Raw genomic sequence first — 72089 nt, forward strand, 5'->3', positions numbered from 1 at the left:
TTGGCGAGGCTCTGCGAGGAGAGTCTGTGAGGAAAGCACTTCCTGGGGAAATGTCGTAGGAATCGACCTTTGCTAGGGATATGAACTTGCTAATCGTCCTGAGGCTGGGGATTAAAACAAATCTATTAAAAAAAATAATAATCTACTGGGGACGAGATGAACACTGGGAACACCACCCTCTTGTCTGTTGGGTATGCGACTACTCCGCTGTTGCTGGGAAGATACAGTCTGGCACTGTCGACTCTGTTGGGGATATACAGTCTGGATACTGTCAACTCTACTGGGGATATACAGTCTGGATACTGTCAACTCTACTGGGGAACCTGCTTTACAGAGGAGAGGCTTTATCAATCGCTTGGGGGTGAGGATTCATGACTTGGCATCCGGTTCCTGTGACCTGTAACCAAAAAATACACGTATGCCCCGGGGAATTACTCGGTTTGAATTCACCGTCCGGGATTAAGCACATTCAAAGCAATTTTGACTGTTTCCTGCGTAAGTCATCTGCAAAAGCCACCATTACATTTAGATACAATATGTTTCCTCAAGAATTCAGACATCTTTTGCAAACAAACTGATAAATGAAAAGTAAAGAGGCTTTTTAACTGAATTATTCGACTTTTGTTGGTTGAAAAATTTGTGCCAGGAATAGGCGAGTACATCAGGAAGCTGATCCCTGGAAAGAGGCGATCGCTATAAATTGAACAAGAGAAACTATCCTAATGGCAATGTGGAAACGGGGTCCCACCAAGTTTCGACTCTGTTATGGCTCGTATGTCCTCAAGACGCTCTGCTCATCTTGCTTTTTGAAGTGGATGATTAGTCGATCTTTTACCTTCGAAGATTGCCGGATTGAATGAAACGGTGATATAACACGGATGAACTCAGATTGCAGTTATTCGCTTATTCCCTAACTTTTACGTGGACCGCCCTTTTGGGTTTTCAATCCACCGGGATACCCTTTTTTACCTGAGCCGCCCTTTCGGGTTTTCGACTCACCGGGTGTACATTTTTTTATATTTTTATATCCCTAATTTTTGCCCGAACCTCTTCATTCTTTTTTTTGGTTCGTCGGGATGCCCCTTTTTTGCCTGGACTATTCTTTTTACTGTCCAGCGGGTCTATTTTATGCGAAGTATTTTATAACTGCGTCTGAGTTGACAGGGGACGGGAAGTCTTCGCCATCCATGGTTGTTAGCATCAGAGCTCCGCCAGAGAAAACTCTTTTAACCACGTATGGACCCTCATTGTTCGGTGTCCATTTGCCCCTGTGATCTGTGTTGGGAGGAAGAATTCTTTTTAGTACCAATTCACCGACTCGATACTCCCGAGGGCGCACTTTCTGATCAAACGCTCTCTTCGTCCGTCTCTGATATAGCTGGACATGGCATATAGCTGCTAGTCTCTTTTCCTCAACTAGGCTTAGCTGATTGTATCGAGAACGGACCCATTCTGCTTCGTCCGGCTTCATTGTTGGTGCAGGGAAAAGTTATTCTGGCACAAAATGGCATATGAACCCCCTCCGGTGTGATCAACACTGCACCAACTCCGCGACCATTGACGTTGACCGCCCCATCAAACATCATAATCCATTTGGATTCAGGGTCAGGCCCCTCCTCCGGGAGTGGTTCCTCGCAATCTTTCGATTTGAGAAACATGATATCCTCATCAGGAAAGTCGAACCTCATAGGTTGGTAATCATCAATCGGTTGCGTGACAAGATAGTCTGACAAGACACTTTCTTTGATGGCTTTTTGTGAAGTGTATTGGATGTCATACTCTGTCAGCATCATTTGCCACCTAGCAACCCTGCTGGCTTTTCAAAAATATACTTGACTTGATCCATCTTTGATATCAATAGAGTCGTGTGAGTCAACATATACTGTCTTAGTCGGCGAGCAGCCCATGCCAAAGCGCGACAAGTTTTCTCGAGCAGTGAGTATCTTTGTTCACAGTCGGTAAACTTTTTGCTAAGGTAGTATATTGCATGCTCTTTTCGACCTGACTCGTCATACTGACCGAGCACACAACCCATTGACCTTTCTAACACAGTCAAGTACATGATCAACGGTCTTTTCCTCTCGGCCTGTAGACTGACCCCGATCTTGATCTCTTTCTTGTCGTCTTCGGTACCAATGTTGATGGTCTCAACCACCTTCTGATAAGGTGTGATAGCTCAGTCCTCTTGTTTCAACAACCTGGCTAACTCCTCAGGCAATTCACAATCTTCCTCAACCCCTTCTTCGGCTTGATAGATAGGATTGTCGAAGTCATACTTGGCCATAGCAGTGTTGTTAGCAGTGAGATCCGGGTGATCAGTTTTACGAGGTGTTTTTTGGAAAGAAAAACGAAAAAAGAAACATGAAAAAGAAACATTGCCGTTTTTGTAAAAGTAAAAATAATTGAAAGAAAGAGAACACAAAATTGTTTGCAAAAGTTGTCCTTTATTGATGATGAAAATAATTGCGAAATGTAACTAAATGGATGGCCCTACAGATGAGTCATTACACCTTGGTCAAAGTGTAAGACTTTGTTATGCATGTGATAAAAGGAAAACAATAAAAGTTACTCCTCCAGTAGAGTAAACCGGACGACTTTTTCAGACGACCAATTATCGAGCTTTTCTCCTGGGACACACGGGCGAATCTAGCTATCTAAGTCACAGTCGCTGTCAGCCTTGTCTTCATCTGCAGCATTGACGGTGTGGGGAGAAACCAAACCCCCGCTGGATAAAGTATCGGTTTCATTCTTCTGAGACCCCGGAGTATACCCCAATCCAAACTTGGCTCCACAAATTTGCCCCAGCCTTGGGCATTACCAGCCTTAACCACTTCAACAGCTTGCTTGTATGAAGAGATAGAAGTCCCGACCTTCTCAGACTCAGGTGAAAAGACAGTTTCGGGCGCGGCCTCACTGATGTTTATGGCTTCGAAGCCCTGACACAGCATCTCATGCATCTCGCCATCCATCTCCACATACTTAAATGTAGACAGATGGCTAACAAAAATATCCTCTTCACCACAGACGGTGACGATCTAACCTTCTAGTCCATATTTGAGCTTCTGGTGGAGAGTAGAAGTAACAGCACCGGCAGAATGAATCCAGGGTCGACCTAGCAGACAGCTATAGGCAGGCTGGATATCCCTCACCTAAAAGGTACTCTTGAATACCTGTGATCCAATCTTAACTGGCAACTCAACTTCGCCACAAACAGCTCGCTTAGAGCCATCAAAAGCCCTTACAACTAAATTACTCGGCCTCAGGGTGGCGTCATCGCAATCCAACTTCGTTAAGGCTTTCTTTGGGAGAACATTCAGAGAAGAACTTGTATCAACAAAAACATGGGAAAGCACCGTCCCTTTGCATTCCATTATGATATGCAAGGCTTTGTTGTGATTCCTGCCCTCAGATGTTAGGTCATAATCGGTGAAACCTAGCGCATGGCTAGTGTGTACATTCGAAACTACTGACTCCAGCTGGTCAACAGTTATCTCTGGGGGGAACATAAGCCATATTCAGTACTTTCAACAAGGCTGCTCTGTGTGCCTCAGAGCACATCAATAGTGAGAGAATGGAGATCTTTGAGGGTGTCTGATTTAGCTGGTCGACTACCTTGTAGTCACTTTTCTTAATAATCCTCATAAACTCATCCACTTCCTTCTCGAATGCGGTCTTAGGAGGAGCTTCCTCGGTAGTAACCTCTTCGGTGGATACATGTTTTCCTTTAGCCTTGACAGCTGCCTCAGCTTCAGCATTCGTGCGCAATGTTGATGGTGCAAATAGGCGTCCACTGCGAGTGAAGCCACCAATTCCTCCAACATTGTCTACAACGGAGCTACCAATGTCAATGTCTTCTTCGTTAACTTTCTGCCCCTGGCAGTAGATATCAGCCCCATAATGCCACGGGATAGCACTGTCTTTCTCATACGGAACAGGTCCTGGTACCGTGATGGTGACCGGACCAATCAAAGTCAGTTAAGGGTTGTCAGAGTAAATTGGTGCTGGACTTTCTGGGAAATATATTGTTGTCGGAGCGAGTCTCTCGGGAACATATATTTCTTCAGGAGTGAAATAAAACGTTACTGTCGACACATCATTCTTCACTGGACGAGTCTGATCAAACTGAAGACAACCTTCATCTATCAGTTGCTGAATACCCCTTCTCAAACTATCACATCCGTTCTCGGCGTCTTGAAAATTTCTGCACTCTTCCCCATAGCCCGGGAAAATCCGTCCTTTCAAGAGTCGGTCTTTGACCACCGATAGCGAAGTCTTCACTTTAGTCACATCAGAAACCAAATTCAAAGTTTCCCCACTATCAACAACATTAATCCTCTGCCCGCCGTGAGCTGGCATAGGGTTTTGGATAATATTAGGCACCGGAGAAAAATTGATGGCATGGGCATCTCTCAAATCTTGTACCTTTAGCTGGAGAGCCTTGCAATTATCTGTAGTATGGCCAGGTGCGTTGGAGTGAAAAGCACATCTGACGTTGACATCATAACCTCTAGGCAGATTGTTGGGATCGACCGGTGGGGCTAGAGTTCTCAACGTAACCAGATTCATGTCAATCAGCTTGGGAAGTAATACAAAATAAGGCATTGGGATTGGCTCAATGACCCGGTCCGCCTGCCTTGGACGTTGTTGATAGGGTGTTGTTGATTGTTGTACCTGGGTTGCTGTTGCAGATGATACTGCGGTTGAGGAACAGGTGTTGAAATAGTGACTGCGGCCACTTGATCTTGATAATGATTAGGGCGTCCTCTGCCCCTGCCTCTGCCGGCATATACAACGCTCGTCTCACCTTCTCTTCTTCGCTGACCGTTACCAGCAAACGGTTTCTTGGGAACTGATGAGTTGGAAGCACTGTTGTCTTGAATTCGGCCCATCTTCAACAGACTCTCGATCCTTTCTCCAGCAATCACTATCTCTGCAAAGCTGATTGACGGGCAAGTAGTCAATCTCTCAATATAATTGCCTTGAAGAGTGTTCATGAACATGTTCGCCATCTCTCTTTCAGACATAGGGGGTTGGACGGATGCAGCAATCTGTCTCCAACACTGAGCATATTCTCTAAAGGTTTCCTTGGCAGTCTGAGACATTCCTTGCAACAAGGTCCGATTTGGAGCCATGTCCAAGTTGTATTGATATTGCTTGACAAAAGCCTCTGCCAAGTCTTTCCAGCTCTTGATGGTAGTACGAGACAAATGAGAATACCATTCACGAGAAGCTCCAGTTAAACTGTCTTCAAAATAGTACATCCACAGCTTTTCATCTTCAGTGTGAGCTCCCAACCTTCCCAGATAAGATTGGAGATGAGTGTGTGGGCAAGAAGCCCCGTTGTATTTCTCAAAAGTAGGGGGGTTGAACTTGTAAGGGATCCTTACGCCCTGAACCAGACCAAGATTGGTGACATCAAAACCTAAGGAATTTCGAGACTCCAAAGATTTGAGCTTCTCAGCAAGCTCATCCATACGGCGAGTGGTCTCGAGGGCCTCGTCGTGCAAAGAAAATTGATCATACTGACAATCTTTAGTAACGGGGCACCCGTTAATCCGAATCCCTTGATTCACATTGTACCTTCCGCCAATACCATTCCCAACATTTCTCGTGTTGCCAACATTACCCGGGTTTCCATCAACATTTGCGTTACCCGCGTTTCCAGTGTTCACAGGGTTATCAGCGTTCCCAGGGTTACCAGGGTTCCCAGGGTTACCAGGGTTCCCCTCAGCACTTGGTATTTCCACCTCTGGATCGGGCCTCGGTTGCTCAACCAATTCCTTCAGCTTCGCCTGGCCTTCTGCCATACCAGTCATCAATGTCATGAATTGATCCATCCGTTCACGCATATCAGTCAGTTCTTTCTGTATCTGGTCCATTGCTAGTCGTGGACGGTTTTCCTTTGTCGGGTACCTGTGAACTCGCTTGGGACCAATAACTGCCTGCAACAGGGAACAAACATTAGACACTGCGGTGACACCTGCAAAACAAACAAGGGTTAGTATGTATGGTATGCGATGCACTACTTATTCGATTTTAACCCCCCCCCCCTTAAAAAGGGAATACCCTGCAAATGAATAAGCATGAGATATTGGATGCAAATATGCAGATGATGTTATGTAATGCAATGGCATGTCAATCAGAATTGCTGGATCCGCTTGAACATCTGTCAGGTTGCACTGCCTGGAGAGAAATTAAGAGGATCAAGCAAAGCACACCAAACAAAGGTCATGGGATGGATCATGTTATCCTTAATATCAACCATCCATTTTTGGTGGATTATGGTTTACACCTTATCAACACCCAAGTTTCATTGATATTAAGGATACCTGAACGGATCAACCATGAATCAAGGGTTTGTTGCAAGTCACGAGCATGAAGTTTAGGTTAAGAACCACCCAAAGGGAGTGTACTAATGTTTAAACCTGCCAAACATGTTCTACAAAAGGTTCCCATAGTCATAATCCCATCTTTCGGATATTATCGGAGGAACGACTACTCGTATTCCAAAAATATTCTCAAGAGAGACTCTTATGAGTGTAGTATTGCGTAACAATCGTATCAAATCTTACACTTGAACGACTTTCGCACTACGTCCTACGAATAGGCCAAGATGGGTTTGGTAAACTAAGGTCCTTGGCTTCTAAGGTCTACATTGGAAAAAGTAATGTCTAACCACAACTTACTTGTGTGACATTATTGATCCCAACATGACCTCCACCAAGTGAATGGGCTTGCAAGTCAACTTGCTAAGGAATAACTCCACACAAGTCAACAAGACTATGCCATTCTCCTATCCTAAATGCACTCGAGTTCGGGTATAGAACTCATCTCACAAACAGAACCAGCAGATACGACAATCATATGTACACAATGCAATAAAGCAGGTAAATGCTGAAAGATAAATAAATGTACAAAAGAATAAACACTCAATAAACAACAACCTACAAAAGCTAGGAGGGACTCGCTTAGGGAAACCGGGTCCCCAGCAGAGTCGCCAGCTGTCGCAACCTGAAAAATGGAATGCGAAAAAAAACAACCGGCAAAGAAAGACAGGAGAGTCGCCACCTTGCGTTATTCATCCCAAAGGAGGGAAAGGAAACGCTCGAAGTAAACCTGGAAAAAGGAAAGGACAAGACAGGGTCTCGCAACCAAATCTTGGGTTCGGGAGTCGATTATGGGAAGGGAAGGTATTAGCACCCCTACGCATCCGTAGTACTCTACGGGATCCACTTTTGTAGTTCTTGTCTAAAGGGTGTGGGTTTATCTAATGTGTTATTTACTAAAAAAAAGGGGTCAAAAGAAAATGACTCGCACGGATGTCGCATCCACTGCATACGTATCTCATCTGAATATGAGAATCAGAGTCTTCGTAGCTCGGCTACCTAGGGGTTAAGGGTAATTGTGCTCGCTAAGACATCGCGTCTTATGCCTACGTATCTCATCTGGAATGAGAATCAGAGCAAGCCGTAGTTCGGCTAACTACGGGGTTATGGATTGGGTTTTGGACGAACGATGTTACTACGCGATCTACCGGATGCTCGACCTTTGGAGACTTACTCGCCTGTAGTAGAAGGAGTTAACGTGTTCTTAGGAGAAGAAAAATCAATGAGTTGGTAGGGTTAGGGATGCTCATGCAAAAAGGCAGTCCTTGACGAAGGAACCGCGCTACCTGTGGGGATACGAACACATACAAAAAAAACATGTATAAAGTAAACGTGCCAACAAGGCAATCAGAATAAATCTCCCAAATGGTATCCCACAAGCAAAATGGAATATCCAGCGAGCTATCCCTGCAAAAGTCATGTGAGCCTTCACAAAAACTCAACAAAAGGGTTAGTGAAACACGATAAGGATTAGGAGAAAACATGTTATGACAAACGTAAGTCAGATTAGAGCAAAACAGAAAAAAGCAAATGCTACTGTCGCGATCGCTACTGTCTCGCCTAGCGAAGGCTTGGCGAAGCGTCGCTGCGTGCTCGCCTAGCGAAGGTGCTAGCGAGCGCCTGCGGGTTTTGGATTTTTCATGGATAACAGTATGGTTTCAGAAACCTCAAACCCTGTGGCATACACTTCAGAAATTAAACGATTAAGCATTCAAGGCATTATTTATACATTCATACATAATTATGAACCCGTGGGCAAAAACCTAATGAAATTCATCCATCATACCTCAAACATTCAGAGTATTCAACTTCAAAGCACAAAGGTAATGGGAATAAGGGCAAACCTGATTGGAGAGATCGGTTGAAATCAAATGGCACGGCTGGATTTGCAAACCAATGTTAGGGTTTGCTTGAGCTGAAAGTGTGTGAGTCAGAATGAACCTTTCAGAGTTGCCTGGAGGTTGCTGCAGATTAATTCTCACTCTCTCTGTCTAGGTTTCTCTCTAGGTTTTGTCCAGGGTCTTGTTTCAATGAAAACTCTAGTATTTATAGCCTAATATTGGTAGCTTAGTGGGCTTTTGAGAGAGGTCCAAGTCTGAGATTTTTTCTTTTATTTATTTATTTTAAAATTTTTTTTTCGTTTTCCGTTTTTTTTCCGTTTTTTTTTTGTTTTTTTTTTGTTTTTGTTTTTTTTTTGCATAACACATGGGCTTCGCCTGGCGAGCATGACAGCTCATGAACAAACCTTTGCTCCTTCAAGATTAATGTTTTGACTGACGAATAGACCCCTGTTGAAAGTAACTCAAGTCTTTCCCTTGTGTTGACTGATCATCTAAATAGAACCCACAAAGTGTCTTGGATGATGTTCAAGCTTCTTGGAGCTAATCCCGATTGACATGATGAAATGCAACGTATCTAATGTTAAATGACCTAAAAATGAATGCGTGGATAAGGAGGGCAAATTTTGGGGTGTTACAAGTACCATGGATGTTTAGGATGATAATACGTTCCCTTTGCATAACTAACCCCCATTCCCTTGTTCTCTTTTTACTAGTTTTGTTTTAAAACTAATTTGGGTTTTGTTCATACTTTTTTCCTTTTCCTTTGGAAACAATAAAAGTGTGGTGGCGACTCTTGCTTTGCGAGTTAAGTTAATCAATAACTTAATCTCACTTTTTTATCGCTACAATGATTCATCACAATCTTTAGCTTTCAAGTACATAACATCTTCATTAGGGAAGTCAAACATGATAGATTGATAATCATTGATCGGATAGTGAGCCAAATGACCTGCGAGAATACTTCCTTTAATTGCTTTCTAAGTACAGTACTCAATATGGTATTCATACAATAGCATTTGCGAACGAGCAATCCTTTCAGTCAAAGTTGGCTTTTCAAAGATATACTTGATTGGATCCATTTTGGATATCAACCAAGTGGTATGATTGATCATATATTGGCGTAAACATTTGGCAGCCCATGCTAAACCACAACAGGTTTTTTCAAGCATGGAGTACTGAGACTCACAGTCTGTAAACTTCTTACTTAGATAATAGATGGCATGCTCCTTTATACTAGTTTCATCTTGTTGTCTAAGCATACATCCCATGGACTCTTCTAACACGGTTAAATACATAATCAAAGGTATTCTTTCCACTGGAGGAGACAAGACATGAGGTTCAAGCAGATACTCCTTGATGTTGTCAAAAGCTTTATGGAATTCCTCTGTCCAAACACAACATTGACCTTTGCGGAGAAGTTTGAAAATTGGCCCACTTGTGGTAGTCATGTGAATATGAATATGAATATATAATTCAGACGCCCGAGGAACCCTCAGACTTGCTTTTCTGTCTTCAACGCAGGAATTTCTTTAATAGCTCTGACTTTATCAGGATCTACTTCAATACCTTTCTGGTCAATAATGAAACCCAACAACTTTCCTGAACGGACACCAAAAGTACATTTATTAGGATTCAACCGGAGTTTAAACTTCCTCAACCGCTGAAATAACTTTAACAAATATTCAACAAGATCTTCTTTAGTCTTCGATTTAACAATTATATCATCAACATAGACTTCTATCTCTTTGTGAATCATGCCATGGAAAAGAGTAGTCATGGCTCTTTGGTACGTTGCACCAGCATTCTTTAAACCGAAAGGCATCACTCTATAGCAGAATGTTCTCCAAGGTGTAATAAATATTGTCTTTTCCATGTCTTCGGGCACCATCTTGATCTGATTATAACCGGAGAGTCCATCCATAAAAGGAGAAGACATTGAACTTAGTTGTATTATATACCAATATGTCAATGTGTGGCATAGAAAAATCATATTTCAGACTAGCTTTGTTCAAGTCTCTATAATCAACACACGTCCGAACTTTACCATCTTTCTTTGGAACGGGTACAATGTTAGCCACCCACAGAGGATACTCAGCAATAAAAAGGAACCCAACATCATTCTTCCTTTTAACTTCTTCTTTAATCTTGACAGCCATATCAAAGTGAGTTCTTCTTAACTTTTACTTAATCGGTGGACATTCTGGCTTCAACGGTAAACGATGCTCCACAATATTAGTATAAAGACCTGACATATCTTGATAAGACCAAGCAAACAGATCCGCATAATATCTAAGAAGCTCTACCATCCTCTTCTTAACATCTGGGCAAAGCAGTGCCCCAATCTTGACTCCTATCTTGTTATCTTCGGAACCCAGATTAATTACTTCCAACGGCTCTTTATGAGGCTAAATGGTCTTCTCTTTGTGCTCAAGCAATTGAGAAATCTCATCAGGAATCTCTTCGTCGTCCTCTTCTTCCATTTCGAACACAGGAAATTCAAAGTTGGGAGAGGGCATAAGCTCATTGTTTTCAATGGGTTTAACAATTAATCTACCCAATGATTTTATGCTTAATTTTAGAATATGAACAAATAAACACACATTGTGACACAGATATAAAAGTGATTATTATCTTGTTTTTTATGTTACAATTTTTCCAGAATAAGCATAAAGGAAAAACATAATATGGATAAACGAAATAACATTTTATTAATGATAATGAAATTTGAAACAAGGCCCACATGGATTCACTTTCACCTAGGGCATAGTGAAAAGGATTTTGAAAATAACAAAACAAACAAACATATTACTTCGACAAATGAATAACAGAAGGAACATCAACATCAATCCAATTATGGCACACCGATCCACGTGTCACAAAGTCTGGCATCTGTTGCTCTTCATCATCTTCTAAGATTGCGGCCGCAGACTGATCCTTAGAATGAATAAAGCCAACAATGTGAAACACTTATTGAATTTGCTTCAGATCTCTTTGGGTTGCACCGGGTAAAAAACATAAACCATCTCTGTTCTTGTTCTCAACAAGCTCAACAATTTGTCCCCACCACAAACTGGACATCTTTTAAGGATGACATGGATTCACCATCCTTCTTAACAACAATATTATCAACAGAAAGAGATTGATACGACGTTCCTTCAGCTTCGTCAACATCAATGTACGAAAATGACGAGAGATGACTCACCAATATGGTCTGCTCGCCACCCATGATCACTAACTTCCCATTCTTTACGAACTTCAATTTCTGGTGTAGAGTTGATGTAACTTCCCCAGCCTCATGAGTCCACAGACATCCTAAGAGACAACTGTAAGCTGGAAGAATATCCATCACTTGAAAAGTGATCTAAAATAAGCACGAACCTATCTTCATTGGGAGATCAACTTCCCCAATTAGAGTCTTCCTCGAGCCATTAAAGGATTTCACAACAACTCCACTGAATCTCATCGGAGCACCTTCGTAAGCAAGTTTAGACAACATAGATTTGGGAAGAACATTCAAAGAGGATCCAATATCCACCAATTAATTGGACAAAGCATCTTCTTGACAATTCATTGAGATATACAGGGCCAAATTGTGATTCCTCCCCTTCTTGGGCAGCTCTTCATCACTGAAGCTCAACATATTACATGCGGTAATATTGACCCCAATTCCATCTAATTGATCAATCATCACATCATGGTCTACATAGGCTTGATCTAGGACCTTCTACAAAGCTTCTCAGTGTGCTTCTGAACTCATCAGTAGGAATAACACGAATATCTTGGACGGAGTATGCAACAACTAGTCCACCACATTGACATCGCTCTTCTTGATTAACTTTAGCATCTCATCTTGATCAACATTCTGATTCACAATACTGGATTGGCCAGTTTGTTTAACAGTAGTTTTCTCTGAACTTGATTTCTCTATCACCACATCTTCAGTCCTCTTAGGAGTTGCAACAACAAATACTCGAGCACTTCGAGTCACACCACTTACATCAGCGATGTTTACAACAGACAGAAAAGTAGGAATAGGCACTTCTTTGCCGTCTTCTACCATAGTAGCATTATACTTGTAAGTGAAGCTAGCGGAAATATACCCGAACGTATCACACGCTTGAACATACAACAAAGTCGCCATCAAACTGTATTTATCCCCAAAGGGAAGGGAGAACATCGATAAAACCCAGGGGGAAGAGATATGCTGGGTAAGGAAGTAGGTTATGCAAGGGGAAGGTATTACCACCGCAAACATCCATGGTACTCCATGGGAACCGTTCTGATTGTTCTCGCTCGAATAGGTGTTATCTAAATTTAATCGCAAAAGGAATAGGGAAAGGAAAAGAAATAGATAAAGTGCTCGGTGAGGATTGAGGTCCTCATGCCTATGTATCCTCATAGTGCAATGAGGAATTCAGAGCTTCGTAGTTCAAGGAACTAGAGGTAGGAGGTGGAAAGAATTGTGATCAAAGTGTGGTCTGAACCAAAGCATTGTAAGATTTGAGCTCCAACAAGGGTGAAAAGATGAACCCAAGTGTAAGGTGGCTATTACCAGTATGTGGGCTAGTAGGACTGCCACTATGGGGTAAAGCCAAAAAGACGAAGAACTAGGTGTTTGGGTACAATCCCAAACATCTCTTGGTTCACAAGGTGACGCAAGAAGGAGAACAAAGAGGTAGTCTATTTGCCTCAAAGATAACTGGTATATCACATGGAGCGAATGAAGGTAGAATATGAGTGTATCATGGAGATGGATGGAATGAAGTGACCAAAGTCACAGAATTGAATATTTGGTGATAAGTGACTGAAGAAGTATTGTTGAAATCGAAATGTGAAAGTGTATTGGAATCCATAAGAGAAATAAGATTCATACCATAGAGGGAAACGACTTTAACCGATAGGTGGACTAGTAGGAACGCCACTATATGGTGTTTAGCCAAAAAAGAAGGAATTAAGTGTTCGAGGGTGTAGCCCAAACAACTCTAGGTAGAAATGTGGATTATTTTCTATATGTCCTAAAAGGGTATGTATGGAATCCCAAAGAAAGTGTATTTCGATGTCAAAGAGATAGTATGTCACTGGGTGAACGATCTATGATCGAAGGTAGATAATGAAATAGTGAGAGATATGAATGATGCCCTAAGGCGAAGGAGGAATAATTATAAGTATGCTCGCCAAGGATTCGCATCCTCGTGCCTACATATTCTCATTATGCAATGAGAAAGTCAGAGCAATCGTAGTTCGGAACCACGAGAATAGAAAGAGAGACATACAGTGATGAAGAGTATAATTTGTACCAACATAATGGTATCAAAAAGGTATTTGTCCGAGCAACTGGGACTCATAAGACTAACCCAATTTCAGAGGTTAACTGCCATGAAACAAGGAGAGAGATATTTGTCTAAGCAACGGGGACTCATAAGATAAACACCAATTTAAGGAATGATTGTAGTACTGTAGTACACAGGATAGTGTATCACTAGATGGGGAACAAATAGTTCGAGATCAAATAAGAATAGTATCTTGGATCCAAGAAGGAGATAAACTCTGAATCGAAGAGCAAGGTAGGCATTTACCAATACGTGGGCTAGTAAGACCGCCACTATAGGGTAAAGCCAAAAAGAAATACTGAATTAAATGTTCAGGCATAGTCCCCAACAATTCTCGATTGATGAGGTGGACTGTAGATAGATCATCCTAAAAGGATAGACAAAGAGTCCAAGGAGAAATATGATTAATCTCAAAAAGATGGTATTGATAGAATGAATGAAGAATGATTGATTGATAAATAGGGTAGCTCGCGAAGAAACTTGGTTCTTCTCCCTACGTATCCTTATGGTGCAATAAGGAAATCAAAGCTTTAGACGAGGATAGGAGAGACTCCGTCTCTTCATTCCCTATTACTTAAGGCTCGTAGCGCATGATACTTCTTTTAACTGACAAGTTGTTGACAAAGAATCTTCATTGTTGATCCTTATGTTGATGTTGATCTTGTATGAAGAAGACTTGGTATTTTAATCGATTCGTATTGCACTAAAGTCTATGAATAAGGGCGAACGCTTTGAATATTTGGGGCATACGCCCCATACACAAAGTGACTCTAGATGAGGATAGGAGAGACTCAGTCTCATCATTCCCTATTACTTAAGGCTCATTTCATACAAATTGAATCGTGTTTACCAAGTGTTGACCTTTGATTTATCTTGTATAATTCGCTGCTTGATGTGACTGAGGATGCCTTGATTGAAGATCTTGACTTGAGGCTTCGAGCTCTGCAGCTTAGAATAAAAGTCTTATTAAGTGACCAAGGGTCTTTTGGTCACTCAATTTAGATTGTGGGATTATACAAGTTCAAAGGATTTAATTGATCAAAATTGCTTTTGATCAATTTAAATCACGAGGTTTGAAACAAATTAGAAATTAAAATTAGACCTAATCTAATGGTTAGAAATAAACCGAGTTATCCTAAGGGAGCATGTTATAGTTAGTCAAAAACCTTGATTAAAATCTATGTCAAAAGAAATCTAAGGGAACATGCAATTCAAGGTTAAAAATAGTAGAACAAATCCTAAAGGGGCAAAATAGTCATTTCAAAATTTAATTAATTCCTAATCATCAATTCTAATGAAAAAATCAATCAGGCTCTAAACTATTCTAATTTCTAAAATTTTAATCTAATCTAATTACCCTAAAGACTAAACAAATTCTAGTATTTCTAAGAAACCTATTAAATTCTAATAATTCCTAAAAGATTAGCCAATCAATCAAAATTTATAATCAAATCTTGAAAACCTAAATGAAATTTTTAAAAAGGACTTAATTATCTAAAATTTGATATAAATTTAATTGGATTCTAATGTTTCTTAATCACACATTAATCCCTAAATCCTTTAATCAAACTCTAATCAACCTAAAAACTTCCTCTAACTCCAAATTAATCCAATCCACCAAAAGGGGTTAAAAGAAAGGAATTGGGCCCAGAATGGGGTGTAGGCCCGGGAAGGGATAGGAAATCCGTTTGGGCCTTAGGCCCAAACCTGATCCACTGCCATCAACATGAATCCACAATGTTGAGACCAAAACTAGGAAGCGATTAAGCTGAAAAACCTCCATCCACGTGAGCGAAATCCCAAAATCACTTATCAAGAAGCGCATATGCAAAAAGCCAAGTCAGCACCGTGTTAGACGTTCATCCATCGACTTCCAAGTGTTCAAGGCTTCGTATTCGAAAAACTCGACTCGCTGCTCATGATTCGCGTCTCAACCGTTCTAAGCTCCTTGCATCATCGTCGCGTGAGGGTGTCGTGTTCGTCACAACTCCTCATGGCATCGCTTTCTTCATCAGCCTTTAATCGCGTCCAGGGAGATCGAAGCAACAAGGAGTGCGTCGCGCTTATGCATCAGGCGTCTCAGAGCGTCATCTTCGAATTGGTGGATCGTGCCACAAGTTTCTCATTGTGTTTACATATTCGTAACGGCGATGACGCCACATTCGTGCGTCAAGGATCCAAATTGAGTTATTCAAAGCTTAAATAAACATGGACTTACTGGCTTCGAATCGACGGCAAAAACAGGTACGAATCCTTGCTTCTTTAAGCTTCTTCTTCACGTATCCTTCTTCTTCAATTTCGTTTTCTTCTTCTGTTCTTGCGTTTTCCTTTCTTTGTATCTTGCTGAGCAATGTGGTGGATGCGAGGTTGTTGCGGATGAAACGAGTGAGACTTGGAGATGCTTGGTACAGAACTGAGTGATTGTCGAGTGGGATGATTTGGCAGAATGAAGATGCATGTGATACAAGATGAAGAAAGAAGGTTGAAGAACGAAGAATCGATGGAGAGTGAAGAAAATAAATGATGAAAAACCCCCCTCAATCCTAGTGAGTTCCCTTTTTATAGTTTTTTTCCTTATTCCGTTATGAAATCCAGGCCCAAACTAAACTCAAATGCACTTGAAATTCACCTTCAGTTCCAAATTCAGAAATCTGTTATAGTTTGTTAGGAAATCCAACTCATGTGAAATTGAGATGTAACTTAAATGCAATCATGTTCATCCTGTAATGATAAATTGTATGCAGAATTCTCATTAATTGCTGTTAGCTTTCTCTGTTGGGGTCAGTTGGGAAAAGATATAAGTTGGATTCTTAAATTCTTCTCAAATTATTTTGGAATGCAGGATTTTGTTTTCTCTTTCAATTTGGTGTGGCTTGGCTTGGCTTCTTGGAGCGTTTGCAGCTTATGCAGTTGCGGCTTCGGACTGGTTTGGATGCTTGAGTGTCGTTTGGAAGCTTGGCTTGTGTTGCAGCTGTTTGGCTTTATGTAGCCTTATGCAGCTTATGCATCTTTCAACTTTCTGCTGCGTTTTATCGTTACCTGCGTTTGGTGTTGTTTCCTCCATGTTGCATCTTCACTCTTTTTTTGTCTTATTCGAAACCATCCTTGGGCTTGGGGAATTTGGATTATGGGCTTATGCTTGGGGCTCAATTAGACTTTAGAATGGATATTGAATAAAATTGGATTGGTTAAGTGGTTTTGGCTATTGGGTTATTGGTTTCAATGTATTATTGAATTAAAAAAGTCTACTGGATTAGAAATTGGTCAATTGATTTTTAAATGGATGTTAAATTGGAAATTGGATTTAATTGGACAAATGGATTGGTAATATGGACATGGTTTATGTTAGATATCAACATGGGTTTTTATGCATTGAATGGATTTTGAATATTGGTTTTAACAATAAATTTTGATTAATATATTGCAAATGGATTTTGATAAATGGATATGGACATAGTAGAGTTTGGATATGGAGTTTATTGAATTGGATAAGAAGAAAAAGGTTTTTTTTTAAATTGATATGGAAAGGGATAATTGGATTTGAAAAATTGGATATGAAAAAAATGTTTTAAATGGTTAATGTACTTAGATGGACAAATGGGTTTAACAAAAAAAAAGTGAATGGGCTTAAGAACTTGGACATGCTAAATGAGTTCATATTGCAATTCAACCTAAAGGAAGTTCTAGTGATGGAAACGGAACGTCACAACCAATTCGAAACAGTGATGAAATGATCGTTGATATTTATGCTAAATGTCGTGGTTAAGTATGGTAAATTTACTTTGGTCAACCGGTTGATCAAAAAGTTAACAGTTGACCAGAAGTCAACTGGTGCAAAGTGATGATGAAATGGCTTAGGTCAAGTGGAATGCGAATGCAAGTACGCTTGGAATGACCGGAATAAAACATGTAGTAAGGGTTTAGTCAGGTCCAAGGTCAAAGGTTGGCCAATAACCAAGAATCTTACACCCAACAATCTGTCAATGTCATGAACCAACTTAGGGTTTCCAACCATTTAAAACAAAACTCACGGACTACCAACTCTAGGATCAAGGATTAGGGTTAGAGAGCCTTGAGGATTGCATGGCTATTTCTCTATTGAATCCATACCTCCATCATCAAGAGATTATGGTTTTGGAGACTGTAGCGGTAAATTCATGACCATTAAGCTATGGATAAACTTAACGTCAATAAAACAAGAGTCGCCACCGCGCTTTTATTGTTTCCAAAGGAAAAAGGAAAAGTACGAACAAAACCCAAAGATAAAAAGTTTTCAAATCAAAACTAATAAAATGCCAGAGATTACAGGTAAGGGGGTTGGTTACACAAAGGGAAGGTGTTAGCACCCAAAGTGTCCTAGGTACTCCTAGGGAGCCCTTTTTTATGCGTGTATGTGTTTTGATATAAAAGATGTTTGCAATAAATAGAGTGTGGGGATGAGAGAAGAATTCATTAATTATATTTTTGTGTTTGACAAGACCTTCGGACTTGTGTCAATGTACCAACATAAAAATGAGGGATAAAAACCTCGTAGTTCGTGGTATCAATTTCAAAGTGAGTGAATTGGTTTTATCAAAATTTTAAGTTTAAAAGAGGCACAAAAAGCCTAAGAGAGTTTGAATGTGTGTTAGTTCTTTTTTGTCTTTTGAAATCTTAAGTCAATATGGTTAAGTTCATTTACAAGTTTGATTAAAAAAAGAGTTTGAAAAAGGAAATGACATAAGGCCAAAGTTTTTAGTTTGCAATAAAGTCAAAGTTTGAAATCACAAGCAAAGAAGATTTTGAAAAGGAGAAGAGATTTGAAATTTAAGAAGTGGGAGGAGATGAAGAACCTAATCCTAAGCAAAAATTTAAAAGTTAAGAGTTGAAAAGATCTTAGCAATAGGATGCAATCCAATAGACAAGAATGTCATATAGAAACCCAATTTTCCTTTGGACTTTAAATCAAGACATATCAATACACAAGTGTAGCGGTGTATTCGTTACCATTGGAGATATTGACTAAATCCAAGGTAAATCATACAAAGTCGAGTCGCCACCGCACTTCTATTTATCCAAAGGAATGGTTAGAAAGCGAACAAAAACCTATAAAGTTTTACAAACAAAACTAGTAAAAGAAACAGAGATCTGGGTAAGGGGGTTGGTTATGCAATGGGAAGGTGTTAGGCACCCACAACATCCTAGGTACTCCTAGGGAGCCCTTTTCACGCTTGTTGCAAAAGGTTATTGTTTATGAAAATATTTTGTGCAAACATGATTGAAGAGATGAGAAAAGAATATACAAGTTTATTTACATTTTGTGTTTGGATGGATGAATCCATTGCCTACGTACCTTTTTATAAAAAGAATAGGATCAAAACCTCGTAGTTCGGCTAAAAGATTTCGAAAACAAATGAGTGGATTGATTGGTCCAAAAGCCTTAAGGTCTTTTGTTATCAAAGGGAGAAAACTCGACCTAAACCACAAATCCACCATGTGAGGATAGCTTCGATATGCTAGTGAGGGGTTAACCCTATAATAAGCATGGAAGACTTACGGTCGACTCACTAAGGATGAGGTGAGTATTATATCTACCACAATGATAACTCAAACCTAATAGCAAAAGGTTTATGAACAATTTGATTAAGACATGGTCATTGAAACCATAAAAGATCACATTTGAAGTGAGTTGAATTAACCAATTAGGAGTATTCACAAAATGAGGTCAAAGTTGACTTTAAAGATTCAATTCAAAAATGAGTATTATGAAAAGAAAATTTGAAAATCAAAAGCCTAGGGCTTAGGTTTCTAGTTTTGAAAACAAGTCAAATGTTTGCACAATTTTTGGGTTTTTGGTTTGGGTTAGCATGAAGATGGAGGTATAAGGAAACAAAAAGGTGGGGGATGAGGAACAAAACCATATTAGGAGTTCCTCTCTTGAGATCATATGTAGATGATCCAAGTAAGTACCATCCTTTGGAATAAGCAACAAGCACAAGGCAAAAGCAATCAACAATAAAGAGGAAATAGAATGCCAATATATGGACTTATTGTAAGAACAAAAATTGTTCTACAACAGATTCCATGATTTTGATGATAACAAAGGATGAAACCAAAAATGGCACCCTAACGAAAAGTTTCTAAGTGTGCAGGGTTCTAAGGAAAGAAGGAAGAAATCATCAGATACAGAATCATATCAGATACAAATTATCAGGAGACCAGGAGCATCTGAAGTAGAAACACGTTCAAGAAAGTCTAACTCTGAGCAAAACAGCAAAATATCAGAAGCATCTGAACAAGAAGTACGCTCTAGAAGTTCTGACTCTGAACAACGGTATGTCAAACTCCAGAAGCTCTCAGCGCTATCTGAAGAAACCATCAGAACTCAAAGAGATCAACATTAGAAATTAAATAGCAAGATTCCAAGAAACATGAAGACTCTGATCATGGATTTCCTAATAAAGAAAGAGTAACGTTAACTTCAAATAAAGGCTTGGCAATGGATTTCCCAATACAGAAAGAGATGTTAAACTCCAAATTCAAATGAAAAGGAACTATATTTGGAAAGTAGTCATTCGAGGAGAGAAAGTTGTCTTGGCAAGAAGCTATATAAGTTATGGCATTAATTCAAATTATTGGCCATCACCTTCAACGACTACTTCACTCCTATATAAAGGACTGAAAATTAACATTGAAAGTACACAAGAATATACTGAAACATCAACACACATAAACACGTTTTATTCTCTCAATCTTCACGAAGCTTTTGCTTAGAACGTGAAACACTTTGTTCTTACTGTTGTAATATTTGCTTATCTTAGAAGCACTCTAGATTACATAAGTCTTTATCTTTGTTTTATTTCCTCAAGTGACTCTGCGCAGTCTGTATACTTGAGAGGACTAAGAGATCTTTCTCTTAGACGTTGTTTGTAATCAATCTTTCAAGATTAGTGGATTAAGTCCTTGTTGAAGGCGAAATCACCTTGGCCGGGTGGACTGGAGTAGCTTTGTGTTATAAGCGAACCAGTATAAATTCCTTGTGTGATTTTCATTTATGAAAAAGCGCTTATTTTCCAAACAATTCAAACCCCCTTTCTTGTTTTTCTCACCTTCAATTGGTATCAGAGCTCCGACTCTGTTATTGATTTTCTAATCAAACACTTAACAGTGTAGAGAGATCCAGAACGAGAAAAACTATGGCCCACACAAATGAAAAGGATAGTTATAATGCTAAGCCTCCTGTCTTTGATGGAGAGAAATTCGATTACTGGAAAGATAGAATTGAAAGTTTCTTTCTAGGCTATGATGCTGATCTCTGGGACATTGTCACAGATGGATACAAACCTTCTGTCACAGAGGATGGAGCTGAAGTTCCCAGAAGTAAGATGTCAGATGATCAGAAGCGAGTTTTCAAAAATCATCACAAGGCCAGAACCATACTCCTCAATGCTATATCTTACAACGAGTATGAAAAGATCACCAACAGAGAAATAGCCAAAGACATACTTGACTCTCTAAGGATGACTCATGAAGGAAACTCTCAGGTCAAAGAGACAAAGGCTCTAGACAAAGGATCCAGAAATATGAAGCGTTCAAAATGGAAGATGATGAAGCCATAGAGGCAATGTTCTCTAGATTCCAAACTCTGATTGCAGGTCTCAAGGTTCTAGACAAAGGATACACAACTGCAGACCACGTCAAAAAGATAGTCAGAAGTCTGCCAAAGAAATGGAGACCCATGGTTACTGCTCTGAAGTTGTCCAAGGATCTGAACAATATCAGTCTTGAAGAACTTGTCAGTTCCCTCAGAAGCCATGAGATAGAACTAGAGGAAGATGAGCCTCAGAAAAGGAACAAGTCCGTAGCATTAAAGTCCAGATATGAAAGACGCAAACCTGACAGAACCAAAGCTCTCCAGGCAGAAACTGAAGATACTGATGACTCTGAACCAGAAGATTCTGATGATGAAGAAGAATTGTCCCTCCTGACCAGAAGAGTTAAACAACTCTGGAAAAAGAGGAACAACAACTTCAGAAGACCAAGACCCAGAGGGGATCGATCAGAATCAACCTCAAAAGGTAAAACTAACAAAGATATTACTTGTTATGAATGTAAAGAAACAGGTCACTACAGGAATGAATGCCCCAAGCTAAAGAAAGACAATTCTAGAAAAGAAAGCTTCAAGAAAAATACCTTCAGGACAAAGAAAGGATTAATGGCTACCTGGGATGATAGTGAATCTGGGTCATCAGAATCTGATTCTGATGAACAGGCCAACGTGGCACTTATGGCTACCACATCCAGGAGCAGCTCAGATGAAGAATCTGAAGAGGTATTTTCTGAACTCTCTCGATCTGATCTAGAATCATGCTTGTCAGAAACTCTTAGCTCATATCAGAAATTAAAACAAAAGCTTAAAAACATAAAAGGCTGTCTTAAAGCAAAATTTGAAGAATGTGGCAAGCTTGAGATGACAATTCTAGCACGGGAAGATACAATCAGATCTTTAACATTAGAAAGAGATGGAGCAAAAAGAAAAAGCTTAGAATTAGAAGAAGCGTTGTCTCAAGCACCACAAACTTCAAATAAATTAATTTATGAATACGAAGAAACCTTTCAAGAATTTCTGAAAAATGGAATAGGTAGGAGTATTATGGCATCCATGATTTATGGAGTCAGTCAGAACAATAAAAAGGGAATTGGGTATGATCCTAAGGAAGATAAAACTTCTACTAGTGACCAACTTAAATCTCCATTTTCGTATCACTATACACACACACAAGAACAAAAATTTGAAAATGCTAGAAAACCCAAAGTTATAAGAAACTCTGGGAAAACTAATCAGAAAGGACCCAAGAGATTCTGGGTACCGAAAGATAAGATTGTTTATGTTGCAGATATCCTATGCAGCAAAGTTCAGACACCAGTCATGGTACCTGGACTCTAGATGCTCGCGACACATGACGGGAAGAAAGTCTATGTTCCAAAGTCTGGAACTTAAAAACGCTGGGTTTGTAGGCTTCAGAGGAGATCAGAAAGGAAGGATCAGAGGCTCCGGAACTATTGGTAATGGTACTCTTCCCTCTATATCTGATGTCCTTTACGTAGAAGGATTAATGCATAACTTGTTATCCATAAGTCAATTAAGTGATAACGGTTATGATGTAATCTTTAATCAAAAAACATGTAAAGCCATTAATCAGAACGATGGCTCTGTCCTTTTCACAGGCAAGAGGAAAAACAACATTTATAAAATTAATCTTTCTGATTTAAAAGAACAAAATGTTAAATGTCTGATGTCGGTTCATAAAGAGCAATGGGTATGGCATAGACGCTTGGGCCACATTAGCATGAGGAAACTTTCTCAACTAAATAAACTCGAGTTAGTCAGAGGCCTACCTAAACTAAAGTTTTCTTTAGATGCTCTATGTGAGGCATGTCAGAAAGGAAAATTTTCAAAAACGTCTTTCAAAAAGAAAAATGTTGTTTCTACCTCTAAGCCTCTGGAACTTCTCCACATTGACGAACCTATCAGAACCAGATCTACCTTCAGGACCTCTGAAGATACTCCTCTGGGACTAGTGTCTCTGATTGAGCCTACGTCCTGTGATGCAGCACTTCAAGATAACGACTAGGTTTCAGCCATGCAAGAAGAATTAGATCAATTCACTAAGAATGATGTCTGGGATCTTGTTCCAAAGCCCAGAGGCACTCACGTTATTGGAACCAAATGGGTATTCAGAAACAAGCTGAATGAGAAAGGAGAAGTCGTCAGAAATAAAGCTCGACTGGTAGCTCAAGGTTATAGTCAACAAGAAGGTATTGACTATAATGAAACCTTTGCTCCAGTCGCAAGGTTAGAATCTATTCGTCTTCTGGTATCTTTTGCTATTAACCACTCTATCAAATTATATCAAATGGATGTCAAGAGTGCATTCCTTAATGGTTATATTTCAGAAGAAGTGTATGTCAACCAACCTCCAGGTTTTGAAAATCCAAATTTTCCAGAACATGTTTTTAAACTTAAAAAATCTTTATATGGACTTAAACAAGCTCCCAGAGCTTGGTATGAACGTTTAAGCAATTTTCTTCTGGAACACAATTTTATCAGAGGGAAAGTTGACTCCACACTCTTCTGTAAGAACCTTAACAATGATCTCATGATATGCCAGATATACGTTGATGATATTATTTTTGGTTCAGTTAACGCCTCTGTTTGTCAAGAATTCTCTGAGTTAATGCAGGCAGAATTTGAAATGAGCTTAATGCAAGAACTAAAGTTCTTTCTGGGAATTCAAATTAACCAAACTTCAGAAGTTACATACGTTCATCAAAGCAAATACATTAAAGATGTTCTAAATAAATTTGATATGGCTGACTGCAACTCTGCAAAAACTCCCATGCATCCGACGTGCATTCTTGAAAAGGAAGAAGTAAGCAAAAAGGTTTGTCAGAAGCTCTATCGAGGTATGATAGGCTCTCTTCTCTATCTGACTGCTACTTGTCCTGATATTCTCTTTAGTGTCTGTCTCTGTGCCAGATTCCAATCAGATCCTAGAGAATCTCATTTAACAGCAGTTAAGAGAATTCTCAAGTATCTGAAAGGAACTCCTAACCTGGGCCTGATGTATGAGAAAACATCAGAGTACAGACTTTCGGGTTACTGTGATGCAGATTATGCAGGAGATAGATTAGAACGAAAAAGCACATCTGGAAATTGCCAGCTTCTGGGAAACAATCTGATATCCTGGGCTAGCAAGAGACAGTCAACTATTGCTCTATCTACTGCAGAAGCAGAATATATCTCAACATCACTATGCACAACTCAGATGCTCTGGATGAAGAATCAGTTAGAAGATCTGCAAATCTTCGAGAGTAACATTCCTATCTTCTATGATAATACTGCTGCCATTTGTCTAAGTAAGAATCTCATTCTACATTCCAGAGCTAAACACATTAAAATAAAACATCATTTTATCAGAGACTATGTTCAGAAAGGGATAGTAACATTGAAGTTCATTGATACAGATCATCAATGGGCAAATATCTTTACTAAGCCTCTAGCTGAAGATAGATTTCTTTTTATCTTAGAAAATCTGAACATTCAAAATTGCCCCGAATGAAGTGTGGCTCTGAAGATGTAAAATGAGACTCTGACATAAACAAATGTGCTTCTGCCTCTGACTCTGATACTTCTACCAGTTAAGAAGATATTTGAGTTAGAAATCTCCAGGAACCAATCCTTTGGTATTCCTGAAGATCAGATACATCAAAACACGTGGAGCACTTAGCGTCTAACCCTAGAACTTCTAGACAGTTGTCCAGAAGAAAAATCAAAGGGCTAACGTTTTAAGATCTCCTCGAGCAGTGTGCATACTGTTGGGATTAGACATTCATTAATGAGCCTTAATCATTTTTCCCCCAAGCGTGCTAACTTGTGTTTTGTGCCAACGCTGAATTGTGTGTCGTTTTGCATGTGTTTTCGTTTAGGGTATTTAAACACCCCTCTCACATTTCACACACTTATCACTCTCACTCACTCTCAAACCCTCTCTGAAGCATTTCTACAAACACTTCATCTTCATCTTTTTCTTCATCAACTATGGATGCTCAACAACAACAAGTTTTCAACTTTTCTCAACAAATGGAATCCAACGCCACAGCCCAAAGTTCAAGCATTTCCACTCCAACAGTTACAGGCGTTTCCATTACTCCAGTGTACAAGGAACCCCATGTTCTTGATCGTGAACCCCACATAAACCTAGCAAATCCCTTTGAGGGACTGGAAGTTTTGTGTGAAACTCTAGTGGACTTCAACAACATGAAGAGAAATGGAGTAGATCTTACTGAAGAACTCCGTCTACAAGGGTGGGAAAACTACTTCCAAAGGCTTTATGGCCCTGTTTACCCAAATCTCATCAAAGAATTCTGGAGATTTGCTGACGCTGATGACCATTTCATTGTCTCCTACGTATTGGGGGTAAAGATAGTAATTACTGAAAAGTCAATTGCTTCTTTACTGAACATGGAGAAAGATGGAGGAATAAGGATCTACAACATCAACCCTAGGTCAAGGCGCATTGCTTCAGAAATCAATCCCACCATCTTCAAACAAAACACTGAAGGAAATCCATCAAAGAACAAAGAACTTCATCAGAACCTCAGAGTATGGCTCAAGATCATTCTGGGAACCATTCATCACCGTCCAGCATCAAACTCCTCTGACTACATCAATACAGATCAGAAGTGCATTCTGTATTGCATTCACAAGGGTTTGAAGCTCTGCCTTCCTGCACTACTCTTCAGATATCTCAGAGACTCTGTAAGGGAGACAAGAAACAACATGAAACCCAGAACCTACATCCCCCTGGAAAGACTTCTGTCTGATGTCTTCATCAAAAATGGGCTTGTAGATCATCTGGAGAAGAACAAGTTTATGGAAGATCTGGCAATAGATACTGGAAAGCCTCTGAACGCCAGAAATCTGAAGAGTATGGGAATCTTGAAGAAGATTCAAGTCAGACCCACGATGGACACCTCCTGGGACGCCTTGAAAGATCAGAGGAAGCTGTCCCATGGTCTTGCAAGGTTCTTCAAGAATGAACCCAGAGACGCTATCCTCTTCTATATGCAGCGTCTGAAGGATGAAGGAGTCGACATCTCTGACTTCAGACTGGATGATTGTCTAGATTCAGAAGAAGATTTTGTTAGGTTCAAAAGAGGTCCATCTTCAAAGAAGTCTTCAAAGGCAAAGAGAGCAAGGCTAGGAGAAACTTCTGGAACCAGATCTCCAGCGCCTCTGCAAGTAACTACTGGTACGTCTGCTCCCTCTATTCCCTCTGAACATCTTATGGCTTCTTCTAATCCTCTCCCAACACCACCTATATACACATCCTCTGAAACCCCACCTTCTACAACCAGAACCTCACAACCTCTACCCAAAATTAATCTTGCCCATACATCACTACCTCTATCTGAAGCTGAAGAAATGAACCAAACCACTTCCTCTTCATCATCTTCAGACCCAGAATCACCTCCATACCTTATCCTCTCCTCTGACCTAGAACACTCTGACCCTAGCTCTCCAACCCTAGCCCAAATTCAGGCTCAAAACCTTGCTTCACAACAACCAACACAATCTGAAGTAACTTCACCTCCCCCAGAACAAACTACCAACATCCTTCTGAAGACCAACCTTCTGAAACTCAACCCTCTGACCTCCACACCTCTGATATCACCCCTCCAAACACCTCCGCTGAACCTGAAGCTGAACCTGAACCTCTAACATTAAACCTCAGCCCTCCAACCTCTTCACCTCAAACCTCTGAACCTAACCTTTCCGTACCTACCCTTGAGGAAGCCATAATGCTGGTCGCAGGGGCTTCAGTACAAAAGGTCAAGTCTCTGACCATTAACTCTGAAGTCAGTGATGATCCTGACTCTGTAAGGACACACTGGAACAGAGTCATTGGCTGGATGACCTCTGAGGCTTTTAAGCTGAAGAACATCTCTGAGCAAGTCAGAAATGGCTACATTAGAGATGTTGAGGCAAAACTACAGGAGAGACTTGCAAGAGAAGCTGAAGAAAAAGCCAGAAGGCTGGAGGAAGAAAGAGCAAGGGAAGCTGAAATCCTAAGGGTAAAGGAAGCTGAAGCTAAAGCTCTGGCCGATGCTGCTGCTGCTGCCGAAGCTGAAGCACAGGCTGCTGCTGAAGCTGAAGCACAGGCTACTGCTGAAGCTGAAGCAAAGGCCGCTGCTGAAGCACAACAGGCTCTGACTCAGGAGGAGTCCTCATCTGTTGTTCCTATGGTTCTCCAGACGCTGGAAGAACTGAAGAAAGATCAGAAGGAACTCCGTGCCAGAATGGATAAACAAGACACTGTCAACGACAACATTCAGAACATGCTAGCTCAATTGCTTCAGAGAATGCCTCCACCTCCCAACCCCTAGGCACTTAAGATTTTGTTTGCTTGTTGTTTTGCTTTCTTTGTTTCTGATGTTTACTTGTTCTTTTTGACCTTGTCTCTGTTGCCTTTTTATCTGAATACAATGTTTTTCTCTTGAATTATTTTTTTTGCTATGTCTTTTTGATTCTGACAAAAAGGGGGAGAAGTCATTAATAGCTTTGATGAAAATACTGTCTAAATACCTTAAGCACTCTGCAACATATTTTTCTTAAAAATAAATTTATCTAACACTAGACTTAAGAAATTGCAGAAGGTATCAAAACCTCATTGCTTGGAAGCTCTGGTAAGAACTTATGAACTCTCAGGGGGAGCCCTTGTCTATCTGATCTGATATTGTTTATGTTTCATCTGCTAATTAAGTTTGTTTTGTCATCATCAAAAAGGGGGAGATTGTAAGAACAAAAATTGTTCTATAACAGATTCCATGATTTTGATGATAACAAAGGATGAAACCAAAAATGGCACCCTAACGAAAAGTTTCTAAGTGTGCAGGGTTCTAAGGAAAGAAGGAAGAAATCATCAGATACAAAATCATATCAGATACAAATTATCAGGAGACCAGGAGCATCTGAAGTAGAAACACGTTCAAGAAAGTCTAACCTTGAGCAAAACAGCAAAATATCAGAAGCATTTGAACAAGAAGTACGCTCTAGAAGTTCTGACTCTGAACAACGGTATGTCAAACTCCAGAAGCTCTCAGCGCTATCTGAAGAAACCATCAGAACTCAAAGAGATCAACATCAGAAATTAAATAGCAAGATTCCAAGAAACATGAAGACTCTGATCATGGATTTCCTAATAAAGAAAGAGTAACGTTAACTTCAAATAAAGGCTTGGCAATGGATTTCCCAATACAGAAAGAGACGTTAAACTCCAAATTCAAATGAAAAGGAACTATATTTGGAAAGTAGTCATTCGAGGAGAGAAAGTTGTCTTGGCAAGAAGCTATATAAGTTATGGCATTAATTCAAATTATTGGCCATCACCTTCAACGACTACTTCACTCCTATATAAATGACTGAAAATCAACATTGAAAGTACACAAGAATATACTGAAACATCAACACACATAAACACGTTTTATTCTCTCAATCTTCACGAAGCTTTTGCTTAGAACGTGAAACACTTTGTTCTTACTGTTGTAATATTTGCTTATCTTAGAAGCACTCTAGATTACATAAGTCTTTATCTTTGTTTTATTTCCTCAAGTGACTCTGCGCAGTCTGTATACTTGAGAGGACTAAAAGATCTTTCTCTTAGACGTTGTTTGTAATCAATCTTTCAAGATTAGTGGATTAAGTCCTTGTTGAAGGCGAAATCACCTTGGCCGGGTAGACTGGAGTAGCTTTGTGTTATAAGCGAACCAGTATAAATTCCTTATGTGATTTTCATTTATGAAAAAGCGCTTATTTTCCAAACAATTCAAACCCCCCCTTTCTTGTTTTTCTCACCTTCACTTATATCCAACTCCAAGCAACAAAAAGGAAATAGAATGCCAATATATGGACTTATATCCAACTCCTAACAAAAAAACGGAAACAGAATGCCAATATATGGACTTATATCCGACTCCTGAATAATCAAAGGAAATAGAATGCCAATGTATGGACTTATATCCAACTCCTGAACAAAAAACATGCATGAAAAGCAAACACATGAAAAGCAATCATCACACTCTATATACAAACAAGAGGCTCAGACAAATGGTTGGGCTTTAGTCAAGAGGGGTCATATCAACCTCGACAAACAAGCCAAAACTGTAGGGGTATGCTGAAGCTCTTAACCACTAACATTGAGAGTTAGGGTGAAGCTGATGAAATATGGTAATGAGGATGAGACCTCATGCTCTTAACCCTGGCCTGGGTGAGCTTGAATCAAAGAAAGCGTGGGGATCCAGAAAGAGGGACCCTATTCCACTTGACTGACTCTATACAAAGATCTTAGGTACTTGTTCAAGAGCATCAACACGTAGTGCGAGCATAATGAACGACTCACTGAATAACAGGGGATTGACTACTAATCCCTTTTATCTGTCAAATGCCTCTTCACTTAGGAGGACTTATCAAGAAGCACATGCCTCATTTGGAGGTCTTTGGCACAAACGTAAACAATCACAATCAGAGCCTCTTAAGGAGGACTTCAGCCAAATGCCTGCCAAAAAGGTGGCAGGACTTCTAGACTACATGGAGAAAAAGAGAGGCTACCTAAGTGGTGTATCAACCACACTCCAAAGCTTAAGCAAAAGCTAGCTAGCAACTAATGTACCTGTACAAAAGCCAAACAGTTAATATTGTCTTCAGAAAACCAACAGACAACAGTGGAACTATTCAATATCTACACAATGCAAGTCACAAGTGCAAGCAATCAAGTGAGTTCATCACATCAATGGACCTACAACACAATAATAGTTAGTAATCAAAAGCATCTTGCATCTCAAATAATGAGACCACATCAACCATCAAAGCTAAATGCTCAAATCTGAAACACAAAGCACAATTAGTATGTGTACAAATCACTAGTATAAAGACTAGGTTCAAAAGCAAGTCAAATGACCAAAACAGAATTCAATATTTTGCACAAAGCATATTCAATCAATCAAGAAAAGGTCCTCAAAAGGACCAACATCAATTCATAAGGAAAATGCTTCAAACAATTCATGTCATGCAAAGGCAAATAAAGTGCACAAAGTTGGACATCCAAATTAGAAAATCCAAATCAAAACAGAAACACAAGCAATGACATTGAATTTTTTATGCAAGCTTATCATGTTATGAATGATCATCATGCAAAAAATCAGATCCAAAAGAGCTCAAATGGTATATGAATGAAAATGCACAAATGCAAGGTCAAGAATGTGACATAAATTGTCACACTACATGTTCATGTGTCAAAAACAGTGATGGCATATGATAAAAATTCCAAACCAAAGCCAAAAAATCATATCACATGTGAAGATCAAGCATGAAAAATTTCAGATCAATTGGATTAACCATGAGCATTTCACAAAGTATTTGAATGTAACATATCAATTTGGCACAAGGTACAAACAAAAATTCACAATTAAAAATCCAGCAATCAATAAATCATGAAATAAATGCTATAAAAAACTAGAGATCAAAACAAGAATGTGAAAAAAACTTGGGATCAATTTGAAGCGTTTTGCTATTTTTTATGATTTTTCAAAGTTGAAGAAAATAATGTGAAATAATATGAAATAATGGAGGGAAAATGAAATTTGAATAAAATCAGCAAATGTATGAGCCAAGGATCGAACACACGCCAGGCAGGAGAAATCAAATGAAATTCAGAAAAGTGCAACACCAGGAAATCGAACGCGCGCAAGCAAGGAGAAAACAAATGAAATTCAAAAACACACAAGCCAGGAATCGAACACGCGCAAGCAAGGTCAGGAGCGCTCAAGTGAAACGTTGCGTTTCAGGCGAAACCCTAGCAGGAAGAACCAGACGCCGGAACAATGTTTCCGGTCGTCTTCTCCGGCCGTCTCCGGCGGAGATCCAACAATTTTTTTCCAGAATTTGGCAAATGATACACCGTTCGAACCAGCATTCAACCAAGAGTCCAAATATCATATTCATTTTAATTAATTCATGCCAGGTTTTATGGATCGATCAAAAACATTTTCAAGATCCAAACTGAATGTTCATCATACATGTTCATTATTCATCCATTTCAAGATCTAAACATATCAGCATGCTCAGCACAAAGAGATCTACACAATCATGTACACAAAACTGCAAAAGGAGAGAATCGATTTTCAACTTACTTGAGATGAAGTTCACTGAAATCGTGTCCTCAGGTATCCACAAGCTCCAGATCTTCTTCCTCAACCTTGCCTTGAAGCTTTATGCACAAAGAAGCAATTGAAAACACTCGAATCCAGCTAAATTTCAGAAATCCATTGATATGTTCATGTGCTCGATCTGCCTAAAAACTAGCTCAATTCCAATAAACAATGGATGAATCCTGCTCAGAATTCCACAAGGATCATGAATATGCAAAGAGATTGAAGGTTTGTGTGAAGAATTTTGAATTTCGAAGAGAGAGAAAATTGGAGGGAAATGTGAATTTTCAGATCTGAATTCTGTTCTCCTCCTTCAAATGCAGTTAGGGTTTAGCTTATATATGATCCCTTAATCACACTCAAATCACAATTAAGCCTTGGTTAATCTTGATTAAGGAAATATGAGGTGTAGTGCAAAAATGGCAAGTGTGCTTAGCATGTGGTCATGTGTACGTGAACAGTGCCATGTTATGCTTCAAGTTCACTTAAAACCAACCAATAAACATGATGGAAGTGGTCTTTTGCTTATATGATCAACCAAATTTGAATTATCAAATTTCCCTCCAAAATGCACATGTATGGACAAGTGATCATATGAGCTTCTTTCATGCAAGGAAATGATTCATTTGGAAAGTATTGGTCACGAGGATTATTTTGCAAAAAGAGTGAACCAATTTGGAGTTTTGAATCAAAAGTTATGCCATGTTGAACTTCCATGCATACTTTGTGATCATTTGGCCATAACTTCTCAACCACTCATCAGATGGACATGATATAGGACTTTTTGAAAAGAGGAGAGAAATATATTCAACTTTCATGTTCACCAAAAATCCATTTGAAGCTTCTTTGATGTTGAAAAATCAAGTTGAATATGGACAAAAAACTTGCCATTTTTGGAAACTTGAAATTACAGGTCATTTTCCATTTTTGGAAACTTTTGCAATGACTTCAAAATCTTCAAGATAGATGTTTGAAATGATGAATAGGCCTTGTATGAACATGATTGAGGTGTAAAGATTCATTTCCCCAAAGCATAGCCCTCAGTTGACTGCACAGTTGACCTTCATGGTCCTCAGATGACCTGAAAATGCCTTGATGAACTTGGGCCTCTACCACTTGGTATAATAGCTTCAAAATGAAACCCTTGCTCATATAAGCTCTCGTAATGATCATGTGGTCTTCATCTCAAGGAAATACCTCCTCTCTTGCACAAAGGATTCACTTGGTGTGCTTGACCTGTTGACTGCTTAAGCTGCAAGTAACAAAGGTTAATGACATATTTTTGTGCTTTTTGGTTAGCAAACAAAAAATGAGAAAACAATGATATACAATGCGAACATGCTTGATGATCAACAATCACTCACAAAGAGATCCCACCCAAAGGGAAAGGAAGCCAAGATGCTCAATGATCCTTGAGGCTTATGCTATGAGATGCTATGATGCCATGAGGGATCTTAGGGTCAAAAATTGGGGTCTTACAGATGCCCCTATTTAAGATCATTCTAGCCGGAGAAGTGAAGGTTAAAATCTTCGTCTCGACGAGATAGAATGGACTTAAATAATAACAAAGAGACAAATTTTGGTCCCTAAGAGACCTCATGGTGCAGATGTATGTATGCAAAACAAACAAACTATGTGGGAATATACGTCCACAAAGAAGAAAAGACATCCAGAGAACAGACAATCCATTGGAGTAATATACTCAGCAGGAATAGAGACTCAACCGGAGACTCACATGGGGATAAGAGGAAAGAAAAAGCGTGAACAAATCATGACCCAAAGCTGAGACTTTACTGGGGAACAAAAGAGAAAAAATACGTGAGCAGGTCACGACTTGAAACTGGGAAAAGAATTCCAAAGGGAAGAAATCCAATGGAAAGACTCAAACTGAGGAAAACTTCGGATAAAAATCCGGACTCGGGCTAGGGAAAGATTGAACAAAATCTATCCCTGCCAGGGAAAATGCATATATTGGGAAAGCGCCAACACAACAACAACTATCCACAAAGGATACTTCGGATAAAAATCCGGACAAAGACAATCCACTCGGGGAACTCCATTGGGATGTTTGGAAAAAAACATGAGACTTTCACGGGGAAAAATCACCAAGACGAGGTGTTACCGGTTACTGGGTAACAAGCTCGGGAAGAATGAATATCTAAGACCGGTATAAGGGTGAGAGATATCAATCAACCAAAACATCTGAGGAAGACCTAAAAAAGGTATATTTCGACTCAGGAAAATCTGACTCCGCAGGGGACCAAGGTCATAATAGGGAGCAGAAAGGAAGGAACACCAGGGATACCGGTTACTGGGTATATAATAGGTGACCGACCGAGGCGTGAATTGGTGTGTGTTCCAAAACACTCATCATCCTGGAAGAGAGCAAAAGCAAACTTGTTAAAGGATGGACATTTGACTCCTCAAGGAATACGAATCTTACTCGACTGGGAAGGACAAAAGGCTTCGACCGAAGAATGAATGAGATATATTATCTATTGCCATCATAACGTAGATAATATACTCGCATGGAAGATTATCCACAACCAGGTTGTAAGTTGTTAAAGGATAAATCAACTGAAATTGTGAATTGGCGTGTGTTCCAAAACACTCATCATCCTGAAGAGAGCTGAAAAAGCAAACTTGTTAAAGGATGGACATTCGATTCCACAATGAATACGAATCTTACTCAACTGAAGAAAGACAAAACTTCGACTGAAGAGTGCATGAGATATATTATCTATTGCCGTCAAAACGTAGATAACATACTCGCATGGAAGATTATCCACAACCGGGTTGTAAGTTGTTAAAGGATAAATCAACCGAAATCGTGAATTGGTGTGTGTTCCAAAACACTCATCATCCTGAAGAGAGCTGAAAAAGCAAACTTGTTAAAGGATGGACATTCGATTTCACAAGGAATACGAATCTTACTCAACTGAAGAAAGACAAAAGGCTTCGACTGAAGAATGCATGAGATATATTATCTATTGCCGTCAAAACGTAGATAACATACTCGCATGGAAGATTATCCACAACCGGGTTGTAAGTTGTTAAAGGATAAATCAACCGAAATCGTCAATTGGTGTGTGTTCCAAAACACTCATCATCCTGAAGAGAGCTGAAAAAGCAAACTTGTTAAAGGATGGACATTTGATTCCACAAGGAATATGAATCTTACTCAACTGAAGAAAGACAAAAGGCTTCAACTGAGGAGTGCATGAGACATGTTATTTATTGCCGTCATAACATAGATAATATACTCGCATGGAAGATTATCCACAACCGGGTTGTAAGTTGTTAAAGGATAAATCAACCGAAATCGTGAATTGGTGTGTGTTCCAAAGCACTCATCATCCTGAAGAGAGCTGAAAAAGCAAACTTATTAAAGGATGGACATTTGATTCCACAAGGAATACGAATCTTACTCGACTGAGGAAGAACAAAAGACTTCAACTGAAGAGTGCATGAGACATATTATCTATTTCCGTCATAACTTAGATAATATACTCGCATGGAAGATTATCCACAACCGGGTTGTAAGTTATTAAAGGATAAATCGACCAAAAGAGAAAGGCATCGGGATACCAAAACTAGGCATATAATGATGACCAATCAAAAGGGAGCAACAAACATTACCGGCAAACGGTAAATGAAGGAGGACCCGCCGGTGATAAAATTTCTTACTCAGAGCAATCATCCACAAAAAGGAGGGAATATCAAGACCGAATATTGGATAATGATAACCGTCAAAGAGGGGATTACATCTACCGGACGCTGGGTAGAAAACCACGAAAAAGTAACCGTCATCAACTGGGATGAACACCAAGGGTTCACTTTGCAACAGGGGAGAAAATAGGGTTTACAACTACCGGTTACTGGGTAGAAAACCAACAGACTTAGCTGAGGATAAAGGTGAGAAGATAGGATTTACGACTACCGGTTAGTAGGTAGAAAACCGCAGACTCCAATGGGGAGAAAAAATGTAGGATTTAAAACTACCGGTTACTGGGTAGAAGACCGAAGACTCAACTGGGAAACAGAGGGTTTACAACTATCGGCTACTGGGTAGAAAACCACAACAATAGGACTTATAACTACCGGTTAGTAGGTAGAAGGCCACAAATTCCGCTGGGGGAATAAGATGAATGAGTGCCGGTTAGTGAGCAATTCATTCCTTTATACCACAGGGAAGCACAAGAGACAGTCACAAGGAGCCAATTTAGGATCAAACCAAAAAGGCAAACTGAATCAAGACTCGTCCTAATTGAGGAAATAACTCAAATAGGGAAACCCATCCCAATATATGTGTCGGGAGGCAATGGAAACAACCGTCATCCACGAGGATATAACTCAGTGGGGAGTGCAGAAGGAAAGAGTAAACACTTTCTGCTTAAAGGGGCTGACTCTATATGGAGAGATCAGACACGCCAACATCTGCTTGGGGAGATCTACCGAGGAGATCTATATCACCAATTAGCAGGAGACAACAATCAAAAGATATATGGCAAAGAATGCAACATGAATATCTGAATGTTATGATTATGCATATATGCATGATTTATGTATGATGAATGCTGACAAAACAGACATGTCTAACACACATAGGTCCAGGAATCAACCACCCGGTACTACCCCTCAAGAGGGAAGCCAAAATCACCAGAGAGCAAAGAGCAATCTGCCGGAGACCGGATACCAGGGAACAACAACATCTCTGCAGGGGAGGAAAACATAAGAGGCTCCGGAGGGATCATCAGTCATAACCGGAGAAAAGAGTTCATTGCACAGGCAGAAACAGCCACAAAAACAACTCTGCTGGCGACTTCACTGCGGAAGAGATGAGAGGAAACTGGTGATCAAACACCGAGTACCAAACCCACCAAGGAGATCACATCCTGCTGAGGAGAGAGGATCTCTGCTCTGCTGCGGAAAGGGAGAGTGGTGAACATCTCAACAAACATACCACTCAGGGATGAACCAACACAGATAAAGTTCACCACACCAACCACTCTGGTGGGGATATATCTGAAGGGAATCTGGGGATCAACCACCAAATACCGAATCTTCCAGAGAGTATCACACCTGCTGGTGAGGAAAGATTGTTGTGCTTCTAGAGAGATGAAGGTTTAAATCTTCAACAAGCGCTCTACTTGGGAACTTCCCCACAATAGTGTTCAAACAACACTCTACTGGGGATGAACCACGAAAGTGTTCAAACAACACTCTACTGGGGATGAACCACAATAGGGGCCTGGAGGAGGAAGATACAACGATGCAAGGGATATGAACAAATGCCTTACCCTGTTGGAAATCATACCACCCTTGGGAGAGCACTGAGGATCTCTTAAGTATCTTTGTGTCATTGTGAACATTCACTTTGTTTAAAAACAATTTATGAAAAATTTAGTTTTCAAAACAATGACGTTTTATCAATTAAAACATGCAAAACATTTGTTGAATAGGAACAAATAAGAGTGCGAATAATTGGATAAAAGCTCAAATTTATTTGATGGAATGGTAGCCTGCAAATGGCAAGACTCCATAGATCTGTACAAGTTTGAAATTGGTGATATATATTGGAAAAGGGCTACATTGAACATAATGACCATTTCTCCACCAATTCCGAATTCGATGTATTCGAAGCTTCAGTTGACGATGAATCAAGAATTTCTGGCGGATGACAGATGTAGAACACAGTCTTGTCAGGATGCAGTTACTTGCCAAATCCCTAATTTTTGCCTAGATTTCCCCAGGGTGAGGTACTCGATCTAGCGGGATGCAAATTCATTTTTATGTCTCTAACTTTTGCCTGGATCGCCCTTTCGGGTTTTCAATCCACCGAGACGCTCATTTTTGCCTAAGCCGCTCTTTCGGGTTTTCAACTTAGCGAGCTATTCTGTTTTTATTTTAGGCAAAGTATTTCTTGACTGCATCTGAATTCACAGGACGAGTGAAATCCTCCCCATCCATAGTTGTAAGTATCAAAGCACCGCCTGAAAAGGCTCTCTTGACAACATATGGACCTTCATAGTTTGGAGTCCACTTGCCCCTGGAATCGGGCGCGAAAGACAAGACTTTCTTGAGCACAAGGTCACCTTCTCGGAACACTCGAGGCTTGACCTTCTTATCAAAGGCTTTCTTCATCCTTTGCTGATATAACTAACCATGGCACATGGCAGTCAATCTCTTCTCTTCGATCAAATTCAGCTGGTCGTAACGACTCTGAACCCATTCAGCATCAGTCAACTTGGGGTTTGAGGGCGCCATTTTTTCCTTTCATTTTTTTTTTGATTTTGATTTTAATTTTATTTTTCACCATTTTTTTTACATCTGTAAGACCCCAATTTGACTATTTCCGGATTCTCAAGATGCGGCTGAATGATCTTCTTTTCATGCTCAAGTAGACGGGTAATCTCGTCAGGAATCTCTTCAACATCATCTTCCTCTGCCTCGAATACAGGGAATTCAAAATTGGGAGATGGCGTTGGATCATTGTGTTCAATGGGTTTAGAAATCAACCCGCATAATGATTTTGGATATAAAAAGCTTTTTAGAAATCAAACAACGCAAATCATTATGCAGATGAAAAGTTTGATTTTATTCTTGTTTAGGTTTTTTGTGATCACCATTTTCATGCAAAAAGCGAAAAGGGAAAACAATTGGAAAAACAAACATTTAACATGAATTTATTGAATGAAAACATCATTGTATTTATGCTTGCCAACAATGTCATCACTTCTCCTTTTGGCATGGGAGAAGGGTTTTTAAACAAAGTGATCATTACTTTGACTTCTGGATGACTGTAGGAACATCCACAACAACCCAATTGTGGCAGATCCCTCCAGGGATGACAAAGTTGTCAGAGTCCTCTACATCTTCTTCCAGAATAGCAGCAACTTCTTCATCCTGACCGGTGTGGATAAAACCTCCACTCTTGAACAGCCCTTTCTCGTTGAAGACCCCAGAAGAAAAGCCAATGCCAGCCCGGGACTTATTGTCTTCAAGCTCGATCATTTTTCCTAGACCAGCAATTGCACCATATTCAATGGTCAATCTTGCATCTCTATAGGAAGCAAATGAAGGAGTTCTCTTCTCAACAGGCTCAGCTATAGATAAAGCTTGGAAAGGAATTCCAACTTCATCCTCAGCATCTATGTATGAGAAGGAAGACAAGTGGCTAACCAGGAGAGCCTTTTCTCCCCCTACCACAACCAGTTTCTTATTCTTCACGAATTTCAGCTTCTGGTGTAGGGTGGATGTCACGGCGCCTGCCTCGTGAATCCATGGTCTGCCTAGGAGACAACTATATGATGGGTGGATATCCATAACCTGGAAGGTAATCTGGAAATCACTTGGTCCAATCTTTATTGGGAGATCAACCTCCCCAATCACAGTCTTACGTGACCCATCAAAAGCTTTCACAACAACTCCACTCTGCCTCATGGGAGGCCCTTGATAAGACAATCTCGAGAGAGTGGATTTTGGCAATACATTCAGGGATGACCCAGTATCCACCAGCATGTTGGACATGGCGTCGTTTTTGCAATTCAAGGATATATGTAAAGCCATGTTGTGGTCTCTTCCCTCCTCAGGGAGATCAGAGTCACAAAAACTCAAATTGTTACAAACAGTAATGTTTGCAACAATGCTGTCAAACTGTTCTATTGTGACATCATGATCAACATATGCCACATCCAAAATTTTCTGCAAAGCCTCTCTATGGGGTTCTGAATTCAGAAGCAAAGATAACACGGAGATTTTGGACGGCGTTTGTAGAAGCTGGTCTACAACATTGTACTCACTCTTTTTTATGAGCTTCAGCATCTCATCACAGTCTTCTTTCGAATTGCCACTAGGGCCAACAGAAGTAGGAGTTTGTACAGAGGAGAGTTTAACAACAGGTGTCGGATTCGGAGCATTTACTGCATTCCCAACCGGACGCTCAACAAAGTCAACCTAAGCCTGAGGCTTCGGGGGTGCTGAAAACACACGACCGCTACAGGTCAAACCACTCACATCAGTAATATTCACTACAGCAGAGGATGGCAAAGTCACCTCTTTCCCATTTTCCATAGCCACAACATTGTAACGAAATGGGATTGCCTTTTCGGAAGAATACGGTACAGGACCGGTAGGCTTGATAATCAGGGAAGGAGAAACCTTCTGCTTGCTACCATCATACTTAATGATAACGGGTTCGAGCACTCGAAACACTGGGGAAATGATGTTGACTTCTGGTTCATCTTCGTCAAAATTCCTATTCTGAAGGATCTCAATGGTCCCTTCGTCCAGCAATTCCTGAAGATTTTTACGCACTTGGCGACAACCCAATCTATTAACAGAGCAGATTCGACATTTATCATGATCGTGCTCCAAATGACTGTACTCACACAGCAATCGGTGCAACTCAACCAACGACTGTCGAATATGGCTAACATATTTGACCTTGTACTTGCCAGGGCAACCCTGGACCATGTTAACAGACTTCCCATGCTCAGGCAATGGGTTCTTTTTAACATTAGGACCTACGTCCTCAAAGCTCAGAATACCACACCTTACAAGGTCTTGAACCTTGATCTTCAGCTGCAAGCAATTATCCACATCGTGGCCGGGAGCACCCGAATGATACACACAATGCAACTCAGGCTTATACCACCACTGAGGGTTAACAGGTATAGCCGGTGGGTCTCTTGGAGTAATCAATTTCCGCTCTATCAAAGAGGGATACAGTTCTGCGTATGACATCGGAATCGGATCGAAAGTGATCTTCTTCCTCTCATAACTCGTGCTGGCTTGATTACTGTTGCGAGGCTGGTAGGCCTGCTGTTGAGGACGATGCTGTTGTTGCTGATATTGTTGAGGTGATTGCTGATTATTATGCTGATATTGTGAATTATCTCTGAAGACAGGTGCTATATGAGCCACCTGATGCTGGTTACCGGCTGGACGTGCGGTCTTCCTCTTTGCAGAGGGTCCTCTAGATTTAACATGGGAGGTCATAGCATGTGCCTCTCCATCTTTCTTCTTCGTAAACGCCCCATAACGTTTAGCAGAAGAGCCTTCTCCTTTGGTTAGCCGTCCTTCTCTAACCCCTTCCTCTAGACGCATCCCCATGTTCACCATCTCGGTGAAGTCAGAAGGAGCGCTAGCAATCATCCGCTCATAATAGAATGAGCTCAAGGTCTTCACAAAGATCTTGGTCATTTCCTTCTCTTCTAGCGGAAGAGTAATCTGTGCCGTCAACTCTTGCCACCTCTGGGCGTACTCTTTGAACGTTTCCTTGTCCTTCTGGGACATGGCCCTGAGCTGATCCCGATCGGGAGCCATATCCACATTATATTTGTACTGCTTGACGAAGGCTTCGCCAAGATCATTGAAGGAACGGATGTTCGCACTGTCTAGTCCCATATACCAACGCAGTGCAGCACCGGACAGACTGTCCCGAAATTAATGGATAAGCAGTTGATCATTATCCGTTTGAGTTGACATTTTCCTGGCATACATGACTAGGTGGCTGAGAGGGCAAGTGTTCCCCTTGTATTTCTCAAAGTCAGGGACCTTGAATTTCACAGGAATTTTGACATTGGGAACCAAGCATAACTCGGCAGCAGACTTGCCAAACAAATCCTTTCCTCGAAGGGTCTTCAATTCCTTGCGGAGTTCAAGAAATTGGTCATTCATAGCATCCATCTTCTCATTGACATCTGGGCCCTCAGACGGCTCAGAATGATAGATGGTGTCGTCTACCCTAGGCATGGTATGCACGACAGGAGGAGGAACAACAAGGACCGGGCTAGATGCCGGCATGGAAGCAAAAGTCAGAGCAGGAATCTCAAGCACAAAGTTGGGAGGCATCCCCCACGGAAACCCGGTTGGCATGGCTGTTGGCATAAAGTGTACGCTGGCTGCAGGCACAGTTGAGGAAACAATCTCAGAGATGACTGTCCTCTGGGGAGGAGTTGAAGGCGTCGGAGAAGACCGGTTTTGGGCTTCCAGGAAAGATTCCATCAAAGCACTCAGTCTGGCAACTTCCTCTTTGAGTTCACGGTTCTCTTGCTCTAGGTGACCCATCAATCTCGAAGAATTGGCTCTGGTGTAGTACCGGTGAGTCAGCTTGTCTTCAAAATAAATGAAGAGCACAGAGTCAGATCACAGGACAGGAGACCGGAACAAAACCTGCTTATGCATATGATGCATGAAATGCTTGTGCATATGATTTGTTTTTATTTTAAAGGAACTCTAGGGTTTTATTTGCAAACTTTGAAATATTATTCATTTTATCGCATATGGAAACTATCTCGTCAAGTATATTAGAGAAAAAGAAGTACATCATTGTCAATCATTACAAGAGAAAAGGAAAATAATCATCCTATGGATCCCTATAAACAGATCATCTGATACTCAGGGAACAGGACGATAAGATGCTCGAAGCTTCTTCACTTCTCTTTCGTACGCTGCTTCCATATCCGCCTTCCCTTTGGCGAGTCGATCATACCTCCTTTTCCAAAACTTGGAAGACTGAGGAAGTAGAGAAGTCCATGCATCATTAGGGTCATCAATAACCTGATGCTCGAGGAATTCAATCATAACATCTTTCTCCTTAATCTGCTTAAGCAACTCTTCCCTTTCACGGATCCAAGCACGTGATAGGTCTTCGTCTCTCAACTCCTTTACTCCTTAATTAGGGAGGGTTGAAGGCCCAGCCACAATCAAAGGTGTAGGTCTCGGATAATCGTAAGGCATGAGATACTCAGATGCTCTCTTCCTTACCCAAGCAGTGTATGGCTCCAAAGCAATGCAATTCTTAGGACCCAACTCCTTTCTGCCTTTCTTATGAATCTTGCGCCAAGCGCGGCTCATTCTGCCTTTCAGACCTTGGGGATCTTTACCCTCCTGAAAGAACACACCTTCTAACGAAACGTTATTAGGTTGATCCTTTAGGGGGAACCCAAGCTGACGTCGTGCTAACACAGGGTTGTAGCTAATCCCACCACATGTACCAAGAAGAGGCACATTGGAGAATTCATCACAAGAGTCAATAATTTGCACACCGTCATATACACGGTTATACCAAGAGATATCATCATTAGTGAGAGACATAAGTCTCGTAGACCACCGTAGACATCCCTTGTTCTCCTTGAAGGCGACCGTTTGAGGCAAGTGCGAAATAAACCACTTGTACAACAGAGGCAAATATTACACAATAGCGCCACCACCCTTTACATTCCTCATATGCAGAGAGAAATAGGTATCACCCAGTAGAGTCGGAACAGGATTAAGAGTAGAGAAGATCCTAATAGCGTTCACATCCACAAATTTGTCGATGTTGGGGAACAATACCAATCCATATATGAGCAGTACAAATATGACTTCAAAGGCATCCTCACTCATGGCTTTCCCATAAACAGTAGCTTGAGCAATGAGGAACTCAGAAGGGAGACCTTGAATTCCACCTTTGGTAGTCATATGAGCACCAACCAGAGATTCATCTATGTGCAACATGTCAGCTATCTCTTGAGAAGTAGGAATACTCTCCAAGCCACTGAATGCAACTGATCCAGAATAGGTATACCCACCAGATGAGCATACTCCTCAAGGGTAGGCAAAAGCTGAAAGTCCGGAAAAGTGAAGCAACGGTACAGAGGATCATAAAACTGCACCAAAGTACTCATCAACCCTTCATCCACCTGAGTAATCAGAAGAGGCAGAAGTTTCCCAAAACGAGCTTTGAAACCCAAGGGATCTAATACATAGGATGTCAGATTCCTTAACTCTTTCAGATCGGGTTGTCTGAAGTTGTACTTCTTTGTATGCCTTCTCTGTTTTTCCATGTCTGAAAATTTTGCAAATAAACCCCTTAAGTTCCTTGAAAATTTTCTTTTGTTTTGATGATATGAATGCAAATGAATGCATGAGTGCATGAATGCAACAATCTCACTCAAGGATCAAGCAAAGCACACCAAACAAAGGTTATGGGATGGAACATATCATCCTTAATATCAATCATCCATTTTGGTGGATTATGGTTTACACCTTATCGACACCCAAGTTCCATTGATATTAACGATATATGAACGACTCAACCATCCTTAATATCAATCATCCATTTTGGTGGATTATGGTTTACACCTTATCAACACCCAAGTTCCATTGATATTAAGGATACCTGAACGGATCAACCATGAATCAAGGGTTTGTTGTGAGTCACGAGCATGGAGTCTCGGTTAAGAACCACCCAAAGGGAGTGTACTATGGTTTAAACCTGCCGAACATGTTCTACAAGAGGTTCCCATAGTCATCATCCCATCTTTCGAATATTATCGGAGAAACGAATACTCGTATTCCAAAAATATTCTCAAGAGAGACTCTTATGAGTGTAGTATCGCGTAACAATCGCATCAAATCTTACATTTGAACGACCTCCGCACTACATCCTAAAATAGGCCAAGATGGGCTTGGTAAACTACGGTCCTTGGCTTCTAAGGTCCATATTGAAAGAATAATGTCTAACCACAATTTACTCGTGTGACATTATTGATCCAACATGACCTCCACCAAGTGAATGGACTCGCAAGTCAACTTGCTAAGGAATAACTCCACACAAGTCAACGAGACTATGCCATTCTCCTATCATAAGTGCACTCGAGTTCGGGTATAGAACTCATCTCACAAAGACCACCAAGCAAGCAAGCAATTGATATATCAAGCAATTCAATCATTACAAACAATACAGTAATCCCAAATTGCACAAAAATATGTCATAAACAATATAATACAACAAGTGTGAAAAGTTGGCAAAACCCACTAGGGAGATTCTAATCCCCAGCAGAGTCGCCACTTTTCTGTAGTGGTGTATTCGTTACCATTGGAGATATTGACTAAATCCAAGGTAAATCATAAAAAGTCGAGTCGCCACCGCACTTCTATTTATCCAAAGGAATGGTTAGAAAGCGAACAAAAACCTATAAAGTTTTACAAACAAAACTAGTAAAAGAAACAGAGATCTGGGTAAGGGGGTTGGTTATGCAATGGGAAGGTGTTAGGCACCCATAACATCCTAGGTACTCCTAGGGAGCCCTTTTCACGCTTGTTGCAAAAGGTTATTGTTTATGAAAATATTTTGTGCAAACATGATTGAAGAGATGAGAAAAGAATATACAAGTTTATTTACATTTTGTGTTTGGATGGATGAATCCATTGCCTACATACCTTTTTATAAAAAGAATAGGATCAAAACCTCGTAGTTCGGCTAAAAGATTTCGAAAACAAATGAGTGGATTGATTGGTCCAAAAGCCTTAAGGTCTTTTGTTATCAAAGGGAGAAAACTCGACCTAAACCACAAATCCACCATGTGAGGATAGCTTCGATATGCTAGTGAGGGGTTAGCCCTATAATAAGCATGGAAGACTTACGGTCGACTCACTAAGGATGAGGTGAGTATTATATCTACCACAATGATAACTCAAACCTAATAGCAAAAGGTTTATGAACAATTTGATTAAGACATGGTCATTGAAACCACAAAAGATCACATTTGAAGTGAGTTGAATTAACCAATTAGGAGTATTCACAAAATGAGGTCAAAGTTGACTTTAAAGATTCAATTCAAAAATGAGTATTATGAAAAGAAAATTTGAAAATCAAAAGCCCAGGGCTTAGGCTTCTAGTTTTGAAAACAAGTCAAATGTTTGCACAATTTTTAGGTTTTTGGTTTGGGTTAGCATGAAGATGGAGGTATAAGGAAACAAAAAGGTGGGGGATGAGGAACAAAACCACATTAGGAGTTCCTCTCTTGAGATCATATGTAGATGATCCAAGTAAGTACCATCCTTTGGAATAAGCAACAAGCACAAGGCAAAAGCAATCAACAATAAAGAGGAAATAGAATGCCAATATATGGACTTATATCCAACTCCAAGCAACAAAAAGGAAATAGAATGCCAATATATGGACTTATATCCAACTCCTAACAAAAAAACGGAAACAGAATGCCAATATATGGACTTATATCCGACTCCTGAATAATCAAAGGAAATAGAATGCCAATGTATGGACTTATATCCAACTCCTGAACAAAAAACATGCATGAAAAGCAAACACATGAAAAGCAATCATCACACTCTATATACAAACAAGAGGCTCAGACAAATGGTTGGGCTTTAGTCAAGAGAGGTCATATGAACCTCGACAAACAAGCCAAAACTGTAGGGGTATGCTGAAGCTCTTAACCACTAACATTGAGAGTTAGGGTGAAGCTGATGAAATGTGGTAATGAGGATGAGACCTCATGCTCTTAACCCTGGCCTGGGTGAGATTGAATCAAAGAAAGCATGGGGATCCAGAAAGAGGGACCCTATTCCACTTGACTGACTCTATACAAAGATCTTAGGTACTTGTTCAAGAGCATCAGCACGTAGTGCGAGCATAATGAACGACTCACTAAATAACAGGGGATTGACTACTAATCCCTTTTATCTGTCAATTGCCTCTTCACTTAGGAGGAATTATCAAGTAGCACATGCCTCATTTGGAGGTCTTTGGCATAAATGTAAACAATCACAATCAGAGCCTCTTAAGGAGGACTTCAGCCAAATGCCTGCCAAAAAGGTGGCAGGACTTCCAGACTACATGGAGAAAAAGAGAGGCTACCTAAGTGGTGTATCAACCACACTCCAAAGGTTAAGCAAAATCTAGCTAGCAAATAATGTACCTGTACAAAAGCCAAACAGTTAATATTGTATTCAGAAAACCAACAGACAACAGTGGAACTATTCAATATCTACACAATGCAAGTCACAAGTGCAAGCACTCAAGTGAGTTCATCACATCAATGGACCTACAACACAATAATAGTTAGTAATCAAAAGCATCTTGCATCTCAAATAATGAGACCACACCAACCATCAAAGCTAAATGCTCAAACCTGAAACACAAAGCACAATTAGTATGTGTACAAATCACTAGTATAAAGACTAGGTTCAAAAGCAAGTCAAATGACCAAAACAGAATTCAATCTTTTGCACAAAGCATATTCAATCAATCAAGAAAAGGTCCTCAAAAGGACCAACATCAATTCATAAGGCAAATGCTTCAAACAATTCATGTCATGCAAAGGCAAATAAAGTGCACAAAGATGGACATCCAAATTAGAAAATCCAAATCAAAACAGAAACGCAAGCAATGACATTGAATTTTTTTATGCAAGCTTATCATGTTATGAATGATCATCATGCAAAAAATCAGATCCAGAAGAGCTCAAATGGTATATGAATGAAAATGCACAAATGCAAGGTCAAGAATGTGACACAAATTGTCACACTACATGTTCATGTGTCAAAAACAGTGATGGCATATGATAAAAATTCCAAACCAAATCCAAAAAATCATATCACATTTGAAGTTCAAGCATGAAAAATTTCAGATCAATTGGATTAACCATGAGCATTTCACAAAGCATTTGAATGTAACATATCAATTTGGCACAAGGTACAAACAAAAATTCACAATTAAAAATCCAGCAATCAACAAATCATGAAATAAATGCTATAAAAAACTAGAGATCAAAACAAGAATGTGAAAAAAATTGGGATCAATTTGAAGCATTTTGCTATTTTTTATGATTTTTCAAAGTTGAAGAAAATAATGTGAAATAATATGAAATAATGGAGGGAAAATGAAATTTGAATAAAATCAGCAAATGCATGAGCCAAGGATCGAACACACGCCAGGCAGGAGAAGTCAAATGAAATTCAGAAAAGTGCAACACCAGGGAATCGAACGCGCGCAAGCAAGGAGAAAACAAATGAAATTCAAAAACACACAAGCCAGGAATCAAACACGCGCCAGCAAGGTCAGGAGCGCTCAAGTGAAACGCTGCGTTTCAGGAGAAACCCTAGCAGCAAGAACCAGACGCCGGAACAATGTTTCCGGTCGTCTTCTCCGGCCGTCTCCGGCGGAGATCCAACAATTTTTTTCCAGAATTTGGCAAATGATACACCGTTCGAACCAGCATTCAACCAAGAGTCCAAATATCATATTCATTTTAATTAATTCATGCCAGGTTTTATGGATCGATCAAAAACATTTTCAAGATCCAAACTGAACGTTCATCATACATGTTCATTATTCATCCATTTCAAGATCTAAACATATGAGCATGCTCAGCACAAAGAGACCTACACAATCATGTACACAAAACTGCAAAAGGAGAGAATCGATTTTCAACTTACTTGAGATGAAGTTCACTGAAATCGTGTCCTCAGGTATCCACAAGCTCCAGATCTTCTTCCTCAACCTTGCCTTGAAGCTTTATGCACAAAGAAGCAATTGAAATCACTCGAATCCAGCTAAATTTTAGAAATCCATTGATATGTTCATGTGCTCGATCTGCCTGAAAACTAGCTCAATTCCAATAAACAATGGATGAATCCTGCTCAGAATTCCACAAGGATCATGAATATGCAAAGAGATTGAAGGTTTGTGTGAAGAATTTTGAATTTCGAAGAGAGAGAAAATTGGAGGGAAATGTGAATTTTCAGATCTGAATTCTGTTCTCCTCCTTCAAATGCAGTTAGGGTTTAGCTTATATATGATCCCTTAATCACACTCAAATCACAATTAAGCCTTGGTTAACCTTGATTAAGGAAATATGAGGTGTAGTGCAAAAATGGCAAGTGTGCTTAGCATGTGGTCATGTGTACGTGAACAGTGCCATGTTATGCTTCAAGTTCACTTAAAACCAACCAATAAACATGATGGAAGTGGTCTTTTGCTTATATGATCAACCAAATTTGAATTATCAAATTTCCCTCCAAAATGCACATGTATGGACAAGTGATCATATGAGCTTCTTTCATGCAAGGCAATGATTCATTTGGAAAGTATTGGTCACAAGGAGTATTTTGCAAAAAGAGTGAACCAATTTGGAGTTTTGAATCAAAAGTTATGCCATGTTGAACTTCCATGCATACTTTGTGATCATTTGGCCATAACTTCTCAACCAATCATTAAATGGACATGATATAGGACTTTTTGAAAAGAGGAGAGAAATATATTCAACTTTCATGTTCACCAAAAATCCATTTGAAGCTTCTTTGATGTTGAAAAATCAAGTTGAATATGGACCAAAAACTTGCCATTTTTGGAAACTTGAAATTACAGGTCATTTTCCATTTTTGGAAACTTTTGCAATGACTTCAAAATCTTCAAGATAGATGTTTGAAATGATGAATAGGCCTTGTATGAACATGATTGAGGTGTAAAGATTCATTTCCCCAAAGCATAGCCCTCAGTTGACTGCACAGTTGACCTTCATGGTCCTCAGATGACCTGAAAATGCCTTGATGAACTTGGGCCTCTACCACTTGGTATAATAGCTTCAAAATGAAACCCTTGCTCATATAAGCTCTTGTAATGATCATGTGGTCTTAATCTCAAGGAAATACCTCCTCTCTTGCACAAAGGATTCACTTGGTGTGCTTGACCTGTTGACTGCTTAAGCTGCAAGTAACAAAGGTTAATGACATATTTTTGTGCTTTTTGGTTAGCAAACAAAAAATGAGAAAAGCAATGATATACAATGAGAACATGTTTGATGATCAACAATCACTCACAAAGATATCCCACCCAAAGGGAAAGGAAGCCAAGATGCTCAATGATCCTTGAGGCTTATGCTATGAGATGATATGATGCCATGAGGGATCTTAGGGTCAAAAATTGGGGTCTTACAACAAGTAGTCCAACAAAGAGCAAGGCGTCAAATAAAGATATCCACATCCAAGCTAGCAACTTCATAGTCTTCTTCACAATCTTCCCATGTATCAGATGACATACTCCTTGAATTGCTCAAAATAAGGCATTAGACACAGGTTCAAAGTAACATTTGCATCAAGACCATGTAGAAGATGAACTCAAGTGGATACCAATACTTGTATCAGATAAAAGCTCAATTCTTAATGACTTGGTTTTAGAGATGTTGGCATTGGCCAAGTCCTTTTGCATAGGGAATATTGCCTAATTCTAAGTCCAAAGCTCAGATCAAATCCAACAGTCCACACAAACATTTTTAGGGGTTTTTTGTTATTTATTAAGTATTTTGAGGTCCTAAGACCACAAACACAAACAAGATACACCAATAGTTATATACAATCACAATATATGACTCAAGTGAGCAAAGTGAGAATGGCATTAAAATAAACAAGTTAAATGATATGTATAATGACAAATGATAAATGGCTTGAATTTAAAGTGCATAAATGTAAACGGCTTTGAAATTAGCCAAATGTTAGTTGATTAGAAGTTAGTGGTGTTTTGTTTTTCAATTATTTAAGTCATTCTTTGGAGAACACTCAACCCTCTATTCACAAGCATGGATCCTTGAACCAAGACATCTTTCAAAGGACGGAAAAAAAAAGCCAAGTTTCCACATAATACCATGAAAGGGGGGAGACTTACAATCTCACTTACTAGAATGCTATGCCTTTGGGTCAAAATTTTGCGCTATGTGAAGCAATCGTAATTGGACTTATGTAGAAGGCACAACTATCTGAGGCCAGGTAATAAATTTTTTGGTGTTAATGCATGTTAGAGATATGGTATAATGAACCATACTCCTAAGACATGCCACCCACAAAAAGAAAATGACAAAAGGGTGGACCTAATCTCATCCATACTTGTATTGGTTCATCTAACACAAAGTTATTGATGAACCAATTAGCCTTAGGATATTGATACTTCATTGGTCAATGAGAGGAATGGGATAGTAAGGGATTGAAGATGAAGAGGGAGGGGAAATGAGACCAACACAAATTGGTTATGGGAGGAGTTTTATCAAATTAAAATCATTCATTCATTTTGTGAGATGAAATGTACATTTCATCAATCCCCTAAATCCAATGATTTTAATCCAACAAAAGTCAAATCAACCTTGACCAAGGCCCAAACACATAATCACCTTTCACAAGTCAATAAAAATGGATCAACATAATTTATTCACAATAAAACAAATTAAAAATCAAATAAATATGCATTAAATAAAATTATGTCTTTATCAAAAACCTAAAACCTCTACAAAACACCAAATAAATGGCCTAGAGATTTATCATAAGTCAAACAAGGTGAAAGGACCTTGGAGAAAAAATTTCATCATTTTTGAAAAGTCAGAAGTATTTTTAAACAATTAAAAATATACACAAAAACAATTAAATCATGAAAAATACCAATATTGATCCAAAAAATAATTTTAATTCAGAAAATGAAAAAGAAAAATATTTGAATTTTTTTGGTGAAAGTCCCATATTTTTGGATCAATAATGAAATTAATATGAATTAATGAAAAATAAAGCAATTAAAAGAAATTTCAGAAATTCAAAAATACGTGGACCATCTGATCTCCCTCATTAATTGAGGTGACATATCAGATGGACCAGAGCGCGCGTTCCATCAAGGTCTGAGTCAACTGAGACACACGCGTGGTAATTAGAAGCAACACTCAAGATTAAAACAATTTAAATGGATCATATGGTTGAGATGCTTCCAACGCATCGCCGGAGCCAGAGCTTCGGTCTTCTTCTCCGGTGGACCTCAACGGACTGGTCCACCTTCAACCATCACCAAAATGAAAAAGAAAGACATTGATTTAAAGAAAAAAATGCTTAGGAGCTCGAATCTGGCCTCGATTTTGTCCAATTCCAAGTATATGAAAAGATACAGAGAGTTAAATTTTGAGGATCATGAATTGAGTTGCTTCGATTTGACCTCAAAGCAACTCAATCTTGTTGCCTATACTGGTAGGACTTTAGACAACCAAAAATCAACAAGAATAGTGGAGAATTGAGAGAGAATCGAAGAAGAGAAGTTTATGAAAAATTACCTTCGAGTCGATCCAATTTCACCTGATCTTGATCTGGATTTGATTTCTTTCTCCTCCTCTTGCTTGCAGAAACCAAATGGAATGAAAAGGGAGGTGAACTTTTGGAGTTTGAACTTCCAAACTGAAAGTGAAGTTCAAGCTCAATTTCAAGAGAAATCTCAGAAAATTCTATGGTAGTGAGGGATTGCAATGCTTTAGTAAAGCTTGGGCAGGGTGTTGATTAGGAATCTGAAGCCTTAAGCTTGTTTAAATAGGCAATGCACTTGATATTCGCACCACTTGAAATTTGGATAATTTTAGAAACCTCCTTGCATAGGTGCATGGGCAATGATTTGGGCCTTGAGGAGGATGCAATCCACTTCTAATTCGTGTGTAAAGAGTACTTAATGCATCATATGCAAGCATGCAAAAGCAAATGATCATGTAAAGTCCAATCTTGCCAAAACACTCTCCACGATGAAGCCATGCGAAGGTCCCTCAATTTTAATCCAAATGAGATGATCTTAGATGTTTTGCAAAGGTGAGATGAAAGGGAACAACTTTCATTTTGAGAACTTTTTCATTTTGAAGCTTGGATCATGATGAATTTTGAGGTGGAAGTTTGGGAAATCAAACATATTTGAAAATTTTCTAAGTCCCAAGTCAAATGTTCACTTCTTCCACCTTGAATAACGTTTACCATGGACTTCAAATGAGAAAAGTTTCTTCATCAAAGTTGTAGCTATTTCCAATCTCTTAAATTTGGTCACAAATTCGACCTCATTTGGATTTTTAATGAGGGAGTTATGCATTTTAGAAGTTGAGGAAAATCACTTGTTCAATGGTATTGGCCCAAAATGACCTATAATGTTTTCACTTGGCACATGCATTTGCAAGTTGAATTCTCACTTCCTACAAACATCAAAGTTTAAGTATACATCTTGAATTTAATCATGCAATTTGAATGGCTTTCATCTCATAAAAATTGAGCAAGTTATGGCCTTGGGAAGTTGACCTACAAACTAGGGTTCAGAAAAAATGACCTATAATCTTCCACCATACAAAATGACTTTCCAAGCATAATTAGCTCTTGACCTCAACATAAAAGTTTTTTGTAATGTTACTTAGAGTAATGTTTCTCTTGAAATCATTTTCATATGATAACAATTGTAGGAGATAGGGTCTAGGGAACCCTAGTTTTGACCAATTGACTTTCTCTGGTCAACCACCATGAACCAACTTGCTAGCTTGACATTACCTTGACTTTTGGGAATCATGGAGGATCATATATGCATAATATGATGTAAGGTGAAGTACCCCTTGAAATATTTGATCAATTATTGAGGAAACGTGTCGAAGAAGTCACATAAGATACCCAGATGAATTAGGGTTTCCAAGGCAAACCAACTCCAAACTCTTGATGATTTCTTGATCAAAATAACATGTGAAGATCATGGGGATTCATATATGATACTTAGAGCCATAGTAAACCATTTCTTGATTGAGCTCTTTACATTGAGGGTCTTAAACTCTAGATATGAGCTTGATAGAGCATAAGTGAGCATACATACTACCTACAAAAGCAACAAACTTTACATTGACATATTTTTGGTATTTTCGTTAGTAAACAAATAAAAATGAAGTATGATACAATCAAATATGCTTGGTGATCTCTCCCAAGGCAAACCCAATGAATGAGGGGTGAGGAGTATGCCAAGTTGTGATCCCAATGCTAATGTATATGATGAGACGACATGAAGGATCTTAGGGTCAAAATTGGGGTCTTACAGCTTCCCCTATTTAAGAACATTCTAGCTGAGGCGGTGAAGGTTAAAATCTTCATGTCGACTCAGTAGAATATACTTAAATAACAATAATAAAAACAAATTTTGGTCCCTAAGAGACCTCATGATTAATATGATATGGAATGTTAAAATTAATCTCTGTGGGGAAACCGTTGCCACAAAGGAAAAGAATCCAGCGAGAATGAAAGTACGCAGGAGCATAATGCGTTCCATAAGGAAAACTCGCTGGGGAGACAGAGACTCTAGGGGGATGAAATTTACGTGTAGGCCAGACTACGACTTAAAATGCTAGGGGACACGAGGGATTCCATGAAAATAAATCAGTGGGAGGACTCCGACGGGGAATAAAAGGAACATCTGCAGGGGAAACAGGTAGATCAGAACAAAGCTGAAATACTCGAACCAAGTAGGGAAAGGCTATCTCACGGAGGAAATGCGCGCTCAAACTCAACTGGGGAAGAGATAATCTTCAACACAGGAGTAATAGAAATGTATCATCCACTACCGGTTACTGGGTAAAGGGATAACAAATTTTGACAGGGAGAACATCCGTCACTGGTTAAAGTGAACATATCAAGGATGACTCGCCGAGGGACCACCAGGAGGTGTATTCATTACCAGTTACTGGGTAAGAATAAACTGTCGGGAAAAAGTCAAAAATAGGGTTTACAACTATCAGTTACTGGGAAGAAGACCAAAGAAAGAGAATACCCGTCACTGGTTAAAGTGAACATATCAAGGATAAACTCAAAGGGAAGAATATCCATCATCGGTTAGGATGAACATATTGAGGATATACTCTAAGAGGAGAAAGTAGGAATTATATCTATCAGTTACTAGATAAAATTCCAAAGGAGAGAATATTCGTCACCGGTTAAGATGAACATATCAAGGATAAACTTGATGCAGGGGAAGAAAATATCTGTCATCGGTTAGGATGAACATATCAAGGATATACTTCCTGGGGAAACGTGAAAAGATTCCGTTGGGAAAATAGATTACTCCTGTCGGATATTGGGAAAAAGTAAAATACTCGTAAATCGAGAAGAATATTACCAGTTACTTGGTAATAGACTCTCAGGGGATCAAAAGCATTTGTCTAGGTAAGATCTAGAAAGAAGCGGTCAATCAAAGATTCAACCTAATAAGGACATAAGTCAGGGGGGAGTGGTTCCATCCAAATAATCAACTGGGGAGGAAACTGAAATAATAATCATCCACGAGGAAATAACTCAGTGGAAAATGAGAAAGGTTAAATTATTTCTGCTTAGGGGGATGACGCTCTATAATTGAAAGAGGACAGACATACCAAATCTGCATGGGGGAAAAAGGATGCCACCATAGCAGAGGATAATGGATCTCAAAGTGCAAATAATAATTCAATAATGAAATTTATGAATGTGTATGTATATGTGTATGTATATATGATGATTATGCTGACAAAACGATCACAAAGGATACAAAGGTCACTAGTTTGAATTGTCCATACAACACTCGGCCAATCTTAACAGGAGGGAACCAACTGGAGAAAGAGAGGTAAAGGGAGAACGTGAATTATTCGTCTTAAAGGCTCAACCCTGGCTGGGGCAAAGGAAAATATATGCCGAGGATCTGCACCATCAATTCTGCGAGGAATTTTAGGTCAACACCATATCAAATGGGAGGCAACCTTATAGAGGATCAAAAATGTTGCTATAGAATCAGTGTTGAATGAAATCCGATGGAGACTTGAGGGGAAACCAAAATCTATGCTGGATCTAATGCAAAATGCTGAGACGATGCGCCAACAAATCAAGGGAGGCAATTACAAATTCAGCTGGGGAAACCAGCAAAACTCGACTGGTGATGCTGGAATACTGCTGGACAGGAAACAGAGCTCATGCTAACTGCTCGGGGAAAACCAACAATGCTTCGCATTTTTAGGGCTTACCGGTTTTCAAACTGCTGTTGATATTCCTTAAATAAAATCGATTGCTCTTAAAGTAGCTGCTCTTATTATTTAAGAAAACATAATTTTGATTTAAAAATTAATTTCAAATTGATCATCATAAAATTTAAATCTATTTGGCTCAAAGATAAATAAAAGTAGAAACAATTGGATAAAAATCTCAACTTTATTTAATAGAATGGTAGCCTGTAAATGACAAGACTCCATATATCTTTACAAAGGTTGAAAAATGGTAATTTACATGGAAAAGATCTACATTGAATACAATCATCACTAATCCTTCTACCGACTTCAATATCCGCTGTACTCTTGGCTTTGGTTGAAGATGAATCAAAACCAAATAACGTGCTCAAGAATGTCTTCAAAACTGAGGATCAACAAAATGCAATTACTTGCCATGATCCCTAATTTTTTCATAAATTGGCCATAGGTGGGGTACTCAATTTATTGGGATAATTTTTTCTGTTTTATGTCTCTAAATTTTGCTTGGATCGCCCTTTCAGGTTTTCAATCCACCGAGACGCTCATTTTTGTCTAAGCCTCCCTTTCGGGTTTTCAACTAAGCGAGTTGTTCTTTTATTTTTAGGCGAAGTATTTCTTGACTGCATCGACGTTCACAGGACGCGTGAACTCTTCACCATCCATAGTTGTAAGAATCAAAGCACCACCTGAAAAGGCTCTCTTAACAACATACGGGCCCTCATAGTTAGGAGTGCATTTTCCCCTAGCATCTAGTTTGAAAGATAAAATTTTCTTGAGCACAAGGTCACCTTCTCTGAACACACGAGGTCTGACCTTCTTATCAAAATCTTTCTTAATTCTCTACTGGTACAACTGACCATGACAGGTGACAGTCAATCTCTTCTCTTCAATTAAATTCAGCTGGTCATACCTGGTCTGACACCATTCAGCTTCAGTCAACTTGGCATCCATCAAGACACGCAATGATGGGATCTCAACCTCTACTAAGAGCACAACTTTCATGCCATAAATAAGTGAGAATTGGGTTGCCCCTGTTGAAGTGCGTATGGATGTACGATACCCATGCAAAGCAAATGGGAGCATCTCATGCCAATCCTTGTACGTCACAACCATATTTTAAATGATCTTCTTGATGTTCTCGTTTGCAGCTTCAATAACCCCATTCATCTTAGGTCTGTAGGGAGAATAATTATGAAATGTAATCTTGAAGTCTTTGCAAAGAGCTTCAACCATTTTATTGTTGAAGTTCGATCCAATGTCGGTAATGATCTTACTTGGCACACCATAATGGCATATAATCTGATTCTTGATAAACCTCACAACAACTTGCTTGGTTACATTCGCATACAGAGCCGCTTCAACCCACTTTGTGAAGTAGTCAATAGCCATCAAAATGAAACGATGTCCGTTCGAAGCTTTGGGCTCAATCATGCCGATCATATCAATTCCCCACATGGAGAAGGGCCATGGGTAGGAAATGACATTCAACAGTGTCGGAGGAACATGAATCTTATCTGCATAAATTTGACACTTATGGCATTTCTTCATAAACTTGCAATAGTCAGATTCCATTGTCAGCCAATAGTAACCCGCTCTTAACATTTTCTTAGTCGTATCATGTCCATTTGAATATGTACCAAAGGAACCTTCATGGACTTCAGTCATCAACATGTCTGCTTCGTGTCTATCCATGCATCTGAGCAGAACCATATCAAAGTTTCTCTTATGCAACACATCACCATTCAGGTTAAAATTGCCAGTTAATCTCCTCAAAGTCTCCTTATCTTTCAAAGATGCCCCAGGCGGGTAAATCTGACTTTGGAGGAAACACTTGATATCATGATACCACAACTTTTCATCTTTGATCTCTTCAACAACAAACACATGAGCCGGCCTATCAAGATACACTATAGTCAAATTAGGAACCTTGTTCCAAAACTTCACCATAATCATAGATGCCAACGTTGCAAGAGCATCTGCCATCCGGTTTTCATCTCGAGGGATATGATGAAATTCAACCTTTGTAGAGAAAATTGAAATCCTCTTCGCATAATCTCTATATGGTATCAAACCGGGTTGATTCGTCTCCCATTCACCTTTGATCTGATTCACAACCAAAGCTAAATCTCCATAGACATCAAGATACTTGATTCTGAGATCAATGGCCTCTTCAAGCCCCATAATGCAAGCTTCATATTCAGCCATATTATTCGTACACTTGAAAGTCAATCTAGTTGTAAATGGAAAATGAGTGCCTTGAGAAGTAATAATCACTACCTCAATGCCATTACCGTACTAATTAAAAACTCCATCAAATACCATGCCCCAATGGGAACCAGGTTCTAACCCTTCTTCAAGCAATGGTTCATCGCAATCTTTCATCTTCAAGTACAAGATCTCTTCATCAGGAAAATCATACTGCACTAACTGGTAATATTCAATCGGTTGGTGAGCCAAATGGTCAACCAAGACACTACCTTTGATAGCTTCTTGAGATCGGTATTCGATATCATACTCTGATAATAACATCTACCAACGGGCAATCCTCCTAGTTAAAGAAGGCTTCTCAAAAAGGTACTTGGTTGGATCCATTTTGGATATCAACTAGGTGGTATGATTCAACATATACTGACGCAGATGCTTAGCAGCCCAAGCCAACGCGCAACAAGTCTTTTCAAGCATAGAATACCGAGTCTCACAGTCAGTGAATTTCTTACTAAGGTAGTAAATAGCATATTCTTTCTTTCCAGATTTGTCTTGTTGACCTAGAACACAACCCATACTCTCTTCGAGCACAGTCAAATACATGATCAATGGTCTTTCTTCAATAGGTGGAGACAAAATCGAAGATTCAAGCAGATACTCTTTGATGTTGTCAAAAGCTTTCTGATTAAATATTATGATTTGATATTTTGATTTTAGAGAAGTGAATTGTGACTAAATATTATGCAGATGGACAATTTTCATTTATTTATGTTTTATGTGATTACCATTTTTAGAAAAGCAACAAGTAAAAATTAAAACATCATAGATGTGGATGAATAGAATTGCATTTTATTGATGATTAAATTTGAAATATGCCCAACAATGTTCACTTCTCCCTTAGGCAGATGAGAAGGATTTTTTTAAAAATAACAAAAAAAATTACTTAGAGCGATGGACAATAACATGAACATCAACAATGATCCAATTGTTGCAAGCCTTTCCATCCGTCACAAAATTGGTGCAGTCTTCATCTTCATCACCCTCGATCACTGCAGTTGAGTGTTGTTCATTACCATAGATGAACCCTCCACTACAGAAACTAGGTTGCATATCTTCAGCTTTGACTACTCCCATCCCTTGCTAGAAACCCAAACCGGCTCGGTTCCTGTTCTCGGCGACCTCTACCAGTCGGCCCCACTGATCAGAACTGCCATCTTCGATGATCTTCTGAGCATCTTTAAAATAAGACATAGGTGCCCCAACTTTCTTCTCCTCGGAAATAGATATAGCTTAGAATGGGGTTCCAATTTCATCCTCAACTTTCACATATGAGAAAGACGACATGTGACTTGCCAACAATGCTTTCTCTCCACCCACAATGACGAGCTTTCCATTCTTTACAAATTTAAACTTTTGATGTAGAGTGGATGTCACAGCTCCAGCCTCATGTATCCATGGCTTTCCCAACAAGCAGCTATAGGCCAGGTGGATATCCATTACTTGAAAAGTAATTTGGAAATCACTCAGACCTATCTTCACTGGAAGGTCCACTTCTCCTATGACAGTCTTGCGAGAACCATCAAATGCTTTGACAATTACACCACTATACCTCATAGGAGCGCCTTGATATGATAACCTTGACAGAGTTGACTTGGGGAGCACATTCAACGAAGAACCGGTATCAAGCAACACATCTGACAACACATCCTCCTTATAATCCATTGATATGTGTAGTGCTAGATTATGATTTCTGCCTTCCTCAGGAAGTTCTTCATCGCAAAAGCTTAAGTTGTTGTAGGAAGTGATGTTAGCCATAATGTGGTCAAACTGATCCACTGTTACATCATGTTCAACATAAGCTTGCTCCAATACTTTTTGCAGTGCTTCTCTGTGTGCTTCAGAATTCATAAGCAGGGACAACACTGAAATCTTCGAAGGAGTTTGGAGAAACTTCTCCACCACATTGAATTCACTACTCTTTATTAATCTTAGTACCTCATCATCATCACTAGGCTTTAAATTGCTAGATTCACCAGACTGACACTTTGGAGCACTAACTGGATTTGCCACAGGTACATCAACCTTCTTACTAACAGACACATCTTTTGGGAAAACGGGACCAAAAACACGATCGCTACGGTCACCTTCGTAACATCAACAATGTTCACAATGGAATTAGTCGTAGGCAATGGAACCTCTTGACCATCCTCCAACATAGTAGCATTATACTGATACGGAACAACTCTATCAGATGCATATATGACGGGCCCCGCTAACCGTATTACTAACGGTGATACCGATCTATTGGCGTTGTTACTACTACTGTTGTCAAACTGAATCACTACCCGCTCAGAGGTTTTAAACACTGGTACTATAACATTGACATCATCTATATCCCTCGACTGTTGAATCTGGATTATAATCTCATCCATCAACTTCTGGATATCTCTCTTGATGATTGAGCACCCACAGGGGTTTACACTGCAAATTGCACAACCGTCATGGTCATGCTCATAATCATTGATGGTACACAAAGTCCTATGCATCTCCACTAAGGACCTACGAATACGTCGCACGTAAAATACTTAAAAACTTCCTGGACAACCATCTACCTTATTAACAGAGGAATTACCATGAGCAGGCAATGGTTTAGCTTTCACATTTGGCGCACGGTCCTCAAAGGACACCATCCCACTCTTCACTAACTTCTGGACCTCATACTTTAACTTGTAGAAGTTTTCAGTATCATGGCCGGGATCTCCTTGATGAAAGGCACAATGGAGTTCTGGCTTATACCACCATGGAAGTGGTTCTGGAATTTGTGGTGGATTACTCGGCTGAAGTAGGTTCTTAAGAACCAAAGACGGATAAAGTTCGGCATATGTCATAGGAATAGGGTCAAAAGAGACCTTTTTCCTTTCAAAATTCTGTTGTTGTTGATTATTGCTGGTGTTGTTGTTATAGTTGTTTGTTCTTTGTTGTGGCTGTTGTTGACGTTGTTGTTGAACTGACATTGATTGGTTATTAGAAAATATCGGGATAACGGATGACACTTAATGATGATGTTGACGTGGTTGCGGACTTCTTTTGACATGAGGCCTCCTCTGCCTCCCTATTGACACTGCATTAGTTTCACCTTCCTTCTTTCTGGCGAAACTCTTTCCATACTTCTTGCTTGATGATACCTCTTCCCTAGACAAACGTCCCTCGCGGACACCCTCTTCTAACCTTATCCCCATGTTTACCATTTCGGTAAAGTCACTGGGGGCACTAGCAATCATTCGTTCGTAATAAAACTAACTCAAGGTCTTAAGGAAAATCTTGGTCATCTCTTTTTGTTCCAACAGAGGATTGATCTAAGCAGCAAGTTCTCTCCACCTCTGGGCATACTCTTTGAATATCTCTTTGTCCTTCTGAGACATCAACCTCAGCTGGTCTCTATCGGGCGTAATGTCCACATTGTATTTATACTGCTTCACAAAGGCTTCTCCTAAATTGTAGAACGTGCGAATACTTGCATTGTCTAGACCTATGTACCACCTCAGAGCAGCACCAGTCAGGTTGTCTTGGAAGTAGTGAATCAATAACTGATCATTATCAGTTTGTGTTGATGTTTTCCTGGCATACATGACGAGATGGCTAAGTGGACAGGTATTTCCCTTATACTTTTCAAAGTCATGGAATTTGAACATCATCGGGATCTTGACATTCGGCACTAAGCAAAGTTCAACAACACTCCTACCACACAAGTATTTTCCTCTCAGGGTCTTCAATTCCTTTCGCAGCTCAAGAAATTGATCCTTCATCTCATCCATCTTTTCATAAACATCCGGACCCTCAGACGGCTCGGAATGGTAGATGGTATCCTCAACATGACGCAGAGTGTGAACAACTGGAGGTGGAACAGACATGATCAGGCTAGATGCCATCATAGAAGCAAAAGTAGGCGCAAACCATTCAGGCACAAAGTTCGGTGGTATTCCCCACGGGAATCCGACAGGCATAGTCACAACAAACTGAGTGGCAAGCCCGGTTGGGGTAGCAACCTCTGAAATGACAGTCCTCTGAGGAGGAGGAATTACGGGCGTTGGAGAAGACTGACTCTGAGCAACTAAAACAAACTCCATCATGGCAGTCAAGTGAGCAATTTCATCCTTCAACTCTCGGTTCTCTTGTTTCAAGTGTTCCATAATTCTCGTTTGATTGGCGCGAGTGTTATATCGGCGAGTCAGCTTGGCTGAAGCACAGAAGAATAACCAATAAGACATCTGGCAGAAGAAAACCTATTATGCAAGTGATGCATTAAATGCAATGTTTTGTTTGTTTTTATTTTCAAGGAACATACTATTTCATTTACAAATATACAATAACAATAATAACAAATTGACTAACCATAAGAATCTATTTTATACATAAAATTTTGGAAGGATTACGCTAAGTACAATTTTTAGAAACCATAATACAACTACAAGATAAAAAGGAAACTAATCATCCTAAGGATCCCCTAACAACAATGTCAGTTGATCTGGCCGCAGGCGCGTACTTCCTTCGGATGCGTCGAATCTCGGACTCAAAAGAAGTCTTCATCTGAGCCTTCTCGAGGACAAGCTGATCAACAATCTTCTTCAAAGCATCGGAAGGTTGAGTCATACTAGAGGGAGATGGCCCCTCTGGCTCTCCCTGTCTCTTCACTACTCGGTCTTCAAGAAGTTCAATAAGCGCGTCTTTGTCCTTAGACTCAAGCTGCAACTCCTCATGCTTTCGACTCAAAGCATGGAACCACTTTTCCCACATATATTTCTCTTGCTTCATCTTGGTGAGTGCGTCTTCCAACTCCTCTACATCTTGGTTAGGGAGAGTTAATGGCTCAACCATAACCATAGACATAGGTCTTTCACAAGCATACGACATCTTCAACTATAAAGCTCTCTTCTTCACCCAAGAAGTGTAAGCTTCCAAAGCTACACAGTTGCACGGACCAAACTCAGATCTTCCATTCCTATGCACATTATGGAAAGCATGTATCATCTCCTGCTTCAAATGTTGGGGATCTTTACCCTCTTGATCAAAAAGACATTCTAATTGAGTGTTATTAAGTTTGTCTCTCAAGGGGACCCAAGTTGACGACGAGCCAAAGCAGGGTTGTAGTTGATTCCTCCTTGTATACCAATGAGAGACACATTAGAGAATTCCCCACAACTATAAATAATATCCAAACTACTCAATGAAGAATCATACCAAACTATATCATCATTAGTGAGAGACATAAGTCTCTGAGACCACCATAGACATTGTTTATTCTCCACAAAAGCAGGTGTCTGAGGCAAGTGATAAATAAACCGCTTGTACAGAAGAGGAACACAACACACAATAGTCCCACCACCTTTAGAATTCCTCAAATGCAAAGAGAAATACATATCACCCAATAGAGTAGGCACATGATTCCCAATCAAGAAAATTCTAATGGCGTTAACATCAACAAAACCATCATTGTTAGGGAACAAAGCTAAACCATAGATGAGCAACATAAATATAGCTTCAAAAGCATCCACACTACCGGCTTGAGCAGAGGCAGTAGCTATCCCTATGAGAAACTCAGAAGTCAACCCAAATATTCCTCCTTTCTTCACCCAATGAGCCTCAATCTCATACTTCTTTAGATGAAGAGCTTCATCTATAAGATGAGATCTGGGAATCTCTTCTAATCCACTAAAAGGCACATTGTCAGAAACATGTATTCCCAAGAGATGGGCATACTCCTCTAACGTAGGCACAAGCTAATAATCGGTAAAAGTGAAGCAACGGTAGAGAGGGTCATAGAACTGAACCAACACACTCAAGAGTCCTTCAACCACATCAGTAGACAACATAGATAGAAGTTTCCCATGATTTTGCTTGAAGTCTAAGGGATCTAATACAAAAGATGATAGCTTCCTTATCTTTTTCAAGTATGGACATTTAAAGCTTTACTTCTTAGTGTTCCTTCGTCCATAATCCATGGTCTGAAAATATTTGTGAATAAAACCTCAGTTCCTTGAATCTATTTTGTGATGAATGTCATGATGCGCATGAATTCATGAATGCAACAATCACAAGTAAGGGATCACACACAAGGAAAACAAACAAAGGTCAAAGGAAGAATCAAGTCATTGTCAAGATCAATCATCCATTTTGGTGGATTATGGTTTTCACCTTACCAACACCCAAGTTCCGTTGATATTGACAAGACTTGATTGGATCAACCAAGAATCAAGGGTTTGTTGTGAGTCACGAGCATGAAGTCAGGTTAAGAACCATCCCAAAGGAGTGTACTAAGGATAAAACCTGTAGATCATGTTCTAAAAAGTTCATAGAGTCTTAATTCCATCTATCGGATATTATAGGTTAGAATGACTGACTCATCAACCCATAATATTCTCAAGAGAAACTCATTTGAGTGTAGTATCGCGTAACTACTATTATCAAGTCTACACTTGAACAGTCTCCGCACTACGTCCTAAATATGCCAAGTTGGGTTAAATGTTCTACGTGTAAGAACAAAAATAGTTCTACAATAGATTCCATGATTTTGATGATAACAAAGGATGAAACCAAAAGTGGTACCCTAACGAAAAGTTTCCAAGTGTGCAGGGTTCTAAAGAAAGAAGAAATAAATCTGATGATGTCATCAGATGCAAAACAAGATCAGATGCAAAATCTCAAGTATCAGAAGCATCTAAAGAGGAATCTCGTTTCAAGAAGCTCTGACTCTGGACAAAACTACAAAGTATCAGAAGCATCTGAACATGAAGTAAAGTCTAGAAGCTCTGACTCTGAACAAATGCCTTCTGTAAATTCTGAAGTTATCAGCACCATCTGAACTTTCAAGAGATAACATCAGAAGCCAGTTTCTCCAGATACACAAAGACTCTAATCAGAATTGTTAATCATGATGAAGTAACGTTTAAGCCAAGTTAAAGTTCTGCAAATGGATTTCCTCAATTAGAAAGAGACGTTAATCTCCTCTTCCAAGAGAAAAGATACTAATTGTGGTAAGTAGTCACTTCTAAGTGAAAAAGTCTACTGCAGAAGCTATTAATGGAATGGCGTAATTACATCTCAATATCCAACAGACTCAATGCTACTTCAACTCTACTTCAACTCCTATAAATAGAGAAGAAATCTCATTCAGTACATATGAAGAAATCACTAGCCAAAACTATACTGAAATCATATCACGCTCAAGAAAAACATCTTTGTTCTTCAAAGATTTTCACTAAGCTTTTGCTTATCAAGTGAAAAATTTGTTCTTAAGTTTGTAATATTTGCTTTCTTAGAAGCACTCTAGATTACACATCTTGTATCTAATTTTTATTTGATTTCCTCAAGTGACTCTTTGTAGTCTGTAGACTTGAGAGGACTAAGAGATTTTCTTCTCTCTTAGGGGTTGTTTGTAATCTTTCAAGATTAGTGGATTAAGTCCTTGTTGAAGGCGAAATCACCTTGGCCGGGTGGACTGGAGTAGCTTTGTGTTATAAGCGAACCAGTATAAAATCATTGTGTCATTTCATTTTGCAAAAGCGCTTATTTTTCAAACAATTCAAACCCCCCCTTTCTTGTTTTTCTCACCTTCAATTGGTATCAGAGCTCCGGCTCTGTTATTGATTTTCAAATCAAACACTTAACCGTGTAGAGAGATCCAGTGCGAGAAAAACAAATGGCCCACTCAAATGAGAAAGATTCTTACAATGCCAAGCCTCCTGTTTTTGATGGAGAAAAGTTTGATTACTGGAAAGATAGAATCGAAAGTTTCTTTCTGGGTTATGATGCTGACCTCTGGGACATTGTCACAGATGGATACAAACCTCCAACCTTAAATGGAGCTGAAGTTCCCAGAAGCAAAATGTCAGAAGATCAGAAACGTGAGTTCAAAAATCATCACAAGGCCAGAACAATACTTCTAAATGCTATATCATACAACGAATACGAAAAGATCACCAACAGAGAGACGGCTAAAGATATACTTGACTCTCTGAAGATGACCCATGAAGGAAACTCCCAAGTCAAGGAGACGAAGGCTCTGGCGTTGATCCAGAAATATGAAGCCTTCAAGATGGAAGATGACGAAGCTATAGAAGCTATGTTTTCCAGATTCCAAACTCTTATTGCAGGTCTTAAAGTGCTAGACAAGGGATATACGACTGCAGATCATGTTAAGAAGATTGTCAGAAGTCTGCCAAAGAAATGGAGACCAATGGTTACTGCTCTGAAGCTATCAAAGGATCTGAACAACATCAGCCTTGAAGAACTTGTTAGCTCTCTCAGAAGTCATGAGATAGAACTAGAGGAGGATGAGCCTCAGAAAAGGAACAAGTCAGTGGCGCTGAAGTCCAGACCTGAAAGACGGAAGTCAGACAGAACCAAGGCTCTTCAAGCAGAAACTGCAGACACTGATGACTCTGAACCTGAAGACTCTGATGATGAAGAAGAGCTGTCTCTACTAACCAGAAGAGTTAAGCAACTCTGGAAAAGAAGGAACAACAACAACTTCAGAAGATCAAGACCCAGAGGGGATAGATCAGAGTCAACTTCAAAAGGTAAACCTAATAAAGATATTACCTGTTTTGAATGTAAAGAAACAGGTCATTATAGAAATGAATGCCCCAAGCTGAAGAAAGATAACTCTAAGAAAGAAAGCTTCAAGAAAAATGCCTTCAGAACAAAGAAAGGATTAATGGCCACCTGGGACGATAGTGATTCAGGATCATCAGAATCTGACTCTGATGAACAAGCCAACGTAGCATTTATGGCTACCACATCCAGCAGCTCAGATGAAGAATCTGAAGAGGTATTTTCTGAACTTTCTAGATCTGACTTAGAATCATGTTTATCAGAAACTCTTACCTCTCTTCAGAAATTAAAACAAAAAGTTAAAAGCATTAAAGGTCTTCTTAAAGCAAAATCTGAAGAATGTAGTGAACTTGAGACAACAATTCTAGCACATGAAGATACAATCAAATCTTTAACGTTAGAAAGAGATGGAGCTAAAACAAAAAGCTTAGAATTAGAAGAAGTGTTGTCTCAAGCACCACAAACTTCAAATGAAATTATTTATAAGTATGAAGAAGCCTTTCAACAATTTCTGAAGAATGGGATAAATAGGAGTATTATGGCATCCATGATTTATGGAGTAGGTCAGAATAATAAAAGGGGAATTGGGTATGATTCTGATTCTGATAAAACTTCTACCAGTAACCAAATTAAATCGCCTTTCTCATACCACTACACACACACACAAGAACACAAATTTAAAAATGCTAGAAGACCCAAAGTTGTAAGAAACTCTGGGAAAACTAATCTGAAAGGACCCAAGAGATTCTGGGTACCGAAAGATAAGATTATCTATGTTGCAGATATCCTATGCAGCAAAGTTCAGACACCAGTCATGGTACCTGGACTCTGGATGCTCGCGACATATGACGGGAAGAAAGTCTATGTTCCAAAGCCTGGAACTTAAAGACGCTGGCTTTGTAGGCTTCGGAGGAGATCAGAAAGGAAGGATCAGAGGCTCCGGAACTATTGGTAATGGTACTCTTCCCTCTATATCTGATGTTCTTTATGTAGAAGGTTTAATGCATAACTTGTTATCCATAAGTCAATTAAGTGATAACGGTTATGATGTAATCTTTAATCAAAAAACGTGTAAAGCCATTAATCAGAACGATGGCTCTGTCCTTTTCACAGGCAAGAGGAAAAACAACATTTATAAAATAAATCTTTCTGATTTAAAAGATCAAAATGTTAAATGTTTAATGTCAGTTCACGAAGAGCAATGGGTATGGCATAGACGCTTAGGCCACATTAGCATGAGGAAACTTTCTCAGCTAACTAAACTTGAGTTAGTCAGAGGCTTACCTAAACTGAAGTTTTCTTCAGATGCTCTGTGTGAAGCTTGTCAGAAAGGAAAGTTTTCAAAAACATCTTTTAAAAAGAAAAATGTTGTTTCTACCTCCAAGCCTCTGGAGCTTCTTCACATTGACTTATTTGGTCCTGTGAAAACAGCATCAGTCAATGGAAAGAAGTATGGACTTGTAATCGTTGATGATTACAGCCGCTGGACATGGGTAAAATTCCTAAAGCACAAGAGTGAGTCTCACTCTGTATTCACCAGTTTCTGTTCTAAAGTGCAAAAAGAATTTGACTCTAAAATTATTAGAGTCAGAAGTGATCATGGTGGAGAATTTGAAAATAAAGATTTTGAAGAACTATTTGATTCTAATGGAATATCCCATGATTTCTCCTGCCCTAGAACTCCACAACAAAATGGAGTTGTAGAGAGGAAGAATAGGACACTCCAAGAAATGGCCAGAACCATGATCAATGAAACAAATGTAGCAAAGCACTTTTGGGCAGAAGCTGTAAATACAGCGTGTTACATTCAGAATAGAATCTCTATTAGACCTATTCTGGATAAGACTCCCTATGAACTGTGTAAGGGAAGAAAACCCAACATTTCATATTTTCATCCTTTTGGATGCATTTGCTTTATATTAAATACTAAAGAACATCTGAACAAGTTTGATTCCAAAGCACAGAAAGGTATTATGTTAGGATACTCAGAACGCTCTAAAGGCTACAGAGTATACAACACAGAAACCAAAATTGTGGAGGAATCAATTCATGTTAGATTTGATGATAAGCTTGACCCTGAAAAGTCAAAGCTAGTTGAAAAGTTTGCAGATTTAGAGATCACTCTGGTAGAATCTGAGAAAACTCCAGAAGCAACTGTCACTCCAGAAATTCCAAGGAAAGTCAAGAGTCGTAGCAACGTATCTGAAGATTTGATTTTGGGAAACAAAGATGAACCTGTTAGAACCAGATCTACCTTCAGAACCTCTGAAGATATTCCTCTGGGACTAGTGTCTCTGATTGAGCCTACGTCCTGTGATGAAGCTCTTCAAGATAATGATTGGGTGGCAGCTATGCAAGAAGAGTTAGATCAATTCTCCAAGAATGATGTCTGGGATCTTGTTCCTAAACCCAGAGGCACTCATGTCATTGGAACCAGATGGGTTTTCAGAAACAAACTGAACGAGAAAGGAGAAGTTGTCAGAAACAAAGCACGACTGGTAGCTCAAGGTTATAGTCAACAAGAAGGTATTGATTATAATGAAACTTTTGCTCCAGTCGCAAGGTTAGAGTCTATTCGTCTTCTTGTATCATTTGCTATTAATCACTCTATAAAATTATACCAAATGGATGTCAAGAGTGCATTTCTAAATGGCTATATTTCAGAAGAAGTGTATGTAAATCAACCTCCTGGTTTTGAAAACTCAAATTTTCCAGAACATGTTTTCAAACTTAAGAAATCCTTATATGGACTTAAACAAGCTCCCAGAGCTTGGTATGAACGCTTAAGTAATTTTCTTCTGGAACAAAATTTTATCAGAGGGAAAGTTGATTCTACACTCTTCTGTAAAAATCATAAAAATGATCTCATGATATGCCAAATTTATGTTGATGACATTATTTTTGGTTCTGCTAATATCTCTGTTTGCCAAGAATTTTCTAAGTTAATGCAGGCAGAATTTGAAATGAGTCTAATGCAAGAACTAAAGTTCTTTCTGGGAATTCAAATCAATCAAACTCCAGAAGTCACGTACATTCATCAAAGCAAGTACATTAAAGACGTTCTAAAGAAGTTTGATATGTCTGAATGCAATTCTGCAAAGACTCCCATGCATCCAACTTGCATTCTGGAGAAGGAAGAGGTAAGCAACAAGGTTTGTCAGAAGCTCTATCGAGGTATGATAGGCTCTCTTCTCTATCTGACTGCTACTCGTCCTGATATTCTCTTTAGCGTCTGTCTTTGTGCCAGATTCCAATCAGATCCTAGAGAATCTCATTTAACAGCTGTTAAGAGAATTCTTAAGTATCTGAAAGGAACCCCTAACCTGGGCCTGATGTATGAGAAAACATCAGAGTATAGGCTTTCTGGTTATTGTGATGCAGATTATGCAGGAGATAGAATAGAACGAAAAAGTACATCTGGAAATTGCCAGCTTCTGGGAAACAATCTAATCTCCTGGGCTAGCAAAAGACAGTCAACTATCGCTCTATCAACTGCAGAAGCAGAATATATCTCAGCATCACTGTGCACAACTCAGATGCTCTGGATGAAACATCAGCTAGAAGATCTACAAATCTTTGAGAGTAACATTCCTATCCTTTGTGATAATACTGCTGCTATTTGTTTAAGTAAGAATCCCATTCTACATTCCAGAGCCAAACACATAGAAATAAAACATCATTTTATTAGAGACTATGTTCAGAAAGGGATAGTAACGCTGAAGTTCATTGATACAGAACATCAATGGGCAGATATCTTTACTAAGCCTCTAGCTGAAGATAGATTTCGTTTCATCTTAGAAAATCTGAACATTAAAAATTGTCCTGAGTAAAATTTGGCTCTGAACATGTAAAATGAGACTCTGATAAAAACAAATATACTTCTGCCTCTGACTCTGATACTTCTACCAAGTTAAGAAGATATCTGAGTTACAAATCTTCAGAAATCCTTTGGTATTCCTGAAGATCAGAAACATCAACACGTGGGGAACATGCGTCTAACCCTAGAACTTCTAGACAGCTGTCAAAAGAAATCAAAGGTCAGAACGCTTGAAATCTCCTTGAGCAGTGTGCTTACTGTTGGGATTAGACATTCATTAATGAGCTGTAATCATTTTTCCCCCAAACGTGCTATTTTGGTTTTTGTGCTAACGCTGGTATGTGTGTCGTTTTGCATGTGTTTTTACCCTTAGTATATAAACACTTTTCTCACATTTCACACACTTATCACTCTCACTCACTCTTAAACCCTAAACCCTCTCTCGAAGTTTTCTCTGCAACCTTCTCAGTTCTTCATTTTTCTTCAATCTTCGTCATGAATCCTCAAGAACAAGCTGTTTTTAACTTCTCCCAACAAATGGAAGCTGCTTCTAACCCCCAAACCTCAAACACTCAAACACCCATGGTTGTAGATGTTACCACGACCCCAGTTTACAAAGAACCTCACATTTTGGAACGTGAACAACACATTCATCTTTCAACTCCCTTTGAAGGTTTGGATGTACTGTGTGAATCACTGGTGGATTTTGAGAATTTGAAAAGAAATGGCGTTGATTTAACTGAAGATCTTCGCAAGCAAGGTTGGGAAACCTACTTCAACAGATTGTATGGTCCAATCTATCCTCTTCTGGTGAAAGAATTCTGGAGATGTGCAGATGCTGATGATGAGTTCATCGTTTCTTTTGTTCTGGGTGTGAAGATCATTATCACAGAAGCGTCTATTGCTTCTTTGCTGAATATGGAAAGAGCTGGAGGTAAAAGGATTTACAACATTCCTCCAAGGTCCAAGCGCATCACAGAAGTCATTAACCCTACTATCTTCAAAGCAAACGTTGAAGGAAACCCATCTAAGAACAAGGAGCTTCATCAGAACCTCCGAGTTTGGTTGAAGATTATTCTGGGAACAATCCATCATCGTCCAGCCTCCAACTCTTCAGATTATATAAATGCTGATCAGAAGTGCATCCTCTACTGTATTCAGAAGGGTATTCCAATCAACCTCCCTGTTCTTCTCTTCAGATATCTGAGGGATTCAGTCAGAGAAACAAGGAACAATATGAAGCCCAGATCCTACATTCCTCTGGGAAGATTGCTCTCTGACATCTTCATTGAGCATGGGCTGGTAGATGCTCTGGAGAAGACCAGATGCATGGATGATCTGGCAATTGACGTTGGAAAGCCTCTGAATGCCAGAAATCTGAGGAGTATGGGAATCATCAAGGACATCAGAGTCAAGCCCACTATGAATGTGACCTGGGAAGCTCTGAAGGATCAGAGGAAGATGCCTCATGGCCTTGAAAGGTTCTTCAAGAACGAACCCAGAGACGCCATTGCTATCTACCTTCAGGATCGTCTGGATGAAGGCATTGATATCTCTGATTTCCGCCTTGAAGACTGTCTGGACTCTGTAGAAGATCTGGTCAGATACAAAAGAGGCCTTTCTGAGAAGAAGATAGCTGAGGAAGCAAGGAAGGCAAAGAAAGCCAGAATTGGAGAAACCTCTGGCACCAAAGCTTCAGCACCTCTGAATGTCTCCTCTGGTAAGTCCATTCCTCCTGTCTCTTCTGAATCTGTAATGGCTTCCTCTAACCCTCTCTCCTCTCAACCAATATATACCACCGCTGATATACCACCTTCTACCATCAGAACCTCTCAACCTCCACCTGTTCTAAAAATTGCCCGTAACTTCACAACAACCTCTGACCCTAATCAACTATATCACCACAGCTCTTCATCATCCTCTGAGTATGAATCACCCCCTTACCTTTCCCCTTCTTCTAACCAAGAGTCCTCTGATCATGAGTCCTCTGATCAAGAACACTCTGACCCAAACTCCCCCACAATAGCTGAAATTTATGCTAAAAATTTCGCCCCACAAACTCAAACACAAACTGAAGTAACCTCTCCCCTCCGAACTTCTATTCCACAACAAACAACCACCATTACCTCTGAAAATCAAACTTCCCTTCCACCACAAACAACCACCACACCCTCTGAAACTCAACCATCTGTAATTCGCCCATCTGAACCTTATATCACTCCACCATTAATTCCCGCTGTACCTAGCCCAGACTCTGACCCATTAGATGTAAACCCACTCTATGCTTCATCCCCCAGTCTTCAACCAGACCCAAATTCTGAACTTCAACCAGAAGCAGAATCTGAACCCCAGCCAGAACCAGAAACTGAACCTCAACCTCTAAATCTCAGCCCTCAAAACTCTCCACCTCATTCACCTGAACCTGAACCTAAAATTATCACACCTACCCTTGAGGAGGCCATTATACAGGTTGCAGAAGCTTCAGTCCAGAAGATCAAGTCTCTGGCTAAAAATTCTGAAGTCAGTGATGATCCTAAATCTGTTAGGACACACTGGAACAGAGTTAT

General features: G+C 39.6%; 1 long non-coding RNA gene across 1 annotated transcript; it reads left to right on the plus strand.

The window, feature by feature from the left end:
- The first annotated feature begins 15238 nt into the window (after nt 1–15238).
- On the plus strand, nt 15239–16905 carry LOC127108281 (uncharacterized). Its single transcript, XR_007795992.1, has 2 exons — nt 15239–16103; nt 16400–16905. It is a non-coding gene; the product is annotated as an uncharacterized LOC127108281 (long non-coding RNA).
- The last annotated feature ends 55184 nt before the right edge of the window (nt 16906–72089 follow it).

This window comes from Lathyrus oleraceus, chromosome 7 (assembly GCF_024323335.1).
Source record: "Lathyrus oleraceus cultivar Zhongwan6 chromosome 7, CAAS_Psat_ZW6_1.0, whole genome shotgun sequence".
In the NCBI taxonomy this organism is placed as follows: domain Eukaryota; kingdom Viridiplantae; phylum Streptophyta; class Magnoliopsida; order Fabales; family Fabaceae; genus Lathyrus; species Lathyrus oleraceus.